General features: G+C 50.0%; 1 protein-coding gene across 1 annotated transcript; it reads right to left on the bottom strand.

The window, feature by feature from the left end:
- Positions 1-46,902: 46,902 nt before the first annotated feature.
- On the bottom strand, positions 46,903-58,895 carry LOC144247838 (serine/threonine-protein kinase pim-1-like). Its single transcript, XM_077789495.1, has 6 exons — positions 58,546-58,895; positions 49,042-49,471; positions 48,692-48,742; positions 48,121-48,487; positions 47,267-47,446; positions 46,903-47,009 (listed from the first exon to the last, which is right to left on the bottom strand). Exons 1-6 carry the CDS (start codon positions 58,893-58,895, stop codon positions 46,903-46,905), a joined length of 1,485 nt encoding a protein of 494 aa, XP_077645621.1.
- Between the last annotated feature and the right edge of the window lie 12,218 nt (positions 58,896-71,113).

The raw sequence follows: 71,113 nt of genomic DNA, 5'->3' as shown, positions 1-71,113 counted from the left end.
GCATCTTGGGAGCAATGGGAAGAGTGAGCCATTGCTATGCTGCACTGCTGAGCTGGCAGCACGGCGGATATGGCCAGGACGTTCTCGCTCTCTGTTTCCCCCAGAGCTGGGGCCTGCAGGCACCTTGCCGCCTCTTGGCACAGGACTGCTCAGTGCCCAAAGCCCTGAGCCTGCCTGTCATAATTCCTCTCTGCTGTGCTCTTCTGCTCCCAGCAATACTTGTCAAAGAGGTGGATAAAGACAAGGAAAATGCCCAGAGTTTTGGAGCTGCTCCAAAACTCCACCCTCCAGCAAACAGCTGCCTCTCTGCATCTCCCCAGAGAGTGGGAAATTGCAGGCATCTCAGGCCCATGGTGCAATTTGAGCTCCCTGTCAGCTGGTGCCAAATGCCTTCTTGCAGAGGCTGGGGAGAAGCTGCAGCCAGCCCAGGCTGGGAAACAGCCCTGCAGGTCCTGAGAGCAGCAGCGGGGCAGCGAGGCTGCCATGGATCCCTTCCCGCTGTGCCAGGCATGGCCTGTCCAGATGTGCAGGGAAAGGTCCCAGCTGCTGAGTCCCAGGGGAAGGGGGAGGGAAATGCACCCACCATGCTGTCTCTCCAGATCACTCAGGATTTGTTCCAGATGTTTGGATTCCTGCCGGGATTTACTACTTCCTCTATGTTTGTTCTTTCCTCTCAGGGGACCTTAAGAGAAATATTTCCATTTCCCAGGCATGGATCCCAAAAACCCATGCTCAGCCTGTGGAGTCAGCAGGGACACACTACTCACCCCTGTGATGGGAGCTGGGGTTGCGAGCAACATCCACCAAAGGACCTGGGAAAGTCTTCTCTGCAGCCACATCTGAAACTCAACAGCCACAGGAGCTTCTGTCATCTCTGCAGATCTGCATGGGCAGCACTGAGCCCCAGGAGCAGTGAGGGGATGGCCCAGGGCCAGGGCATACACGTGCGTGGTTCTGTCCTGGCACCTGCAGCGATGCCCCCCTGGCCAAGCTTTGGGCTCTGAGCTGGCAGCTCTCGCAGGGGGAAAGTCCTTGACCTACCCTCAGCATCTCCCAGAGGCTCAGTAATGGCTATGGTTTGGGAATCCAGATCCTCTTCATCCTCACGTTCAGCTGCAAAGAAAGGCAGGACAGAACAGCTTCGGTGACACTGCTGAAGATTCTCCTTCAGGCTGCAGTGGCAGTGAGTGCCCCTGGGTGATTGGTGCTCTCCAAGGTATTCCCTCAGCTCTGCCTTCCACTCAGGAGGAGGGGCAGGGGGACCACGAGCCTGCAGTGGCCCCGCACTGGTATGGAAGGAGCCCCTTGTGGGAGAGTTGGGGCAGAAAGGACTCCCTGGAGCTGCCAGCAGCTCTAAACCCAGCCCCAGCCGAGGTCAGGGCTTGGCAGCAGCAGCAGGAGCAGCTCAGTCTTCCTGGGGCAGGCAAAGGAGCTGTGAAAGGCTCAGCCCTGGGGCACAGCCCTGGGCCTGGCCCCTTCCCTCTCTGCTCTTCTCTGGGGCTGCACAGAGCACACAGAAGGACACACTGACATTATACATGGGTGGAAGATGGACAGCTAAATGCTCCTTCCTCCCACTGACAGCGATCCTGCTGTGGAATTGCTGTTGGGCACAGGAGTAGGAATTTGGGGGACAGGATTTCCAGAATCCATCGAACTTCAAAGGATCTTAAAGGAAATCTCACATAAACATTTGTCTGGACAATGATTTCTCTGTTAGGAAAGGTTTGCTGTAACCTACCTTTACCATAATCCAAGATCCTTAAACCGTGGTTTACCAGTCTTTCGAAACCCTGCAAGTCACGGTCCCAACCTAGAAAGGAGCACAGATGGGAAATGTTCCACGGTGTGCTGGGATCCCCCCCTTCTATGGGGAAGTGAGCACTTCAAGGGGCTCAGGTAATGCTGTGAGCCTGCACTGCCAAGCAGCAGAGAGGGCAGCTCAAGGCTCAGCAGGGCTCAGGCCCAGAGGCACAGCAATTACCTCCTGTGACTGTGCCTGGCAGCGCCTCCCTTCCTGCAGCAGAGGCTGCCAGTGAGCCACTGCTGCCTCTGGGAAGCTCAGCCTTCAGCACAGCCTCTCCTTCCATCTCTGGGGAAAGGAAAAGGGACAGCTGGATCAGGTGGGGCTGTTCCCCAGCAGGAAGGGGGCATCTTCAGGAGGAAAAGCTTGTCTAAGTCATGGACGAGATTCAGGATAAAGACGAGGTTATTGGGGCTGCTCCAGGGCCCACCCTTCTCCAAACATCTGCCTCTCCAGATGTGTTCAGTGACTGGGAAATTGCAAGGGATCTCAGGGTGTGCCTGGGCCATGGTGCACTTGGGTCTCCCTGTCAGCTGGTGGCAAATGCCTTCCTGCAGAGGCTGGGGAGAAGCTGCAGCCAGCCCAGGCTGGGAAACAGCCCTGCAGGCCGTGAGAGCAGCCACGGGGCACCGAGGCTGCCATGGATCCCTTCCCACTGTCCCGGGCACGGCCTGTCCAGATGTGCAGGGAAAGGTCCTGGCTGCTGAGTCCCAGGGGAAGGGGGAGGGAAATGCACCCACCACGGTGTCTCTCCAGATCACTCAGCTTCTGCTCTATGTATTTGTATGTCTCTAGAGCCTTATTGTTTCCTGGAGGTTTGTTCTTCCCTCTCAGAGGACCTTAAGAGGAATATTTGCATTTCAGATGGATGGATCCCACAAAGCCATGGCTCAGCGTGTGGTGTCATCAGGGACACACAACTCACCCCTGCGATGGGAGCCGGACTTGTGTTCAGCAACCAGGAAAGGAGCCTGAAAGGTCCTCCCTGTAGCCACACCTGCAACTCAATAGCCACAGAAGCTTCTGTCAGCTGGTTCCTGCCAGGTTGTCAGTGATTATTCTTTTAGGAACATTACCAGTATACCTGCACGGGACTTAAGAGGCAGGAAATCTTCATGGAGCCAAGGTGCTGGAGAAGCCTTCCTAGCATGCTCATCTAGAAGGGAGCACAGATGAGAACCAGTTCCTGGTGTGCTGGGATACCCCTCTGCCTGTGGGAACTGGGCACTGCAAGGGGCTCGGGCAAGGCCATGGGATCCAGATGTGAAAGGACAAGGCCAAAGCTGCACAGGGGCCTGGGCAGCTCTGGGCTGTATCTTGGCCAGTCTCCACACTTTTGGTAGGCCCTGGGCCACATCCCTGGGAGGGCAGCTGGATCAGCCCAGGGCCCACGAGTCTTCACTCCCTCCCACAGAGGAAACCCTCCCTAAAGCCCAGGGGAAAACCATCCCCAGCGCTTCCCGGGGAGCAGGGAGCGCTGTCCTGGGAAAGGGCAGCCAGGCTGCCGGCTCACCTGCTCCCCGCGCTTGCAGCGGAGCAGCCTGGGCAGCCCTGGCAGGCAGGGCCACGGCCAGGAGGAGCAGGAGGAGGAGGCGCAGAGCAAGGGCCATGGTGCCTTGCCCTGTGCCAGTCCCGCCGCTCTCGCTGCCACCACTGTCCTGAGGCCGCTGTCCCAATGTCAGCACCACTGCTGCCACCGCCGCTGCTGCCGCAGCAGTTGTGCTCAAGGACTGCCTGCTGGGGCCTTGTGGTGCTCTGCAACCAGGGGGCTCTGGGACCTCTGTGACCTCAGAGCCTGCTGTGAGCTCAGCCTGCTGTGACCCCAGAGCCTGCTGTGACCTCATGGCCTTAGCTGTACCCCCAGAGTGCACCCCCTTCTCTACAAATGGACTGCCCTGTCTGTAAATGTTTTGCTTCATCCAAGGGCCATTGCTCAGCAAAACCTTTCTTTGCCTGCTGACATTGCTGGTCAGACTGTGTCCCTGCTGATGCTCTTGATTGTAGACGTACAAATTTATTTTATTGTTTCCTTGTTAGGTGGTTTGTTCTGTTGTACCCCCATGTTCTCCCCGAGTTTGTTGACCCCTGGGTTTTACCCTCCCTCAAAGCTGACCCTCATGCCATTCCCCACCCCTTGTTCCAGCTCTTTCCCTGCCTGTCACAGCAACCCAGCCCCTTGGTCCCCGAACCTTCCCTGTCACTGTCACATCGGGCCAATCCCTGATTGCAACACCCCTTTGGGATGCCCCAATTCCTCAAGGCTCCACTGGCCCCTGTGACCCATCCTCTCCACCCTCCTACCCCCATGGCTCCAGACACTGGATGTGATCCCGTCACTCCTCTCCTGCGGATTCCCTCTTGGTGAGCTGTTTGTATTCACCCCCTGACTTGGATCTTGCACAGGAGTGCCAGGGGCTCTTTGTTTCTCCTCTCTTCACCTGAAATGAACTCTTTCTTGTGGAGCCTCAAGACGGAGAGCTGCCTCCTCTCTCCTCTGCCCGGTCCCTGTTGTGGCTTATGTCTGGCACCTTAGAGCAAGTGGCTCTAAAGGTTCTGCTTTGGTAAATGCCCATAGTGAGGGAGTTCCCCACTCCTGGTGTGGTGTCGGAGTTTTAAGAGCTAGACTGAGTTCTGGTAGTGACTCCACCAATCTACGTAACGCCCCTTCTTCAGTGCCTGCTCTGGTGCTCTGCCATCTCACACACCGGAGTGTGATTCACATACTGCAGCCCAGAGTTAGGTTTTTGCAACACTGAAATGGGTGTGGTCAGCAGGATTGCTGGGGGTCTATCTCTGCAGAGCTAAACAAAATGTGTGCACCATCCCAGGCTGGACTTAAATAAGCACAGGTATTTTGGAAAGATGAAGACAACGTAGCAGACAACAATGTAAAAATCAGATGAAAATAACAGGTGGGAAGGCTAAAGGAGTGCACATTTGGGGGTTTATTTTTTTTGGGTGCAAAGCAAAATCAGAAGGTCCTAAGTGCCCAAAAGATTGGAAATGTGGAATGTCCTCCATAGCAGAATGTTAGACCTCTGGATCCTTAAAACAATTTTATTGTGCTGGAACAGTGGCAGTTTGAGCTGGTGCCTCTGTGGGACCCTGAACAAAGAACCTCTGGGCTTTTATACCCTGCCAGCTGAAGTGTGATAGTCTGGGGCCTTCCTGCTGTGTCCGAGTGGCCAGTCACTGGCTGGCACCACAGGTCCCCAGGTCCTCTGCTGAGCCATCCCTCTCCTGCAGTCAAGTTTAGTCTGTCACTTTTGGCTTTTGTCTCTGATCCACCACCAGGACCACAAGTGCACATCGTCCTGAGGATGTAAAAATGCCTGTTCTTGCTGGAACATTGCTGTTGCGTGACACCCTGCAGGCAGAGCGGGCAGCTGTAGGGATGTTGACTCGTTTCCCTGGTGCCAGCCCTGCTGCATGCATCAGAGCTCCTGGGCCTTGGTACTCGCTGGGATTTGGCCTGGCACCCCTGGGAGTTACAAAGCATCTTCAAGGAATCCCCACAGGTTAAACCACAGGATTTAGCCTGGGATTTTAAGTTGTTTCTCAACTTGAAGACAGCCTTAACAAGTCTGTAAAAGGGCTAAACAAGTGTCCTATGAATTCTCTCCCTGGCAAGTTCAGTTCCGCCCCCGAATGCCCCTCAGCGTTCTCAAGGCAGTGGCAGGAGCCGGGTGCTGACCCGGAGCCACGTTGGGCAGGGAGAGCGCGGCACAGAGCGAGCCCTTGGTGCCCGGGATGGCCACAGGCCCGGGAGAGCCGGGCGGGCAGCGCCAGGGCCCCGCTCAGGGCCCCCCGGGCTCCTCTGGCATCAGTTCCGTCCCCTCGGGCGCTGAGCGGTGCCGGTGCCGCCGCTCTGCCTGCGGGGCTGTCTGTGCCCGGCCCCGATGGAGGCAGGGCCGCGGCTGTGGCCCCTGGGCTCGGGGTGCCGCCTGCCCGGCGCTCAGCACCGCCCGTGCCGTGCCCGTGCAGCGCGACCCGGTGGGGCAGCTCCGCCTCGGCCCCTCGCCACAGCCGTCCCGGCACGGCGGCTGCCCCTGGGCCGCGGCAGCCCCGAGCCGGACGGGCCCGGCAGGAACCCGGGAGGGCTCCGTCCCCTGCGAGCCTCACAAGAGACTCCAGCCCCACTGCCTGCAGCAGGAGGGACGCAAAGCACCGGCACGCTTAGGAGAGCCCACAGCCCCCTCCACACCTGAAAGGAGACCCCAAACCCTGTCCTGTACTCAGCAGAGACCCCCAGCACCCTGCACACCTGGGGAGAGATCCCAACCCCCCTGCATGACTCACATAGGATTCCAAATCTCATGCATGACTTTCCGTGGACCCCAGTGTCCTCCATGTCTCATAGGGAACCTAAAATATCCCTGTGTGTCTCAAAAGGACCCAAGCCTCTTGTGCACCTTATGGGGTCTCCAAAGCCCCCACGTGTCTTATGGGGAAGCCCGGGGCAGCGACGCCAAGTGTTTTGACCTGGAAATCAAGTGTGGTTGCAGCTGGATTGTTGGAGAACGGTTGTTGGAACAAGGCCATGACTCTATGGAATACCTGTTCCTAAAAACCTCTGTTGAAGACCCCAGAATCACGCTATGTCTGGCCTGGGAACAGAGCTTGGAAACCCGGCTCTGTGTCTAGGCCTGGGAAGCTGCATAGTTGTACAAGGTCTGGGAATGAGATCATAAGGACAGGCATAGCCTTGAAGATATGCTCAACAAAGATGAAATGTCCTTGGAAGACATGACTTAGAGATGAGAACTTGGCTTGAAAACTTAGCTACAGCTGTAACCGCAAGTAGGACAAATAAAACAAAGACCTTTGTAAATTAACCAATGAGAGCTTACTGCTGATTATGCTTGTAAAATACCTTTATAAGTTAAGTGGCTTTTTGATTAAAGGGGAGTTTGGTATCAATGATATTGATTGCGTGCTTGTTTTCCCATCACCAGCATCATATTGGTGCCCAAACTCAGGGACTGGGTCTCTGCCCCAGGGACTTGGTCTCTGCCCAGTCACTCTGTGACCAGGACGGTGAGACCAGTACAGCACCAAAAAGCAGCGTTCAGCAGGCTAAAAGGAGACAGATGCTGGCATAAGGAGTCACTCTGGTGCCTGAGTCTGCAAAACTCAAAACTCGCCATCTGGGAGGAGCTACCCTGTAGAGTTGCGTTATTTGTATGTTTTATTATCCCTGTATTATGTATTGATTTATTCCTTTGTACCCCCGTGTGCAACTTGGTTTATCCCCAGTTTTCCCGCCTTGTCCTCCCTTCCCGCCTTCCCAGTATCTATCCATCACCCTGAAAGAGGCATTTTACCCCCCCCGGGTGCCTTGTCTATCACTCGGTGCCCCTTCCCATCCATCCAGAAGCTTCTACTCAGGGCACCGGGTGATTGGGCGAGGACCTGGGACTCCCCCCATATCCTTCCCCCATTGGACCCCACCATATCCCCCCATCCCGGAGCCACCCCCTATCCCTATCCCCATTGGTCGTTGGATACCCCTCCCTTACAGTTTATAAGCCAGTGCAAGCACCTTGTGCTTGTTCCTGTTGGCTGGCATCGTTTTAGGACATTTGGCCCCGTTGGGCTACAATAAACTCGGACTTAGCCCCCAGCAGGATCCGCTCTTCATTTACCACCGCGAGGCTTGCTAGCGCTGCCCGGAACCCACAAAGGCACTCTCCAAACCCCAGCTGGGAGAGGCGGAGGGTGCCTCAATCGCCCGCCCTCGCCCCACAAGAGCTAGCCGGGGCTGAGACAAAGGGAACCGGGGCGGGAGCGCGGCACTACCCTGCTTACAAGGTGCAAAAGGCTGCACTAAAAAGGGATAGATTATAATGGAAAGCAAAGTAACTCTTCAGTTGTTAGCTAGTTTCTTAAAGAAATGTGAATTAGCTGATATAGATCTTGATAAAGATCCACTGGCATAATATGGCCAAGCTCAAGGCTTGTTTAAAGCCTCGGGGGATCTCTTTGATGAGAAAGAATGGAGTGAATTAGGGAACTTTCTTTGGTTTAAGGTGATTGATGATGATAAGGCTGCCCTAAAGCTACTGAAGGCTTGGTGTTCAGTCATAAATTGTTTGCAGAGGTATCAGGCAGAAAAGAAAGTTGCTGCTGTCGCTACTGCAACCTTGGAAGGAGTTAATAAACCAGGAATGCATTCCTTAGGGTGTCCTGGGTTGTAAGATAAGCTTGTATTCCATTTGCCATCTGTTGAAGGCAAAACCGGTTGGACAGGTTTTTGTTATCTCTCTCAGAGACAATGGTTTTGCCCTGTAGAGGCAATGGTTTGTATATACACCATTGACTGATTCAATGAAGGGCTGGTAAATGTAACACCGTGAGGGGTCCCACCCAGAGGGGGGAAGCCAAGCACTCTATTGTTGTTTAAAGGGGTAGCTTTTTGGGGAGAGGAGGCAGCTCTCTGGGCGGGACTCCGAGAGAAGCAGCTCTCTCTCTCTTCGCGGGATTCCTGGGGAAGCAGCTCTCTCTCGCTCTCTCTTCGGCGGCACTCACAGCGAAGCAGCCGGCGCGCGCTGAGCCGACGGCGGCGGAGCTCAGAGGCAACCCCGGCGCAGAGGAAGACTGGCCCCACTGCCACCAGATCTTCAGAGGAAAACTATACCCTTCTAAAGATCACCACTTCAGCTGCAACTCATCAACTATTGCAAGGGAAGCAATTGTCCCAGCAGAACTGATACTGGCATCCCTCAGGTTCTGGACTTTTTCTTTCACTGGTTTTTTTTGTACCGATTGCATTTGCCTTTTTATAAATTGTTGTCTAGTTTTCTCCTAGTAAAGAATTGTTACTCCCACTCCCATATCTTTGCCTGAGAGCCTTTTAATTTAAAGATCCTGGTAATTCAGAGGGAGGGGGGTTTGCCGTTCTCCATTGCACAGGAGGCTTTGCCCTCTTTCACAGACTCCTGTCTTGTCGAACCAAGACATAGGGGTAGACTACAATCCCACTCCTCCAGTAGGGAACATTATTGAGATAAGGAGCAGACCAAATGAGAAACAACCTACTGGTCTTCCTGCTATTAATCCTGCCTCTAGTTCTGCTCAATTGACCACAGATCCCCTCTCCGGGAGTGAACAATTTGCAACAGGGAATGAGAGACTTCCAGACAGCAAGGCAGAGCAGCTGCAGGATGAAATTGCTCAGAACCACCATAAAGGAGCTCTAATGTGTGAGAACACTGGCCTTGCTCTGGGGTCTCATATGGTGGTGAAATTCCTCCTCCAACCCATGCTTCCATAGAAAAACTCCGCAGGCTTTAGCTGTTTGGTCTCAAGGCAGTTTATTGCTAGTTATCTATCAGATTATGTTCTTGGACTGCGGCTATTTGATCAGCGTCCTGGGTAGAGGCACACACACACACTGACATCCTATCTGCTGTCTTCTTCGTCTCTCCCCCCGCCCAGGACTGCTGCTATCTTTTATATGATATATTACGTATAACATGTTTACAATTATTCCCCAATACCTACTACCTACGTTGCCAAGTGTTTTTCTACTCTAAACCAATCTGTGAGTGCCAACATCACCAAGAACATGGAGGTAAGGAAAAAGGAGGAGGAAGAACAGGATCAGCCCACTTTCCTCCATCTTAGAACTTTTGACCCCCATGTAAAAAGTGAGAACCCCCCTGTACATGTGCTAAAACCCCCCTGTACAATACTAAAAAAATTTCCCCTCTACTTTGTAACTACTTTTACTATACTATCTAACCTTTTGTGACTGCTTGTTCCACCTCCAAAGTTGGCAATTCATTCCATGGCTCAAACTCAAAATCACAGCTGTTTTTCAGCTGCCTGCCAGGGTCTAGAATGCCTCTGACCAAGGCCTGGAACCTCTAAAAATGTCTGAGAGACATTTTGAGTTCCCACAATAATGATACCTACTGGTGCTCTTTCTAAACAAGAAACTTCTAAAGAATGACCAATAATACACGGAATAGATTGGTTAAGTATCCAAAAAGAAGCAATAAGTAATAAGGATAATGACATGTATTCTGCTATTACTGACACAGATTTTCAGGCTTTCCCTGTTGTCTGTACACCAAATCCAGCAGGAGGGATGACAACTAATTATCATCCTGTAGATTGGAAATTGCTTTCATAATTAAGAGCAACAGTTAATGAATGTGGGTTACATGGGGAGCCTGCAAAGCAAATGCTTGGTTACATATGGGGCTCAGGTTTGTTTCTTCCAGAAGACATTAAGGGTATCATGAGAATGATTATGACACAGTCTCAGTTGATGCTGTGGCAAGCTCACTAGCTTCAATTGAGTGATCGTATTGCTGGAATTCTACGACAGCCAAATGATCCTTTAAAAGGGGTGACAGTTGAACAGTTGATGGGTACACGACAGTTTTCCATGATTGAGATGCAGGCACAAGTAGGGGCTGAGAAATTAAAAGCTGCTATGCAATTAGCTAAAGAAGCAATTTCCAAGGTTAGAACAACACCAGTGTCTCCATCCTATATGTCCATAAAGCAAGGCAGAGAGGAATCTTTTGCCCCCTTTGTTGATAGGGTAACTGAAGCTATTAACCAAGCCTGTGTACAAGACTTTATGAAAGGAAGTCTATTACGACAGTGTATTTTAGAAAATTGTAATGCTTCTACCAGAAGTGTTCTTAATACAATGAGCATTGATGCATCAGTAGAGGAAATGCTAGAGAGAATGTTGAGAGTTCCTGCAGGTCGACAGGCAATGTTAGTTGAGGCACTCAGGGATGTAGGGAAAGATTTGGTGCAAGGCCAAATGCAAGCCTTTGCTGCTCTAACTCCATTGCAACCTATAAATAATTCTAAGCAACAACAACCTTGTCCAAAGTGCTTCAGGTGTGGGAAAATAGGACATTTTCGTCGTAACTGCAGAGAAGGGACAGTGTGGTGTAACAAATGTTCCATGAACTCCCACTCCACTGAAGCCTGCAGAGAATCGGGAAACGCGATGAGGAGCGTGAAGAGCCGTGGCACGAAGACCCCAGCAGTGGCTCCTGTGTGGCAGGCCCCAAACAGCTACAGCCAGCCAGCTGCCTCCGGCCAGCCACAAGTGGAAGCCTCGGCCTGGACCTGGCAACCACAATAGACATTACGTTAATTGATAGAAAGCCTGTAAAGATCCCTACCAGGATCCAAGGACCAGTGATGCATAAAGAAAACCCTTGTGGTGCACTTCTTTTGGGTCATTCTTCAGCAGGTTTAAAAGGACTTTTCATATTACCTGGAATAATTGATGCTGATTTTACAGGTGAAATCCTTATTGTTGCTGTGACATTTTATCTACCTCTGATTATTCCTGATGGCAGCAAAATTGCTCAGCTTGTACCTACTCTGCAGCTGACAGAAGCTGCCTCTTCCGTTATGCAACAGCAGAGGGGACCATAGGGTTTTGGATCTACAGGAGGTATTGCTTTATTGTGTTTGCTGATGGAGGAACGGCCAAAAGCTCCTGTTCTTTTGGAAAATGGCCAACAGAGACTGCAGCTATCTGCACTCCTGGATACTGGAGCTGACATCACCATTGCCAGCAAGGACTGTTGGCCTGCCAGCTGGCCTCTGCTCCCAATGCTCTCTGGTGTAGAGGGAGTAGAAGGTTCAGCTTCAGTTTGTAAGAGCAAGACAAAATTCGTTTATCACTGGATGGTCCCACTTGTGTACAATTTGTTACTGTTATGTCATTACCACACAATGTTCAAGCATTAATTGGCCATGACATTCTCATGCAATTAGGTGCTCTCCTTGTGACAAAAGATCGTTTTTAGTAGCAGTCACTACTTGGGCTTTCCCGATCCCCCTAACCTGGAAATCTGATGATCCAGTGTGGATCAAGCAGTGGCCATTAAAGAGGGAAAGCCTACAACAAGCTCATTGCCTTGTTACTGAAGAGTTACAGCAAGGTCACTTAAACCTTCTACTAGTCTCTGGAATACTCCAATATTTGTTATTAAGAAAAAATCAGGAAAATTTTGTCTGCTGCATGATTTACGTGCAGTCAATGCCCAGATGGAAGCAATGGGGGCCTTACAGCCATGTCTCCCAAATCCAGCTATGCTGCCTGAGGATTGGAATCTCCTTATAATTGATTTAAAAGACTGTTTCTTTCCAATTGGCATTCATCCAAAGGATACCAAAAGATTTGCATTTACCTTACCCTCTTTAAATCGTGAGGCACCAGCGAGCAGATATCAGTGGACGACCCTTCCCCAGGGAATGAGCAACAGTCCTGTGCTGTGCCAACTTTTTGTGGATGCTGCTCTGTTACCTGTTGGAGCTGCTTTTCCTGACATGGTGATATATCACTACATGGATGATATTCTGTTGGCACAAGAAAGCTCGTTCGCTGCTCAGCAGGAGGCTTTCATTCTTGTGCAGTTACTGAGTAAAACCTTGTGTGTTGCTCTAGAGAAAGTACAGCGCTCTGCTCCCTGGAAATATTTAGGCTGGGTGATTTCTGACATGCATATTTGGCCACAGAAAGTTGATTTGCAGCTGTAGTTAAAAACCTTACATGACATGCAATGATTTATGGGAGATATAGAACGGCTTTGTCCTGTTGTTGGTATTTCTAATGCTGAACTTGATGAACTGCGACCACTGCTGAAAGGCACAAATCCTGCTACACCAATTCACTTAACTGACAAACAATGCACAATTGTACTGGATATTGCTACTGCTGTTGTACAGAGAGCTGTGGATCACAGAGATCCTGACTTATCCATAGACATTACTATTCTGTCTCAGCCAAAACACCTGTTAGGTGCTCTCATTCAGTAGTTAAAAGACAGAGGGGGAAAGAAGGAGGATATAAAGGTATTAGAATGGGTGTTTGGACCTATACAACCTTGTAATTCCATTCAGCCACGTAGAGATGCACTTGCACTGTTAATTCGAAAAAGTCAGGAGCATGTGTTACAGGTCACTGGAGAAGAGCCACAAAGAATATTTTTTCCAATAAAACAGAATGATCTGGATTGGTTTTTGCAACACTCTCCTGAGTTACAAGCTACCATTTTAGAATCTGGTGCAGAAATGCAATTGTCTCCACTATCTTCATTTATTTTACGCTGGATGTCATCACAGACTTGGCTGTCACAACCGAAATATAGTGAAACACCAGTGATGGATGCTATCACTGTATACACAGATGCAGGCCCCAAGTCATGAAAAGCTGCTCTCACCTGGAATGAGCAAGGACAATGGAATCATATCATTTTAGAGGGACAGAAATCATGCACTTTGCAGACTTTAGAACTTTTATCTATTTTTTGTGCATTTTATTGATGGATGCATGACCCTATAAATGTTGTGTCTGATTCCTTGTATGCAGTTGGAGTAGCAGAGTGTATTGAAGTTGCATTGCTACGAGAAGTACAGAATCAACGCCTGAATACACTTTTTGCACAATTGCAATCAGCTATTAGACAGAGATCTGCTCCCTATGCTATTTTTCACATCAGGAGTCATAAGTGGATGGAAGGATTAGGGGAGGGCAATGCTCGTGCTGATCAGCTGGTATCAGTGACTGTACCCATGGACAATTTTACAAAAGCATGCAATGTCCATGCCTCATTTCATCAGAATACAGAAGGGCTACGATGTTGCTTTGATATTACCATGGAGGAAGCCCGAGGAATTATCAGAGCATGTCCAGACTGCAGTCATCAAAATGGACCAGGTCTTAGCCTGGGGATAAATCCCCAAGGTCTAGCCCCAATTAATTGTCGCAAATGGACGTGACTAATGTGAATGAATTTGGGCATTTACATAATGTCCATGTGGTCTTGACACCTACAGTCACTTCATTTGGGCCTCCCCATAAGCTGGAGAGAAAGCAGTTCATGTTATTTGACATTTAACACTGTGCTTTGCTATCTTAGGGGTACCTAGAATTATTAAAACAGATAATGGTCCTGCATATGTAGGGAAGAAAGTTAATTGCTTTATGCAGCTGTGGGGTGTTAAGCATATGACAGGAATACCACACTCTCCCACAGGACAAGCTATAGTAGAAAGGGCAAACCAAACTCTAAACCAGTATCTTGCAAAATTTAAGATAATTACTGATCCTCAGGAAAGATTGGGAAAAGCATTGTTTACTTTAAATCATCTTTGTATATTTGGTGTTCACGATATGTCACCTGCCTATATACATGGGATACTTGCAAAACAGAAAGATGTTGATAAGCCAATGACCGCAATGTATAGGCATCCTGCTACAGGGATATGGTCAGGACCAGCACCTGTAAATTATATGGGTAGAGGTCATATGTGTGTGTCTACACCTACAGGTCCCTTGTGGGTTCCCAGTAAGTGGACACGTCCTGTTTCAACACGGCTGCCGACACCTCTGCCGAAGACCGAAGACTCCACAGAGGACGACTTCGGCTTGAGCCTATTCTACAGGAAATAAATAATGTTCTAGGGAACAAAATGATACTTTTGATTTTGATACTGTCAATTTTGTTGCAAGTTAATGCTTTGGCTCCTGCACAACCAAGAACAAACACATGGGTTACTTTAGCTAAGCTGACAAATCAGAGTGCTATTTGTCTGTCTCTAGCCTCCCCTGGAAATCCATTCTCTACCTCTCTGGTAGGGTTACCTGTTGACAATTGGCCTTGCCCTCAGAACATACCATCTTGTAAGGTGACAAATCCCCAAAATAATGTGGATAATTGGGATTCTTGGGTTCCTCACCTTCCCCCTGCTCCTCTTGAACCACAAGAGTTAGAACTTTTGGGATCAATTCAAGCTGATGCATGCATTGTTTTTAATTGGACTAGTATGCAGCAACAAAATCCTAACAAGTATCCAGTATCAGTAAATTCCAGTCTCCCAATATAGAGAAATTCTTCCTATTGGTGTAATTACACTTCAGCACATGTTTCAGTTTCTTCCAATTCTCCACTGCAGCTACCCACTGGGTACTTTCTCATCTGTGCAGATCATGCCTGGTCTGGTATCCCTTCTAAACTCAAAGGAGGTCCCTGCACAATTGGTCCCCAGTGTGAACTGAATGGCCAGCAAGGGACTGGGGAATGCTGGGACCCACAGTGATGGCAGTCATCCCTCCTGGTTACACACAGGACTCCTCGGCCTTTCTGGGGTGCCCTGGATTGCCAAGGTCACGCTGAGGAAGTGTCTTTGCTGCCATCCTGTGCAGGATCATGCTTGGCCCATTATGACCTCATGTCCCCTGTCTCTCATTGTCCTCTGACATTGCCTATGTCCCTGCACCCCTCTCAAGAGCAGGACTTTGGCACCAGCCCCAGCGCTCCAAATCCACACGTTGGCTCTGTCCCTATGGTATCCCCACACGTACTTTATGGACAAGAATACCCCTTATTTAATCTAATAATTGATACCTGGATAACAAGATAATGACCCATCACTCTCATTGCTTTGCCCCTACCTCCCTTCCTTCTTTTAGGTGCCAAGGAAACGAGTAGTACTTGAGCTATGCTAAAAGCTGTGCAGAAAGAAGTAGTTACTTTGTACCCGGGGATGGGAATGAAGCACTTTCTAGAAATCAGCAAATTTAGCAGAACAAGCTAACTGCAAAAGGCTGTTTAACCACTGGCTATTTGAGCAGACAGTCTTGTAGAACATGTGCAGAAGCAGAGGTAAAAAAGTTGAAGCCTGAGGAAGCCTTCTGAGCCTTCATCCAAAATGACCAGCAGGAGGCTGACAACTGCCATCATTAAGCCCAGAGTGACACAAGCTCACCAGGAGACTGAATTGCAGAAAGTTTAATACAGAAGCTTTCTCTTTTATAGACAGGTTTGACACATTCTACTTGATTGGCTAATTAACAAAAACATCTTTCTCACAAACAGTCCTTAAGAAGAACAGAAAATCAGAATAGGAAAACACCACCTGCTGGTTGTTTAAACTAACAAGTTATCATCGTTTCTGCAACTCCCTAAAAGGTCTCACAAGCCGCTGTGAAAAACGAATGTCGTGTCTCCCTCTCTGGCCAGGCTGTCATCCACAGATGATCACCTCGTGCAGAAACTGCACATGTGCTACAAGGGCTCATATAAGGATGTAATTAGAATATATGTTGCAATATGAAGGTTAGGAAAATATAATGTGTACCTTAAGTTAAAAAGTTTAAAAGCCTGTACTGTGCAATGAATGGACAAGTGAATTTGTGGTGAAGCTATTGCCCTCACTCTGCTGTCAAATAAACCAAATAGCCACTCTATAGGCCCTACACTATGGAGTGCTGTTTTCTGGCCTTCTTTTTGGGTGTCATAATCAAAGTATGTTTCTCATCTTCTTCTTAGAACCTTCTAAGCATAAAGTGAGTAAGACAGCAAGTTGTGTATTGACAAGGTGGAAACAGGGTAAGTCAGGACAGAAGAAACATTTCCAAGTCCCCTGCTGGGAAGGGAAAAGTTGGGAAACAGTTCTGGGGAAGAGTGTCCCTGCCACAGCCCTCAGTGCTGCCACCATGCACAGGATGGCGGCTGGGGCTGAGGCAGCCTCTGGGCTCGGTGGAGGCCTTCCAACACAGAACATTGTGCTGCTCCAGCCCCCGAGCAGCACAGAGCTGGCAGAGTCCCCCCGTTCCACCGTCTGCCTCAATGGACATGGACAGACAGCCGGGGCATGGACATAACGTGGCACCTTTGGTCTGTGAGCACAAACATGCACCAGCCAGGCTGTCATGTCTGGGGGCAGTGCTTTGATGTCAAGGCAATTCAAATAGGTGAAAGCAGGAAGAAACTCCAGGGTTTGAATGCTCTAAAATAAAATATTTTATTTGCCAAAAAAGGACCAAAAGCAGAAAGCAGCATGGCAGCCTGTCTCTTCCATGCAGGAGTCATAGTGACTGTGAGGTGATGAAGATGGAGATGAGATCCATGAGATCTACTTGAAACAGGCTGTGGAGTGGGTGCTCACCTGCAATGTGCACTCCCTCAGGGTACCTATTTATTTAGAGCACTATGAAGACTACATAGGAAGGGAAAAAAACCCACAAACTGCAGCAGGAAGTCCTTTGGGATTTTAATGAGAATATTCAAGTTGAGCACAGACTTTCTGTTCAGCAGATGCACAGGCAGGGGCTTCTTGGGCCACTGCTTTGGCACCCATGATTTTGAGTAGGGGATTGCAGGAAAAAAGAAGAGAAGCCCATCAACTACTGACGGGAAACAGCCACTGAGAGGAACCAATGGGTGAAGAAATGTGAGGGGAAAACAGGCAGAAAACAGTAGATCAAGACAAGTTGTCTTGATTTAGGGTAAATTTGGAAGAGAACTTTTAAAGGGTTTTTGTAGAAAGCAGATTTAATTAGTGGTAGTTTTTGTTAAAAGTTTTAGGCCAGAGTTTGGCTTCCGGCTGTAGAGTAGAGTACATTTTTCACATTTGGTCTTGTATTGATTGGGTTAAGGGTTATTGTTGTTTATCTGCAGACTTAGGTTCACTGTTTGGTTTAGCTATAACCTGAGTAGCTGGGCTGTTGACTGCAGCTTGAGTTACTGGGGTAGCTGCTGATTTATCTCCTTGCCCCCTGCTTCTGTCTGCTGTTCTACAGTATTTAGCAGTCTGCGATAAGCAAAGGCTAGGGCCTAGCTTATTGCAATGAGCTTTTTCTCCTTAAAGTCATCATGGTAGCTCTTTCTAGATATTTTTCCACCTCATCTGGGTTCTGAATTTGTTCATATGAAAATCCCTAGGCTGGGGGATCAGAAAATTCTTTCAGGGTTTGACTCATTCTCTCTTATTTTCTACACTACTCAGAATTCTCCCTGCTTGGGTCTGCTTCTGGGTTAGGGGACTCATCAGCTTCTCTGGACATCTTAGCCCTCAGTCTCGAGAAGCTGTAGACTATATAGAGGAAGTTTACTAGATTAAATATGAGGAAAGTGGTCTCTTTAACATTCAAGGGAAACCAAACATTTTCAAAAAGGGACGGAACAGATCCTAAGGAGAAGGAAAGGGGAAGGGGAAGGGGAAGGGGAGGGGGAAGGGGAAGGACAAGGACAAGGACAAGGACAAGGACAAGGACAAGGACAAGAACAAGGACAAGGAAAAGTTCATCCCTTGTTTTTCCTCAATTAAACTGGGTGTAATTTCTAATAAACCCCCAAAACATGCTACTGGAACTGGGACATAGGGTAGGATGGAGAAACTGTAAACCAAATATATCTTGAACAGACTTCAGTATATTTGTAAAATCCCTATAAATTATTATTACTGCACCTAGCACAATAGCTATTCAAACCCATGCCCCTCTACTGTAAAAGCTATGTATTAGAACAATAGTAAAGCTGTTTTTGGATAAGAAAATAATCCTAGTGACTAGAAAGCTATTACAACTTCAAACAGCCTTGGGACTAGAAACACATGAAGGCCCCCACCCCGAGAGACATTACCACTTCAAGTAACATGGTTACTGACGGCTATGCACCACTACAGAGTAAGCACAACCAAAATGCAATCATTACAGGTTTTTTCTTCTTTCTTGGGCCTCACATGGGGTGCCAAAAATGGCTGGTTTAGGGTAAACTTGGGAGACAACTTTTGCAGTGGTTTTTTTAGAAAGCAGATTTAATTGGCCCATCCCCCAACTGGTATGGGAAAAAAAACTTCTTTGGAGAGAAGTGGCAATAAGAGAAGAAGTTAACAAGAATGCAACTTCTTTATTGCTAATGTTCAATACTAAATTCTGTAATCTTAGACTAACTAATCCTATGCTTTCAACAAATAATCATCTACTGAATCCTAACATGAAGAATCCTAAAACCTTAACCTTCTTTTAAAATAAAACAGCCCAGATTCATAGATGTTTCCTTGCTGAAGCAGACGACTTGTGCCAGGACTCCACTTGCTGCTTGCCAAATTCAGATATTCATTGCTGAATGTGGAACAGCTTTTTGTGGAGGTACTGGCATCTGCTCTTCATCTCAGAGTAGCTGGGGCTACCCTAGGAAGGAGAAATCAAAAGAAAATTAGGGCATATCAACATTTCTGCAGAGTTTAGAATTTCATGACCTTTTCATTAAAATAGGCTTGAGGCAGGCTCAGAGGCTACCAAGCCAGGCCAGTCTGGTTTTATTAATGTAAAAAAATAAAATTACTCTCAGTTTGACTTTGGACGTATTTTTCTTTGTGAGCCACCATTCTTCTGGGAAATTTGCAAACTGAGGCTGTTGTGTATTACAGACCTAAAAACAAACTCTAGACAAGTCTGAAACCACAACAACAACAACAACAACCACCCAAAGCACAGCAGCTCCTAAAGAGGGCAAAACTCATTAATGCTTAAAGCCACTGAAGGGAGTCAAAACTTCTTCAATCCCTCTCCCTCAAATCAACAGGTGTGAGGTTTATCAAGCTCATGATACAAACCCAAGATGAGGTGGCAATGAGAATAATAGATGCCACATCCCAACACTGTCACACCAAAGCTTCTGCTCCTCTGGGACTGAAGATCTGGTTCTCTTTGCAATGACAAAAACTCATTCCACATGGGAATAAACACTTCAAACCATCCTGAGATAAATATTTACAAGGAATAAATCTTTAACAAGTTAAAATTCAGTACAAGTACAGACAACAACATATGCCAGGGATGCATCCCAGGCCAGATGCACCTGACTGGTGTGCAGGATAAGTTTGAAAATAAAACTCCAGATGCCTTTCAACATTTTGAGAGGTTCCCGAGAAGCAGTAGCTTCATCCACTGGCCTCTGCCCAGTGACATTTGCTAGCAAGAGCCCGAGCACAGGCCTCACTGCACTGCTGCCCTGCAGGGCCAGGCTTGCCCTCAGCCTTCCCCAGAGCATCCCTGGCTGTACCCAGCGGGGCCCAGGGCCCTGCCTGCTCCAAAGGCCACAGCTGCCCCAGAGCCCCAGATCTGCAGGAGCCTGCCTGCCCTTGCCAACATCACTGCTCTGAGACAAGCTGGGAGCAATTCCCAGTGTTTTATACCACACACACCCACACACATTTCTCCCTCCCCTCCTGCACTGCAAATACGATGAGGGGATGCAGCAGCACTGCTGCAGCTGAGCCTGTGCAGCTGCACTGCAGGGAGGGAGGGCCCATCCGGGCCTAACCCACCTCGGTGTTCATCTCAGCACTTCTCCCCACCTGGCCCATCTCCTCCTTTAGCTTTCTACCTCCTTAGCTGACATTTACTATTAATAATCTCTGTACTATTGACTCTGGATTATGGTCTTTCTTGCACCTTAATTCATGCAGAGGCTTCTCTTAATCATCAAATCTTTACTCCATTATTATCCGCACTGGAGTTAGGAAAAGCTGCACATTGGTACCTTCATTGAGATCCAAGGGACACTACTGCTTCAGCCTCCTGAATTCTCTTCACATCCTTTTTGACATGGTAGTCTTCAACACACGAGTGCTGTCATTGCAGAACTCAGAAATTTGTGTCTTTCTTGAGCCTAAAGGTTGCAGGGGAAATGGAGCCGACATTTGGAGACAGGTAGGAAGTAGAATGGGATGTCACAGCCAGCACCCAAGAAGAAGAGTGGCCACCAGGTGCTGGCTGGAGGTAACTGAGCTACTGCTCAATCCTCCGCTTCTTGCTCATTGCAGGACTGGTCAAGCCAGGAGCCCAAGGCCGTCTCTACAACAATAACAAAACAGTTCATTCATCTCTGACCCGGATCAGGTTTTGCTCCCATTCTACAAAAGCAGGATTTGTGAACTGGCAAAGGTTGAAAACACATGTTTTTTAAATAAAAAGACCTGTCAAACATGGAGGACCTCCAGGTAAATATCTGCTCTATTGCATTTCGGGCTTCTCAACTTAGGACTTAGCAAGTCCTTCTCCAAGTCTACTCCTAAAAGGCTTTGAGAAGTAGACACTCCCTTCAGCAGCTCCAGCAAAGCCTCCCCAAAGGGGAGGTCCAGTAAGTTTTATCTGGGTCCCAATTTCTGCTTGCACACACCAGGAAAAGACTCAGCTTTTGCTGTCAAACATCCACATGATTTACTGAAGAGGCACCTGGCTAGAGTTTTATGTGTTAAAAATTAGATTAGTGCTTCACTCTTAGAATCCAGGAGTACAGGGTGTGATGCTTGGTTGTGAATTCTCATCAGGATGAACAAAGACAGCAGCCACATGTCAAGAAACTCTTGTGCTTTTAGGAGCAGCTGTCTTAAATCCAGCAGGCTACCTGCTGTGCAGCCTCAAAAGCTCTTGGCTAACAAGCCCTTGAATTCGTACAAGAGTGTCACAAGTGGTTACTAGCAAGCCCTCACTGTTGCTCAGTGCCCTTCAATCATCTCTCAGCTCCTCCCAAGGACCTTCTCACAGCTGCTGACTCACAAGCCACAACACAGAGCCACAAGCTCCCCACACCCACAGCAAACTTCCAAACTGAGGATGGAGCAGAACAGGACAGCCGTGTGTGCCCAGGCAGAGTGAGGGAGGAGAGAAATAGAGGCAGAGGAGGGACTGAGGAAATATCACCATTCTGTAGCTCCTGTGGTGGTGCAGCCACGTGGATAGTGCAGAGCTGGAGTCAGCAATGAGAGTGACAGAGAGACAGAGGGACAAGAGAGCAAGAGGGCTCCATCTGCCCCACCCTGGTGAGGCCTCTTATGTACAGGAGATTTTTCCTGCAGAGCCAGCCCTTTGAGGCCTCCTCCAGGGAATGAGTTGAGGGTGGGGACTGAGCTCAAGTCTTCAGGCAGAGCAGAACTTTGGCTCAGGACAGTGCTGCTCCAGCCCTGCAGGATCCTCTCTTCTCATCACAGCCTTCCTGTCACAGCACTTGGAATGTCTGAGGCAAAACATGCTTAGGCCTGGCCCTGCACATTCACATCACCAGCATTTTATACCACCAGCAAGTCTGCTGAAACTTAATACAGAGTACAGAATGTTTAAAATGTAGAAAATACCTGAGCAGGTCTTGCTGGAGCATCTCTCTCAGAAGGCCCTGGAGATGTTGCTTGGCTGCTGCTGGTGGGGTCCTGAGATGGAGCTGTTTTTCTGTAAGGATGGTCCAATATTTGAAGTTACAAGGCCTAAATATCAACTGTCATAGTCCTTTGCTTGCAGACCTTCAGTGCCAGGACTCAAGGAAACAGCATGAAGCTGAGTTGAGGGAGCTTTAGGCAGGATATCAGGAAAACATTCATGCCCCAGAGGGTGCTTGAGCACTGCAACAGGCTCCCCAGGCCAGTGGTCCCTGCAGCAAGGCTTCAGGAAGTGTTTGGACAGCACTCTTGAGCACCTGGTGTGATTCTTGTGGTGTCCTGTGCAGGGCCAGGATCCTGGCAGGTCCCTGCTGCCTCAGCATATTCTAAGAACCTAGGCTTCATTTCCCAGGGCTTTCTTCTGAAGAGGCTCTTTTCATTCCTAGAAGACTGAACTTACCTAGAAAGTATTAACTTCAATTTCGCTCTCTCGGTTTTGCTGTAGCCAGGCCAATCAGTCTGAAGGGTTTGAAACAGATGCTCCTTCAGACTGAAGGAATTATCCTCTGCATTCAGGTCTGCAACCTACAGGCAGACATTTTGGAAAACAAATGTTCATTACACCTGTATATGCAAACTACAGAAACCTAAATGGGCTACTTCAGTTGGGATGGCAAAACGTGGCTCTCATTATATTGTGAATGTCTTCAGGGTGAAAAATCCCTGCCACTGCCCTGGGCAAACACAGCAACAGACCTCACAGGTTCAGGGAATCAGTTCCCTAAAGTCACCGTAGGATCAATTGAAAGTGTATCCATGTTGAATTTGAGTCCTTTGACTAGGTTCCAAAATGCTTTTTCCTAGCTAAAGAGGAAATGTTCCTATTTGATCTATTAATGCTTGCATTATTCAGCAAAAGCCTATGTGGATGGGGAATATTTAAAAAGGAAGGAAGGATCTACTGCATCTTTCAATGGGTGTGTATTTTAAGAAAGCCTATGAGAAAGACATCCCAGTAGAACTTAACTCGAAGGAGTATTGGAAAAGTCTCTAATTTAAACAGGTGAGGAATTAGTAAAATTATGAGCAGCAGAATAGCATGGTGGAAGAAGTGCTGGCACAAGCTCCATGATCTCACCTCCTGAAGGATTTTTCCAAGGGAATCCTTGTCCTTTTGCCTGACTCCATCTCTCTGCAGCCGAGCAAGTAACTCTTGCTCCTTGTAATCCCTCAGAGCAAGTAAATGAATCACCCTGTCCCTGTAGGGTCGGCCGTAAACAGCAGCGCAACCGCTCCAGTCAATGTCTGCAAGTCTCACAGACATCATCCTCTTCTTCTCAGGCACAGGACCTGAACGGCTTTGTTGGGCTCCTCTGACATCTGCTTTTTCACCTAAAGAGAGGGAAAACCAGAAATAGTTCATACTGGAGGTTTGGAGAAGGCAAGGGAGTTGATTCAAAAGGATGTACCAAGACTTTTGAGCCTCTATTTGCCCAGCATTTACAGATCTCCAAGAATCCAAACAGTAAAGCATCATAAAGAAACAGTCATTAAAAGCTGGTAAAGGAGTGATACTGGATGGGAAGTTTTTATGGAAAACTATGTTTATGCATTTTGCTTTTATATGATTTCCCCAGTTGGTAAGCTCAAGCATTCAGCTATGTCTAGAATGACATTAAGTGCACCCTCAGCAAGTGCATCCTCTAGAATGGATTAGGTGCACCCTCAGCAAGTTTGCCCAAACCAGAGGCATGGGATGCCGTCTGGAAGGACCAAGAAGTGGGGTCTTTGGAACCTCATCAGATTCAACAAGGCCAAGTGCAAAGGGCTGCATCTTTGGGTTTGGGACATTCCCTGACACCAAGACAGGCTTGGAGATGAAGGTGGGGAGGACTTGGAGGTGCCGATGGATGGGAGGCTCGATATGACTAAAAAACCCATACAGATATCCAGTAAAAAAGGAAATGGAAGCATATCTAAAAGTGGTCCATCAGTTTAATACCCTTTGCACTTGGACTGTGTGACTCCTTTTCTGCTTGTGTCCTGCACTCTCTGCTCATCCCTTTGGCGTTGCTCGTGGCAAGCATTTTATTGAAATCCAAAGGATGGGATTTTTTCACCCTGTCTAACTCTGTTTTCTCACCTTTGGAACTGGGAGTCTCCCCCTGCACCCTGACAGATGCAGGGATTCCAGATGGAATCCGAATTTTATCTTTCTCTTGTAGCTGACGGGTGGATGTGGAAATGGAGCTGACACTTGGAGACAGGTTCAGAGTTGAGCAGGATGTGGAAGGCAGGTCCAAGGAAGAAGGAGAGCGGCCACCAGTTGCTGGCTGGATACCACTGGGCTCTTGGTCAATCCTCTGCTTCTTGGTCATCACAGGATTGATAAAGGCAGAAGCCAGAGGCCGTTTCTGCAAAGATGATGCCAATTAGTTTTGCACTGAAAAAGGAGCATTTCTGACTTGGCAATGGCTGAACACACACCTTTCTTACCTAAAACGGCCTGTCATACAAGAAGGTGCTGCAACTCAATATGTTCTCTATTTCATTCCTGCTTTCTCACCTGAGTATTCAGCAAGTTCTCCTCCAACTCTGTAGCTAAATGGCTTTGGGAGAAAGACATTCCCTTCAGCACCTCTATCAAAGGCTTACCCAAAATGAGGAGCTCAGGCCGGTTTTATCTTGCTCCCTATTTCTGCTTAGACGCACCAGGAACACACTCAACTCTTGCTGTCACACAGCCACACGATTCACTAAAGCGGCCCCAAGAAGCCGCCGGTGCGGTGCTGATCGCAGCGTGTCCAGTGCAGAGATGATAACAACAGAGAGAAGCCCCAGCCTGGCTGCAGGTCTCATTCCTGCTGTTCTCCAGAGGAAAGCCTGGATCACAGCCTCTTCCCTACCAAGCACACACTGCTGCCACCATCAGCAGCTCAGAGCAGGACTGCCAGACACAGCTCTGTGCCAGCCTGCTGACACAAGTGCTGTAGGCATGGAGGTAGGACATAAGAGGATGCTGGGCCCTGCAGCACTTCCTGCTCTGGCTGGGAAAAGAGCTAGGGAAAACCAGGGCTGTTTAAAAAAAATTCTTTAAGGTATAGAAAATATACCTTGCATGCAGTGTTTTCCAAGATCCTTTCAAAACTTTTTCCTTGCCCTCTTGTATTGGCCATCTCTGGATGTTAAGCCTGGCAAGTCCAAGGTATTCCCTAATGATTCCGAGTCCCCTCCTCACACATGGGATAGCCTGAATCAAAATGGGAGCCTAAATGCTGCTTAGGACAGAAAAACAAGGTTCCTACAAATGCCTCAGTACTGGAATTTGTCCTTATGCTAGACTTCCCTAAGATTTCTCTTCAAACAGTAGCACTGGCATTACCATGCATGATTTAGGTACTAGAGCTGCCATATCCTCAAGAACCCTGCACAGACACAGCTAGCTACCAAAACCATGTCCACATCTTGTCCTTAGCAGAGTTTCCTATGCACCATGAGAAACAAATCATGGGTGCAATCTTGTTGTTGGCTTTGACATTGTAACCATCTTGAAAACCATACAGGAATCCCCTTTCAAGTACACATTTCAAGTTTATATGATGTACAGACAACACTACTGCTTCATATCAAATCTTGGACACCACGAGCAAGTGGGATAAAACATCATATATGGTAGAGAATGTTTAAAAATTCACAAAATACCTGAGCAGTTCTCAGTGGAGTATTTCTTTCAGAAGGTCCCAGAGACAGTGACTGGCTGCTGCGGGTGGCATTTGGAGTTGGAACTGTTTTTCTGTAAGGATGGTCCAGCATTTCAGGTTACAAGGCAAAAATATCAACAGTCATTGTTCTTTCCTCACAGTGAAAACAGACCTTCATTTCCCCAAGGGTTTTTTTTGAAATGGTTGTTGTCCTGGCTGAACTTACTGAAAAAGGGTCACCTCCAATGTCTTTCTATCTCTTTCACTGAAGCCAGGCCAATCAACCTGAATGTCTTTGAAGAAATGTTCCTTCAGACTGAAAGAATTGTCATTTGCATCCAGGTTGGCTACCTACGGGCAGACATTTAAAACATCAATATTCATTACACCTAAAGGCAGACTACAGATGTAAAACTGGTAGTACAAAGCTAAAGCAAAGCTGAAAAGAAAATCATGCACCAGTTTTCCAGGCCTTTTGTGTGATGTGAAGAACAAAGCAGCTGTCATGTAAGAGGCAGCAATATTAAGGAGGTGTGGTCCATTTGGGCTGTAGAAATTTGGATGTAAGTAAATTCCAAACTGCTGCAAGCATGGAGGAAATGGACACTATGAAAACCTCTCCCTGCACCAGGGATCCAGGTTTTTTCACCTTTAACGCAGCTTTGAGAATCAAGGTACACTATGCCAGAACTCTCAGTCTTCACCATTTGAAATACATGGAGAGACCAGGTTTTTCCTTTCTGTTTTCCTTTTCTTTTGAGGAGGATCTGAAGAATATCATCTCCATGAGCAAGTCCATATTTTTCCACCCTCCGAAGGACACCTGCTGCCCTCTTGTTTCACCCAGCTACATTGCCATGGCAGAACACAGCCTGGACCTGTAACATGGCATGTTTTCATCATCCCATGAAGCACCACAAGATGTTGGCATTTGTCTCTGCAAACAGAACTGCTTTTCTTTCTCAGGTGTCTGCTCAGAGGAAACTACAGCTTCCTATGGAACACTTACACGAGATAACCTACCTAGAGCTACACTTCAACAGCTTAAAAGTAGCAAATGTACCCAGAATCAGGAATTCACTTTTTAAAAGCAGAACTTAGGCTGTGTTGGAAGAGAAGGAAGGTTGTGAATAGAAGAGCTCAGCAAGTTCTCCCTACTGGTTTTTCATGTATAGCAAAAAACAACACCACCTCCCTATGTAGTTTAGAGAAATGTGAATAACAGTTTTCAGGATGTAGTGCTGTTCACACAGCCCTTTCAGAATGCAAACCAGTATCACCAGGCAGTTCACACTGCAAACAAGAAAATACTCCTTCAAAATCTCCTTAAACATCAACAAGAATAAAAAGAAAGGAGACATTTTTTTCATCTCTTACCCTCTAAGAAGCTGAGCTTTGAAATCTTATAATCACCTCTTTCATAGCTAAAAAGGAAATATTGCTACTTGTTATGTTAATGCTTGCATAATTCAGCAAGAGCCTACATTGATGGGGAATATTGAAAAAGGAAGGAAACAGCCACTGCATCCTTCAGTCCATATGAATCATATGAATGGCTGTAATAAAGAAATACCAGTGGCACTAAAAGGACAACTGAAAAATTACGAGAAATAATAGGTGCCAAGGAAGTTGAAGACTCAATGCACACAACAGCAACGAAACTCTGTGTTCAAAGTTGGGCCACCATCTTTATCATGTAGGATTTGCCTGGAACACCCTTCCCTGGAAGGCAATCCCCACAGACCCCAGTTGAACAAATGCTATTGAGAGGCCACCACGTCCCTTCAAATGAAATACTGCCCTATGCAGCCACCAAAATTCTCTCCTCTGAAACTTGTCCCAGGATATTTTAAGGACCTCAGCAAAGTGTTTCACCCAGTTGAGAGTTTCACCCTATGAAGTTATTTCATGAAGCAGTTTACCAGCGCAAGGAAAAGAGGGAGGGTTAAAATAATGCATGAGAAGCCACAACATTACAGAGAATTTATCATTGCCAGCTATTCTAGAAAAACAGCAACAAGACCTCCAAAGTTTTGAAGATTTCTTTCTTTTTGTCATATGGACTTGCAGTTGGGTGGAAACTGGGTAAAGTTGATGGAAAAATGCAAACAAAGAACATTTCCTAAGCTTCACATTAGTTTCTAATTGAAACCCTGAAGTAAGACTGCTAAGAGTTAGCATTGCTGGCAGCTGCTCCAGGATCTCACCTCCTGAAGGATCTTTCCAAGGGACTCCTTGTCCTTTTCCACAACTCCCTCCCTCTCTAAGCAGGCGAGTAGCTCTAACTTCTTGTAATTCTTCAGAGCCAGTAAATGAATCACCCTGTCTCTGATGGGTCGCTGACAAACAGCACTGAAAAGTCTCCGGATGTATTTTGCAGGGTTCATGGGCATCGTTCTCTTCCTCTCGGGCACAAGATCTGGAGAGCTGTGTGGGGCTCTCCTGAGCTCTGGTATTTTCACTTCAGTAAAGAAAAAAACAGAAAACAAATTGTCAAATGGGGAGTGGGAGGAAGCAAGGTAGTTGATGCAAAAGGATGTACCGAGACTGTTGAAACTCTATTTGTTCAGAATTTATAGATCAATACGAATCCAGACAGTAAAGCACTAGGAAGAAACAGACATTAAAAATGTCTTGTGAAGGAGTGGTACTGGAGGTGAGGTATTGATGAAAAACTCTTTCTATGCATGGTGATTTTCATTTGATTTCTCCAGTTTGTAAGCTCAAGCACTAAGCTATGTCAAGAATGATATGGACAGGGGGATTAAATGCTTCTTTGGCAAGTTTGACAACACCAGAGGCCTGGGATGCCATCCAGAGGGACATGGAGAACCTTGGCAAGTAGGGCCCTGGGAACCTCATCAGATTCAAAAAGGCCAAGTGCAAAGTGCCGCATCTTTGGGGTTGGGACATGCCTTATCCCAGCTGGGAATGGATGCTGGGATGGGATGAGGAGCCTGGGATGAAGGTGGGGAGGACTTGGGGTTGCTGGTGGATGGGAGGCTGGGCATGAGCTGGCAACGTGTGCTGGCAGCCCAGAAAGGCAACGGTGTCCTGGGCTGCATCAGGTGAAGCGTGGCCAGCAGGTCAAGGGAGGGGATATGACACAGCAAGCACTGTTTTGAAACAAGGAACTCCTGCTTAGTGGCTGATGGAGACTTGATGCATATTGGTGAGAAATCCGGGAGCTCTGTCTCTTCCGTCACACACACAGAGACTGACCTTTCTTGACACGCTCCTTCAGTCTTTCAATGTAGCTCAAATTTTTAATGCCTTTCTCCACTTCCTGTTCCTTGGACCATGCCTCTCTGATATTTGTCTGCAAACCTAATTGCACAAACATCACATGCTTCAATTATTTAGAACACGGTGAACATGCCAGTTGTTGAATGAAGACACTGCTAATGTTCTGAGAAGTTCAATCCAATGTGGATAGAGAAACTTCCCACAGCATTCAAACAAAACACCTCCTAAAACCATACCCCTGAATGACTTCTAAAGAAAATTACCTGAAGCCATAAGCAAGCATTAAGATGGAAATTAGGTAAGAGTTCTTCACCCAGAGGGTGATCAGGCATTGGGACAGGCTCCCCACAAGACTGCTCATGGTCCCAAGTCCACTAGAACTTGGAAAACATTTGGACAAGTTCCACAGGCACCTGGTGGGATTCTTGGGGACAGAGCTGCACTTGCAAATGCTTGTGGATCCCTTCCAAGTCTGATTCTGATTCTCTGATTCTGTGACAAAGCCCAGTCCCTAACTGGTACAGCATGGAGCATGTTGCAAAGGCACCCTGTACCCTAGCAGCAACCAGACCTGTCTCACCTGAGTTTCTCTGTGCCAGCCTAAAGCCAAAGCGGCGCCAAGTTCCACAATTGTCTCACTACTGCCAGTCCCTCAGTTACCGAATGCTAAATATTCCCTTAGGATCTGTGCACACCACCACCAAGAATCACACAAATCATCATTCACATGCGAAACAGAATGTCCCCAATGAGAAATGTGAAGTTTAGTTTTGTCTTTGCAAAAAGCCACCATGGCACTAGTTTAAAATGCTCTGCAGTAGGCTAAGGCAGAGGAAGAGCTGCACTTGCAGTGGCAGGGAAGTCCCAGCTGGCAGGTGCCTGCAGCCACAGCCAGGTGAGAGCCTGCTTTTCTCAGGGCAGCAGGCTGTACCTGGCTCAGCTCACTGCTGCAGGCAGCACTACTGAGTGCCTGTAAGGGGAATGTGCACCTCGAGTCTGCCTGGAGCCAGGCTCTTTGGGGAAACAGCACTGAGAACAGATTAATAACAAATGACATCACCTAAGTGCATTGTGCTTTGGGGGAAATGATGGAATCAGTGGGGAAGATGACATCAATATCTTCCTTTCAAATTCCTTGACAAAAACCCAACACAGTGTTGTGGCAACACTCATGTATTAATGACCGAGAGAAAAAAATTAAATCAAGCAAAGTTTCCCACACTGACCTTATGAAATTCTCTATGCAACATTCTCAAGGTTGCATAGGTTTTCCCAATTAAATTTAAAGGATAATGACAGTGCCTAGATACTCCAAAAGCAAAACCTTAGCTACCAAGGCTGTGAATTTAGGCGCATGGAGTAGTCCGAACCTTGACCTCAATGCTCCAAGTTGCATCCCATCAACCAATATGCCAACAAGGAAGGACTAGCAGGTTTTCTCAGGGGAAAACCAACCAGTGGCTAAATGCAGTGACAAGAGACTGCAAGGTTGACCTGAGGGCATACCACCTCCAGTTGAGATCTCTGAACACAAGAGATCCCCTGTCCCAAGAATATGCTGCAAAAATGAATTACCAAGTTGAAAATCTTACAGACATTGAGCAAAATGTGAAAGGCAATCATACCTCCAGCTGGGTTATACAAGTTGACATTCTGCGCACTTCCATTGTGCGATGCCTCCCTGGCATTTGGCTAAAAGGAAAGAGATATTTTCTGTAAAAACTTCAGCCTACTCTCCATCACTGCTGATTAACTAGGCCTTTTGTTTTAAACAAGAGCTGTCTTTGCAAAGGTTTGCTGTCACATCACTAGAAAGGGCTGCTTTGACACAGTTCTCCCTCTGCAAGCAGCTGGCTACAGAACTGCCCTGAGAGAGCAACCCTCACCTGGCCTCTAACGCAGCTAAGCGTTCAAGTAGCAAGTCACCCTTTCCCATTTCTGGAATTTATAGGCACAGGCTTCCCTTGAAATCAAGCACCTGAGTAAAACTGAACTGGCCAGTGTTCAGCTAACAATCCAGGTGAGAGTGGTTCACAAAAAGATAAGAATTTTGGACACGACCTGATGCCGAGACTTATTTGGTACTAAGGAAGCACATCTTGGAGTCAGCTCCAAAAAGAATATCATCTGCATAAGGTGAATTTTGACTCTCAACAGTCATGAAAACCCTTGCTCTTGTCCTCAGCTCTAGATGCAATTCTTGGCAGCTGTGAAATGGAAGCAGTTTATCCTAGGTTAATCAGATATAACAAAATTTGTGTTGCTTGGCTGATCTCATAATTTAATACAGAATGTATCACATTCTGCGGGAGGTTAAAAATCACTAAAATGTTCATCAGCCTAAGTACATTTTTTAATGAAAACAACTTCTGCCATCCAACTGCTTCATTCTGTAGGCAAAATTGTCTGAGATAAAATCTAAAAAGCTATGATAAATGGACTGAAAGATGTGAATTCATTACCACGAGAAGGGAGACATCAATACCAAAGAGAAAATAGAATATTACTTAATTGAAGAAATTATGTAATTTAGAATCAATGAAGATTAATTTTTGTTTGCAAAAAATGCTGAAATTTCTTTGTTTGGAATAGCTTTGAAAATGGTGTGCATGTGGCTGGAGTTCTCCACTATGCATCACAGCTGAGAATAAAGAAATGGCTATTCCTAATACAAAAAAATACAGTTAGAGAGGTTCCTTTATCCTGACATGTTCGGTGAGTGCAGTGCAAACATGGAGCAATGAGAAATCCATGCATTTTGACCAAGAGCCATGCCCAGAGCATGAATTTCCTGAGTGTCCCAGCATTGAGAACATCTGACTTTCACTGGCACCTCCTCAGTGTCATCCCTGAGAAACACATCCATCAGAGAACTTCCCCCTTCCGCTGGCACCTCTTCCGTGTCATCCCTGCGAGTGGCTTCCCCCGGGCAGCTGCCTCAAAGGGGCCCTTGGAGCACCAGTGGGGCCCCAGCCCTGCCCAACAGGTCCCGCGGGGTCGGCAGCACTGACACCAACACCATGGCCAAGCCCCCACCCGCTGGCAGCCCGCAGAGCCCGACACCTGCCCCTCACCTCTTGGTCCTGGCACCTCTGGGTCACCCTGACGGGCACGGCAGTGCTGGGGAACGCTCTGGATCGTGCCCAGGCCCACAGCTCTGCCATCCTGCTCTGCCTCGGCTGCTCCGGCTCCCACACAGCCACTGGTCCTGCTGAAGAATCTGTAAAATACAAAATGTTTGTAAGGAAAATGTGCTCTTTGATGTTTGTCCTTTGTGGCTTTCAAGGCTCATCAACAAGAAGGGAGATTATTCCCATGCAACAAGATGTAGCCAAGGAGTGATGGCCAGGCCTTTGAAAGGCAGGTTACTTCTTGGCTGAATTGCCTTGTTGAGGTGTAGGGCTTGACAGGCTTCAGCTGCCTCAGACACCGGGGAGGTTAGCAAGGCTTGGGAAGAAGGATGTACCACTGATGGTGGGCACAAAGAATGCAGAATTTAGGGGCACAAGGACATTTGGCAGAACCCCCAAGGAAAGGAACAAACTGATAAAGCCAATGCAGAAACTGTGCTGAATCACCTCCTGTGAGATAAAAGGGCATTCCAGCAGGGGCAGACCATGGCCATGTGCTCATGAAAACATTGACATAAAAGAAGGGAGAGACTGAGCATGCAGACTAATGAACATGAGAAGTGAGAGGATCATTACCCAACAGCAGACAGAATACTAATTATGAAGAGAACTTGGGAACTTGCAATCAATGAACACTAATTCCTTTCTTTGCTAAAATGTAGAAATACTAAAGACGCTTTACTGCTTGTGGTGTTGGCTTGGTCAATTTGTCCCTGAGCCCCCCCATTTCTGCACAGAACTGTAAATAATTACCTCCACTCAGTGTGTGGATCAGCCTCTTGACCAACGTGTGCTAGAACCAGCTAAGCTGGACCAACACTCGCTGTCGCTCTGACACCTCCGCTCTCACCGCAGCTGCCGAAGGGTCTGAGCGGTCCTGCTGTGTGCTGGTGACAATGGCCACGTGTCCTTGGAAACGGGGAGTTCCATGTTCCAGGCTGGGCAGGATGTCACTGAGGAGCGGGACGCGACACAGTCGGGCCACAGGGAGTTCAAATGTGCACACATGGGGAATGCCCTGCCTTATCCCATGACTGACTTAGCTCATTTCCAAGTGCAGAAAGGGCTGCTCTGGCCACACCAGTTGCTGCAGTAGCTTTGCAAACCAGGGCTAATGAAGTGTTTCTGCACAAAAGTGCTGCACTTGGCTCTCTCTGAGGCAAAGGAGCAACTTAACACCCCTAACCAGGGCAGCAAGGTGCAGCCCCCCCAGCACTGGGCCATCCTGTCATGGGCCAGTCAGTCTGTGAGGCTTCCAGCCCATGCACAGTCACTCATATATCATCTCTTTGACAAAACCCCTTGACCTTTCCTCATCCCAGTCTACTAAAAGGAAAGAAGCCAGCAGCATGCCCAGGGCCCCATGTGCTGTGCAGGAGGAGCTGACATGGAAAGGCCCACACTGGCCCTGAGCACAACTACAGGCTGATAATTGTGCTGAATGCAGCTGGCCATTGAAGTTACTGACACATGTAGATAAACATTTTATACTCAGTTTATGATGGTTTTATTGTCATTCTCCTCCTATCCAAGATTATTCCTGATTTAAGTCAGCTGGCACCAAAAATAAGTGTTGTCCAGTCATTACAGGGAGAGAGAAGAAGAGCATGTAGTTGAGAATGTTGAATATTACCATCCAAAGCACATTTTCAATGACATCTTGTGTTTGTTTTCAAGACCATGTCTATATCTACCCATATCTTATCTCCTGGCTGCCCCACTCACAAGGGAAAGAAAGTTTGGGGAAAGAAAGGGAGGAAGCAATTTGTCAAACACCAGAGCCCACATCTGTGTCCCTTTTTGGGAGTGACTGGATGGTGTTGATGATGGATCCCCAGTTATGAACTATTGGAAAAGCCTGTGTATGAATCATGAAAGAAATCCATGGAGGTGTTACACTGGACTCCAGAATGCCCAACAGCCTTTCTATATATTTTAAAGGTTATTGATGACAACCCCTGCTCTGGAGGAACCAGGTTTGACTGACCCCTTTGCACTGTTCATACGTCAGTGCCTTTGTCTTGCACAATAACTCCATCTTTAGCTCAAAGAATGGGAGTAAAGGAAGTAACCCTGTGGTATTTTGAGCCTATTTCTCAAAAGACAACCAAACAATGTACTACAGGAATGGCCAATGCACCTCAGAGCAGGAGCCACCATGGTCCTGATTGATAGAATAAACTTGAAATAAATGGAGGAAAAAGTGAAAGTTGATGTGCCACACATGGTTATGTCTCATGTAGAACAAAAAGAAGGTCACTGGTTATCCCTGAGCAGAATCTGAAATTAACAGGTGGTACTCCTGGAACAAAAGACATTGAGACCCAGGCCCCTCAAAAACTTTCTTTGTCCTTGCTGCACGTGTGCCTAGAGTGACATGTGGGTCACCTTCCTGCCAGTTCAGAATGTGCAGAACTGCACCTAAGTGCTACTTCTGTTCAAAGTTTTCCTGGAGGCAAAAAGGGAGCTGGGACAGGGGCAGAAGGGGGAATGTCCATAAGTCATAGGTTGTCCTGAAGTCCCTTTTGCCAGGCAGATGCCATGGGGGGCTCTCACCCAGAGGAAGAGCCAGGACCCGCAGGGCAGATCCCGTGTCCTGGATCTGGCCAGGACAGGGGTAATTTTTGCAGCAGCCAGGAGGAGCACGGCCAGGACCTTGGGGTAACTGGATATCACCTGCCACGTGGCAGGGGGAAATGGAAGGGGTTTGCTCTTCCTCCGCCGGTGTGCCGTAAATCGTGGGGTGTGCCCAGTTCTGTATGGTGAACAATCACGTGTGACTCGTTCACCTCTTGTACACTCTCCTTTTAGTGTTGTTATTACCATTTGTGGGGTTTTTTTTCTCTGCTGTTTCTAGTAAATTGTTCTTAGCTCAACCTGTGATCTTTACCTGCTTGTGCTCTTCTCTCCTCCTGCCACAGGAAAAGTGGTGGGAAGTCAGTGAGTGGCACATGGTCTGAGCTGTATCAGTGTGAGCTCAAAACTGGGGAATACCATTCCTCCACTGCAACAATGTGGAAAAATCAATTTCCTAAGTTACTTTCCTTGTCTAGTCCTACAGGAAAATTAGCCTGCTGAAAAGCAACTGCTGTAATTGAACTGAAAGCCTGCTAGGTAATGCTTCTTTTAAAGTACAGATTTAATAAAGTTACACAGAAAGCAAAAATTAAATATTGATAAATAGTCTTTATAATAGTTTTTTAAAATATTTTAAAATCTATGATGGGAGAAATTCCTGTGATCTTTTCCCAGTCTCACAGTGACAAAGAATTCTATAAAGCAAATTTCAATTGAATGTTTTCAGCCTCTAAAAACGAGTTAAGCAAAATAGTAGAAAGAGTTACATTTGAGTTGCATTTCCAAAGCAGATGGTTGACTTTAATGCTTAAGGCTAAAGAAGGGGAAATGAGAGAATCTGTGTGTTGAAAAAAAATCCACCCATAATGGAACTGTGCAAATGCATTCTGTTCCTCCCTGAAATGGAAATTCTCATATTCAAAATATCATTGAAAGTTGAGGCCATAATTTCAAGTGATTTAATGGCAATCAGCTGTGTTAAATCATTAAAGAGAACATTACTGATCTGGCCTCACAGGTGTGTGAATGACAAATATAAAATTGATACATTTCTAATCATGTTTTCTTGGATAAGTCAGAATTTCCAGAGGATTGAGAAAACAGGTTTGGGTTTGGTGTTTTCTCCGTCTAAAAAATGGCTAAAAGAATTCATGCTTTCCCTTAGTTCTGAAGGGTCACTCAGCTAGTATCAAGGGCAAAGATAGCAGATTCCAAAAAGATGTCCTTGATTTTCAGACTTTTCACAGACAGAATACCATGAAAGAAAAAATTAAAATCAATTGAATGCAGACACCACTTTGCTCTCCATTTAACCACAAACTCACACTCTACCCTAACCCTAAACCCACACTCTATCCTAACCCTAACCCTTCTCATTAATACAAACACAGAAACACTGACAGCCTTGTTTGGCAGAAAAAGGAAAACTGTAATTTCTCCACAACTCATTGAGAGCAGTCCATGTTAAAGCCCCTGCCCTGGATTTCACTGCCATTCCCCACCTGTGCCCATCTCTGCTGGGCAGGACCAGTATCAGGAGGACCTGTGGCCAGAGGTGGTGACAGCAGCAGGTCCCTCTGCCCGGGGCAGAAGGCACAGCACCTCTGCTCCTGGCTGGAACAGGGGCCCCTTGCCCGGGGGGACATGGTATCCCAAAAAGAGGAGGGGCCTCAGCAAGAGGCCAATCCCCCAGCAGCTCTAGCAGGGCTCTGGCAATTCTTTATTCAAGGAAAAGGAAATAAATTGTTATTTCCCTCACACAGTCCCTAGATGCTGGATTCTCTCCCTTCTAATGCCCTTCACCTTCCCCCCGTGCCCCGCTGTGGGTGACACCCCTGTGCTGGAGGGCACAGCCACGGGCCCCTGGAGTCCCAGGGCTATGTCAGCAGTGGTACCTCTTCCCACAGGAAATCCTGCTGCAGCTGCCATACCCTCAGTAGAGCAGATGCCAAAGGCAGAGCAGGCAGCAGGAGCAGCTGGTCTGTCAGAGCACCAAGCCCCTAAACTTCCTATCCAAATATCTGGATACGCAGTGACTCCACAACCCGATGTAATCGACTTGGGGGCACTCCCCTCTGATGTTTCAGCCCAGAAAGTAGAAGTAATTTCAGTCACTTGAGCTTTGGAATCAAGCAGAGGAAAATGAGTTTACATTTCAACTTATTCAGAATACGCCTTTGGAGTGGTACGTGTACATGGGATTTCCGGAAAGAAAAAGACCTTTTGACATATCAAAGCTCCGATCAAAAACAGAGAACAAATCTTGGGTTCACTTGAAAGTATCTAGAAACCAGAGGAAGTTGCCATCAGGCACTGCAGAGTACCTAAGTACACCACCAAGTACATAAGACCAAACTGGAATTGGGGAAACATTTAGCCAACGAGAGTGCAGAAGACATATTAGAAAACATGTTAGAAAACAAAGTTTTCCTCTGCTGCAAAATGAAATATAGGTATTAAGAAACTAGTTCCCATATGGAAGTTTGTCTCAAGAAAAGGGGGGACTTGATAAGGACCATAGAACAGATTGTCAGCGTTCAGGAACACACACAATCACAGGATATGATTATATGCAGGTGCTTTTATTGAGAGCTCTGGAAATCAGGGATACAGACCCAAATCTGACTTCACATGGCTTTTGAGCTGAATGTATTTTATATTCTATCGTTATATAATGTACATATTAATTATTAAACTTATATTGTTCTATTGTATACATTGACTTTATTCAAGCATGAGTTTCTCGTGATCTTTCTGAGGTCCCTGACCACAGTTTCTCATTATTATTCTTATGATTAAATGGTAATTTTATTTAATTACTAAACAATCATCACATCTAACAAGTATATCATTTATCATGTACTAGCTACACAGGTGCAATTCTAGCAAGGTACAAGGCCTACATGTACCTAGGGCATTTTTTTTTTTCAGGGCTTACTAAGCTTAATTTTCCTTTTAACCCTAAATCCCCATGATTTTAAAACCCTTTTACTATGACAACCCTCATCAGCACTTGGGGGTGGCACAATTCCAGTGGCACAAACAGTGTCTTGAGGCCACTTCACTCTGTTATAAATGCCTAATGCAATGGTTGGCTCTCACAGTTCAGAGATTAGTATTATATGTATGTTAAGGAAAGTCTATTGACTTATAGTTGCTTTATTGTGATTTGTTGTTCAGATGTCCTCTGTTCTCCCCATAGTCCATCTTCCCCAGCCCATACAGTTGCCAAGAGAGGGCCTCAGTAGTCCAGGCATGAGGAAGGAGGGTGTGTACCTGTGCCTGTGCATAAAACATTTGAGAAAAGGGCGAGCTTGTTACTAGGAAGTGCAGCATGACAACACCTCACCTCCCATCAAGTGGCAAGAAAGAAACCTCCACGGATGAACGGCAAAGAGTTGACTGACAGACATTGGCAGGGGCCAGGGTTGCCTGAGGAAACCCCAGGGGTACAAAAATCAGAGCAGCCAATTTATAGGTGAGCTCATGGCTGCCGGGGTTGCCAACTCCCAGCATTTCACCGCCCTTTTTCCTTATTCAGACCTTTGTTGTATTTTGTTAAAGTTTTTAGTAAACCTTTAAAATCCTTAAAAGTGAATGTCGCTTCTCACAACTCAGAGAGTAACATCCTCTGGGAAACCACCTGAATTCTTTCCTGCAGTGTGCTGAGGGCTGCATGGAGAGAAATATTCAGGAAAGGGAGGCTCCAGGGGAAATGCTCAGGACAGCCACGGACTGCACAGAGGGACATTAGAGTGGTGGGTCTGCAGGGAGAAGTCACAGCTGCCTCCCTTCTCAACCACCCTGAGGACCTGGACAGGGCTGTGCCATGCCCTGGGCACTGACCTGGAACTGAGGGATGTGGCAGAGGCCTTTGGTGTCAGGGATGTTGAGAAGGCTGGGCAGTGTCACTGTGAGACCTCTCTCAAAGCCCCTGGAAAGGCCAGAGCCATCCCAGAGGGTCCTGGGCACTTGGGAAGGACAGACATAGAACCAGTCTGCAAACAGGGCAGGGAGGGGATGGGGACAGTCACAGACTGGTCAGACTCAGCAGGGAAGGGGATGTGGCAAATCCTCCTGCAGCCATTCCAGGCACTGGCAGCACAAGGCAGGGACTGCAGAACCCATGTGGGAGGGAAAAGAAGGGGATGTTGTTTGCCCAGACCTTAGCAGGGTCTGTGACATGGTCTGCTGGGTCTCCTCAAAGCCAGATTGGAGAGAGATGGGCTGAAGGAATGGAACGTGGGGTGAGTGGGAATTTGGCTGAACAATGAGGGTCAAATGCTGTCCATGGAACAGAGTCCTCCTGGCAGCCACGCCCTGGTGACATCCCGCAGTGACCAGCCCTTGACTACAATGGAATATTCATATATTCCCTGTGTCATGGGACAAAATGCACTTCCAAGTCCTTTGTGGATGATGCCAAATTGCTGGAAACCCTTGCGCAGCTGCATCTGGTTAATGCTGCCTGCTAGAGAAAAGCTGAGCAGAACAACACTGGCGGGTTAAATGTGTGCGGCCATCAGGGGCCCAGCGAGCCTCTTTCTCCCTCTCTCTCTGTGATCTCCCAAACTTAAGGCAAAGGAGACACCCAAGTTTTATAGATGCTCATGGCTGAAAGAAATTAAAAAGCTCAGAGAGTCCACAAAGGCCTATAAAGTTTTATTAATTCATTATGCATTTGGCATAGAAACTGGGATGTCAGTCCCTGAGCTATAAAAGGGCATGTCAGTAGGTTTTGTATAAAGACACAAGAGGAAAGGTGAAAGGGAAGAGAGACACAGACAGGAGAGACACAGAGATGTGAATCAGAGGGGCAGAGAGAAAGGAAATTAGAGAGAGAGGAGATCCCCAGTCCTGGTTCCAGCATTGATCCAGCCATTGGGATGTCCAGGGTGCTGGGGCACAAATGTGCCTGGGCTTGGTGGGAGGACCTCTTCACTGATCACTTTTCCCTGCCCTGGCAATAAGTGTCTCACTTTTGGTGCAAAAGACTTATCACGTGCAGTTTGTTCTGCTGAACCTTTCTGGAAATGGCTCAGAGGCTTTGGGGGTCTTTGGTGGTGTTAATCCCCCCACAGTCCATGCCCACTTCTCATTCCTGCACTTGGGCCATGTCCTGCTTATGCCCAGGAGCCAGAGCAAGGATGTTTGTCCTGGAAAAGTTCTGCCTTTATCTGCATGGCCCCTTCTGCAGCCACAACCTGTTCTTCCTCACAGTGTGTTATTGCCAAGAAGACTTGGCTGTCCTTACCAATCCTTGGTTGGTCCCACAGCCATCCAGTTTTTGATGTTTGGGACAGGCAAACCAGGTCCTGATCTTCTGGGCTTCTACACCCGCCTCAGCAAGGGCCTCAAAAGGAAAAGGCCACAGGTGGAAGCAAAGAAAAAACAAATGAAATTAATCCCCTATTGCTGATTCCCATCAGCAGACAATGTCCAGCCACCTCCTGGCAGGACAGGATCAAGAACGTGTACTTTGTGTTTTGTGTGAGAAATGTCTTGGTAGAAAACATCCACAGCCCTCCCTGCCAGCCCTATCCTCTTCCTTTCCCTCAGTTTATTGCTGACCATGACATTGCATGGAATGGGAGATCCCTTGGGTCAGTCCAGCCCAGCTGTCCCCTCCCTGTGCCCTCAGGAACACTTGCCCACCCCCACCCATGGTCTGGGGGGACTGCAGACATGGCCTGGGCATGGCAGGGGCAGGGCAGGGCTGGATATGGCAGGGCAGGGCCCGGGGGCAGCGAGATGGGAGTGTGCAGCCTGCAGGGACACAGCAGAGCTGTGGGACAGCGCAGGACAAGCTGCGCTGGACATGGCCAAGGGCCCTGGCAAGGCTGGCAGTGGCCAGGAGAAGCCAAGCCTTGGTGCCCTGGGGCCCAGCAGCGTCTTGCCACCAAGGGCTGTGAGGAGGAGACACCTTGTCCTGAGGCACTGGGGCCTCCTGGCACAGCCCCAGCCAGGCTGGGCACTGCCATCCCTTGTCCTGCCCTCAGCACCCCTCCATGTGCCAGTGCTCCCGGCAGAGCCCTGAGCAAGCGGGCAGGGACAGGATCTGCCTTCCCTGGGCTGGGGCTCAGGCCTTGGCCTTTCTGCTGCCTCCAGCCAGCCCAGGCTCTGCTCAGCAGCTGAGCTGCCCACACAGAGCCTTTGCCTCCCTGCACTCCTGGCCTGGGCAGCCTTGGGCAGCAATGGCCCTGGGCCCTCCTTCATGCTCCCAGGGACTGCAGCTTCTTCCAAGGACTTGGGCTTTGCCTTGGAGTCCTGAGAGCTTTGTGCAACCATGGCCTCCAATTATCTGCTGGAATTAGTCCCTGGAGATTCTTTGTCAGTAGCAACAATCAATGGGGCTCATTAATGCTTCAAGGTGCTGCAGTTCTTTTAAGGTACTTCCCTTTTTCCTTCCCACACTGAGTCTCTGAGAGGTTTGTGCCATCCTGGCCTCCAATTCTCTCCTCCAACGAGTCCATGAGGGGTCTGTGTTGTGGATGGACCTCAGGGGACCCATTCATGCTTTGAGACACTTTGGGTTTTCCCTCGGACTTTGACTCCTGGTTAGGTTGGCGCAATCTCCTCTCAGGCCCTGAGCTTCCAGGGCTCAGCTCTAAATGCACCACGGGACTCACTGGGATCAAGCAAGTCCTGACAAACCATGGCTCTGCCCAGATCTCCCTCTCCTCTAGTGCAGTCCATTAGGAAGGTTTCCTGCAATACTGATGGAAAACTATTTGCAAACTATTTCCAATAAATCCACATTCCTCTTTGAAGAGTATATTTTATGATTGTTCTATTTAAAGCAGAGGTGGCTGCAGCATTCAGCGACTGATATTGGCCCAGGGACTCTCCTGAGGATGTCTGGCCTAGTCAGAGAAGCTGTGCCTTGAGGTCTGAGGCAGTGTGGACAACCTTGCTCCACATAGCCCAAGCCCGTCCTGTCTCTGCTCAGTCACCTGGGACCTGCTGTGCTTGGAGAAATGGCTGCACTCAGGCAAAGAGGGGTTTTCTTCTTTTATTTTTTGAGGCAATCTAAAACTCCTAAGCTTCCCTATTTAAAACAGACACACTCCTCAAGTGTGTGCCAAGTCCTAGGCACCTCAAGGATTTTCCCCTTCCCCAAGGCAGAGCCCTGCAAGGAATGATGTAGACACACAGGAAGTTCTGCAATGAACACAAATCCAGAGTTGGCTCAGGGCAGAATGAGAGCAACTCCTGAAGGACAGACCAGCTTTGCACTCCTTGCAGCTCAAAGCTCCCAGTGGGTCCTTGGGAGGTGTGTGAGTGACTCAGGAGTGAGGGAAGGGAAATGCAGAGAGCCCTGGAAGTGCTTCTGTGCAGACAGGCTGTGGGGAAGGGCACCGCACACCTGCCCTGGGCCGGCTGTGAGGGTGGATCATCATCCCAACCTGCACTGGCCATTGCAAGGGACTGCTGCCATGGACACTGCACCGAGCCCACTGCGCCAGCCCATTGCTCAGGGCTGCTGTCACTGCCCAGAGCCAGAGGGGAGCCCTTGCTGTGGGTTTGTGCCGTGGCCGCCTGCCCTGTGCCGCGCGGGCCGGTCAGGCGCCGCGGAACCAGCAGCAAACACCAGGGCCAGGGCCAAGGCTGGGTCAGGCAGACAGAAAGGGGCAGTGCTGGGCACTGTTTGCATGGCAGCCCTCACTGGGACACCACACCTGGGTCACCTGGCCTGGCAGGTGCCATGGAAACCCCTGGCAGGGACTGATGGCACAGACCCTGGCACTGAGACGCTGCTGGGCCGGGTGCTGAGCACAGGGCTGGGCACACAGAGATGCTTTTGCTCTTGCTCAGCTCCCACTGAGCCAAAGCCTGGCCTGACCCTCCTCTGGCCACGCTGGAGAGGGGCTGGGGCTGCGCGAGAGCTTGGGAGGGGACACAGCCAGGACAGGTGGCCCCCACTGACCCCGGGGATACCCCAGACCATAGGGCATCACGCTCAGGGTATAAAGTGGGGGGAACAAGGAGGAAGGGGGGACATTTGGAGTGATGGCTTTTCTCTTCCCAGGTAACACTTAGGCTGGAGGGGGCCCTGTTTCACCAGTGGGCAGGGTCAGCACCAAAGACACAGACACCAAGTGAAGGAATTGTGTCATTTATATCATGCACAGCTGCAAAGAATTACAAAAGGATAAGCTCAGCAAAGCACATCATCATTAGCAAAGCATTACAAAAAAGCTCAGCAATGCATCCAGTCATTGTTACCAGAGATTGCCTGGAGTGATTAAGGAAAGATCCATCACCAGTTAGCCTCAGGCTTTACCATCATCCACAGCCACACATCAGCTGGGGGAAGCCAAGGACTGGAGAGCCACTCCCAGACACTGGGAATTCCTGCAGGTGCCTCCACCTCTGCAGCCAATGAAGCTCCAACCCCAAAGCTGGGAGAGGACCCAGCTTTTACACTGTTTAACAAACAAGCTGGCATCACTGCTAGTGTGAGAACATCTGCTTTCATTCTCCTGACTGCTTTCTCCCAAAGCCTGGCCAGGGCTGAAGGAGGAACCAAGGGAGTTGACTTTGATCCTTCACCCCCAAACAAGGCCACATGGGGCTTTGTCTGTTTCTAAATACAGAAAGATAAATCCATGTTTTATCAAGGAACACATACATTGATTATGTTGTTAATCATGCTTCGTTAATGAGTGGATACAAATACAACATTTGCTTGGAAGGTTCATCTAGAGGTGACCTTTGCCTCAGGACCTGTTCAGGCCTTGGTACTTTGATCGGTCCTGAGACCTACAATCAACTACAACCTTCGTAACAATTCTTTCAGTAACACAGCTTACATTTAAGTATTAAGCAAAAAGGCATCTCCTCTTGTTCTACAATTAAGTGCAGTTTAAGTTCATTACTCAGAGCTATTCACATTCCTTTTAAAACATGCTTAAATTGTTGCTATTCTCCCTTATTTACCAAATGCCTCTCTTTTCTTGATACTGTCTCTTTTAAGGAAGGTCTCAATACTCCACTTCCCAGCACAAAGTGTCCCAGCAACTCACCAAGTGCACACACTGCAATGATCACAGGCCCTGCCACAAATGCATTTCACAGCAGCCTCTAATTTGGCAGCCATGAAGCCAATCCCACCAAGAAAAATTTTCTTCTTTCTGCCACTCTTCTACTGCTCTTTCTGTCAAGGTGATTCCTGACTGTTGGCCTTCAAACCCATCACTGCTAGCAGTGCAACATCCTCATCCCCTGATAGCCCAGGTTCCTCCTTGGCCAGCAAGCAGATAATCCAAGGCCATGCGGTTCTCTGGAGTCCCCATTTGTGTTTGTTGGAGCTCATAGGATGTGCTATTGGACATTTTAACAGCATCATTTGCTACCTCTTCTAATAATCCATTCAGCTCCTTCATGTCAACTCCACGGGACAGGGCAGGGCACATGGGGCGCAGGGTGAACCAGAATCTTTTGCTTTCTAAAACCCAAGGCACTCTTTGGGAGGAAAATGTTCTCTGGACCCTAAGTCTTCTGTGTGCTTGTTGCTGAAGGAGCCTAAATGGTGGCCCTGCAGCTGGGAGTGGTGTGACACTGACACTGACCAGCTGCAGCACCCCAAGTTCTACTGACATTGGCAGTGATGGTAAAGCACAGAAATCTTCTGACACTGTAGCCTCTAGAACTATAACAGGGTTTGGTTTCTCCTGACGGGAAATCTGAGTGAATCCTGTCTCACTGATCATTGTATTCCTGTGTCCCACAGCAGAGTTTTCTGTAACTGTCCCTTCATTGACTCCGTTACGAGGCAGAGCCCATTGACAGAGTTCTGGCCACCACACAGGGTGAGCCCTCCAAGGGAACCCCATTCCTCCCAGCTTCAGCTGAGAACATACCCAGCAATTAGTGACACTGAGTGCTTTGGCTACCTTGGTCTTTACATTTTCAAAACATTTTTGATGACTGATCCCTTGGTGAAACTCTGGAGGTGTTTTGGCAAACAAAGGTTCTGGCTGACTATCAAGGTACAAATTACAGACATCTGTAGTACTTTAGTGACACCGTTCTTCATTCTTTTTGCTCAATCTCATTCAAGTTAGGAACAATAATTCTGTTGTCCATGGAGCTGGCACCTTTTTAATTCCAGAATAATGCCCACAAGGTCCTTTAGTGTTCAGCTTTACCATGTTATCTGTGGGTAACAAGGCTTGGTGGGGCCCTTTCCCTTTTGGTTGCAAGAGGGCCAGAACCTCTATTTAGAGAAAAAAAAAAAAGGAAAAAGAAAACAAACCCAATTAGATGAATTGTAAAAGATAAAAATAAAATCCAAGTGTTAGTGAAACAACTTCTGTAACTTTGCATTAAGAGGTAAATGATCTTTTTAAAAAGAGAACTCAGTTATTTACATTGTAAATGTGCTGATGGCATGGATCCATCTTACTGACCTCAGCAGCCTTTTTTAAAGTTTTTGGGGCTTGTTTCCAACGTTGTGATTTTAAATTGTGGTCAAAGCAATAGGAAATTGATTGGGGCCCTTCCAACTCCAGACAGGACTGGAAATCTAAACTCTGTCAAACCCCAAATTCTTTAGAAGATGACCTTCCTTCTCACTCTGGGAATGAGCTGCACATTCCCTCTGAAACTGTCAGGGGTTTCTTATGGATGAAAAATCCCACTTACGGCTTTTTGCTCTGGTTTGGAAGTGGGAAGGGCAATTCTCCATCCATCAGCTCCAGACTGCACTGCCTCAGGAACACGGCTCACTTGCCAGCTTTGGCCACTCATGGCACTTCTAGAGGAGGAAGAAAGTGAAACTACACAATTACAGCCAAAAAGAAATGAAGAATGAATAGTGGAGATCCAGGCATTCCTGCAGAGATTCAGGGGGTCAGCTGGGACTGTGGAGAGTTTGGGTCCTTGCCAATTGAATGTGTGACCCCAGCTGCAATCTCCTGGCCTACAGGAGAGTCTCACTCACCTGCCAAAGCAGAAAGCTCAGGCACTGTGCTCAAACGGGCTCATCTGATGCAAAGCTGTCATAGCAATGTGAGGGCAGAGCCAGCCCAGCTGTGCCCAGGGCAGAGCCCAGCAGAGCCCTGGCAGAGCCCAGGGCAGCCTCAGCACCCGCAGAGCCCGGCTGCAAGGAGAGAAACCAGAAACCACCCGTCAGCTGAAGGCTCCTGTCCCCTTGTCCCAGCTGCCCACAGAGCCCAGGCCATGCTGGCTGTGCCCAGAGCCGTGCCCAGAGCTGCCCATCACTGCTGCCTTTGGGAGCAGAGCAGGAGGGCAGGACATTCCCAGCCTGCAGCCAGCCACAGCACATCCAGCCCTCAGCAGCTGCCCAGAGCAGGAGCCTCCTTGTGCTTGTTGCCATCTCCCAAAAGCTCTGATCCCACCATGCCAAGCAGGCCGGGACTCACCTCATGACATCCTCTGCTGGGAGAAAAGCTGGTCCCAAATGATGTCCTCAGCCTTCTCCAAGGGCACGGCCCATCCACGCTGCAGCTGCTCCCAAGCACTTCCCAATCCCGACTGGACCTTACATTGAACGCTTCCTCGAGAAAAACAAACAACAAACTGTTGAAAAGTGATTAGAGACAAGGGGAAGCAAGAAAAAAACTCTTATCTCTGTCAGGGGTCTGAGGAAGGCCCAACCCCCACATGCTAGGGAAAATCCCACCCATGGGGGAGAGAAGCCCACACTTTCTTTCTTCCCTCCTGCACTGCCTCCCAAAATAACAGTGATCCCAAACCAAACAAGGGCAGTGGAGCAGCCCAAGCCATTCCTTGCCTGCAAAGCACAGCAGCCCCTGCACAGGTTCTGGAGTCCCACCTCTGCTCCCACCATGGGGGTTTGCTTGTGTTGGGCTGGCTGCCCCAGCCCCAGCCCCAGCCTCAGCCTAGGCCATGCTGGGTGGTGGGGGCTGTTAGCAGGGCCAGGAGCCAACTCCCATTTTGTATCCACCCCAACCCATGCCCCCAGCCCTGCCAAAAAGCAGCTGGGCAGCCGACTGAAGTTGCATCTGCCCCAGAACAAGGAGAACCTTTTGTTCCCAGCCAGTCTGAGCAATGCCCAAATCTGGGAGCATTTCCCCGGTTGTGGACTCATCTGCAAATTCGCTGTGGAGCCTGGCTTTGGAGAAGGTGCCAGAAGCCCATCATCTTCAGCTGCCAGTGTCCAAGTTGAGGAAGAGGTTGTCATCCTTGATGTCGTCCTCGCTGTCTCCAGCAGCCCCACCTGGTACAGCTTCTCCAGGGGCTCCTTCTCCTTCCCTGGGGGTCAGACCAGGCTGTCAGGGCTCTGCCCAGGGCCCCAGCTGTCAGGCAACTGGGACAAGCAAAACCACCTTGGATGGCAGCCACCAGTGCTGGGCAGAGCAGCTCAGCTCCAGCACAAGGGCTGCGTGTTCCCACCAACAACCCCAGTGCATTGATATAGACAAGGAAAAAAGTCTGGGTTTCCTTGCTTCTGATTGCCAGGGCATGTGTGGAGCTGTAACTTACCAGGGCCCTGCAGCAAAGTGTGCATGAGGCTCTCTCCCTTCATCTATGACAGGTGAATATCCTGTATCCATGGCTCACAGAACAGGTCTTCTAAGGAAGGTCTGTCCAAGAAGTGCATGGATAAGCACCACCTGATAAGTTCTTGGCACTCTGGGCAGAGAAACCAGAAACCACCAGTCAGCTAGAGAAGGCTCCTGTCTGCTTTGCCCCACTCTTCCCATGCCCAGGCCATGCTGCTTTTGTGCTCCCAGCTGGGCCTAAACTTTCCCATCAATTCCCTGTTGTGGAGGAGAGCAGGAGAGCAGGACATGTGCCACCTCCTCAGCAGCTGCCAGAGCGAGATGCTCACGAGCCCGCTGCTGTCTCCCAGCACTGGTATTCCCCCGTGGCCAGAGATGAGGATCCACCTGGAGAGAGCCGCTGTGGCAGCGAGAGCTGATGGTCCCAGCTGATCTTCCTGCCCCTCCTGAAAGGGTGCTGCCCGCAGACCATCTGGTGCAGCAGGATGCCCAGGGACCAGATCGTTGCTGCCTCGCCATGGTACCAGCCCAAGCGGGTCCATTCCGGGGGGCTGTATGACAGTGTCCCTGTGGAATACAAATGGAGTTCATCAGGGGGATGCTGCTGCTTCCAGAGCCTGGCCCCAGCATCCCTGGGCATGCAGGGGCTGCCCCAGTGACACACGGAGTGACTGCTGCACTCTCGCCAGAACCTGGGATTGTGTACAAACTCAGGGCTGGACAAGAAGCCACTGGTGTTGGAAGAGGGCAGCAGAAGCCCCAGCAAGGCCTGACCATGACATGTAAAGCAAAAACCCATTCAGGGTTGGGGGAAAAAACAGGTCCTTATCCTCCCTGCCTGCAGTGCCCCAAAAATATTATGAAGCCAATATTTTATGTTTTCATAAAATATTATGAAAACAAGGTGAGTGGAGCAGTCCAAGCCCTTCCTCTCGCCTGCACACCAAACTGGCTGGTGCACTGGTCCTGGCCCCCTCCTCTGCTACCCCCACCCACGGGTGCTTTTGTCAGGCTGGCAGCTGCTGCTCCAACCCCAGCCCCAGGCAGAGTGGTGGGTGAAGGCTGCCAGCAGGGCTGGAAGATGCCTCCCCACCCAGCCCCGCTCAAAAGCAGCTCAGGTAAAGACTCAGTACCCTGACTGGCAGCAAAAGAGAGAATCCTCGCTGCCACACCCAGCTTGGCCTGTGAGATGTTGGGCCATGAGATGGTAGGACTGGGAGCACACCCCTGCCCGGGCTCACCTGCAAAGTCAGTGTAGGCTGTGTCCTGCAGGTAGGTGCCACAGCCAAAGTCGATCAATTTTGCCTGGCCAGTGGCCAGGTCAACCAGGATGTTCTCTGGTTTTATGTCACGGTGCAGGACCCCGCGGCTGGTGCAGTGCCGTACGGCCTCCAGCACCTGGCGGAACAGCTCCCGTGCCACCTCTTCAGACAGGAACCTCCGTGCCCGAATGAAATGCAGGAGGTCCTGAGACCGCTCCGGCCGCTCCAGCACCATCACGATGCTGTTGGGGAGCTCAAACCACTCCAGCAGCTGGACCACACCAGGGAAGCCGGTGGACACCTTGTCCAGCAGGACGATCTCTAGAGGTGCGCTGGTGCCGTCGGGCTGCGGGAGGACCACGGTGCCACCAGTGGGACTGATGTCGTGCCAGGGCAGGGGAACCCCTCAGCCAGCCCGGGATGCTCTGCGCCCTGCGCTGGCCCCACGCCCGCTCCCCATCGAGGCGTCCTGGTGGCTTCCCCCATGCCGGGCCTCGCCTCATCCCCGCCCGGCACGGCCCGGCTGTTCCCGCTGGCCCCGCTCACTCACCAGCTCGCCCCAGCGCCGGACGCGGTTCCGTGGCACCCTTTTGATGGCCACCTGCAAGCCAAAGGCAGCAGCGGGCTGAGCTCGCCGCCCGCCCTGCCGAGCCCCATCCTCCTGCTTCCTTCTCCTCATCCGCCTCGTCTTCCTCTTCCTCCTCCTCCTTCTCTACCTCCTCCTTCCTTCTCCTCCTTCTCTTCCTTCTCCATCCTCCTCCTCCTCTCCCTCCTTCCTCCTCCTCCTTCTCTTCCTCCTCCTTCCTCCTCCTCCTTCTCTTCCTCCTCCATCCTCCTCCTCCTCTCCCTCCTTCCTCCTCCTCCTCCTCCTCCATGCCCGCCGCCGGCCCCGCCGCTCACCGGGGCGCCGTCCGAGAGCCGCGTGGCTGCGAACACTCTGCCGAAGCCGCCGCGCCCCAGCAGCGAACCCACTCGGTACCGCTCCTGCAGGGCCTCCTGCGCCTTCCCTGCGGGCGGGACGCGGCTGTCAGCGCTCGGCCCGGGGCCAGCAGCGGCCCCCGAGCGCCCCCCGAGCGCCTCGGGCCGGCCATCCCCAGGCCTTCGGTCTCGGCAACGGGACACGGGAGGCTCGGGGCCGGCGGCCGCGCTGCCGAGCGGCGGAGCTCGGGCCGGGGAAGCCGCAGCGGGGGCGGCGGGAGCGGCCGTGCCGCGTGTGTCCTCCGCGGGGCCCGGGAGGCGCCGGCGCCGGGGCCGGACCCTGCGGCGGGGCCGGGGCCGGGCTCGGGCCAGGCGGAGCCAAAGGGCGGCGATGCCGGCCCAGCCCCAGGCACTGATGCCCGCCCGGCAGCGCCACCGCCAGCACGGCCAGAGCCGGGCGGAGGCGAGACCGCGGCGGGGCGGGCGGGGCCGGGGACGGGGCAGCCCCGCCCGGGGCCGGGGGCGGGCCGGGGGCATGGCCCGGCCCGGCATGGGGAGAAGGAGGCGGGGAGAGGAGAGGGACACCGGGGAAGGACACCGAGGGGAAGGTGTCCGACAGCGGGGGAGGGAGAAGAGAAAGAGAAAGAAGAGAAAAACTGCTTTTGCTGCCGCTGCTGCCGCCGCTGCTGCCTCTGCAACTGAAGCACCGAGGCCGTTTGTCCGCGTGTCCGTTCCCCGCTCGCCCCACGAGCCCCACGGCCGAGCCCCGCGCGCCCCGGGGACAGCCCCTTCGTCTGTCCAGACACGGGAACTTTGCAGTGTGGAGCCCAGATCCAGAGTCCTGACTCCTGCACACTGGCAGAGGAATCCCCTCTGCTGTGTCGCTGCCGTGCATTGTCCTTGCTGAGGCTCAAACACCCTTGGGGCACATTCCCTTGCTGTAGGATTCCTACCTGACCCAAGCACTGCACTTATGTCTCCAGCGTTGCTTTCCAGTAAAAACAGGGGAAGGAAAACTGCGTATAGCTCATGGTATTTTACAATGTTTATAACTTGCTAAGTGACCCATCTTAGAGGTGAGATCCATTTGGAATTCATGGCATGGAGAAGTCGTGCAACATGGAAAAGGGGAGCATAGAAATAAAGAGGAAAACATCTTAGATACTTTCTTTCATTTTCATTTCACTTCTGCAACGCTGTTCCACTTCTCCAGGAATCTTCTCCTCTCTGCTCTTGACAAGAACCTCTCATGGAGAACAAGGTTGAGCTTCTGTCCCAAGATTTGCCACCTGCTGCAGCTTCTCTTGGCTTTCCACACTGCACTGTGTATGCAGCACAACTTTTGCAGCAAAGCAGGCCAAGTGTTTGGAGAACTTGACATGTCCTTTCTTTTCCTGGGGGGCTGGGGAGTTGTGCCACTGGTGAAGTGGCACAATTGTGACTGTTTGTACTGGTTTAGGGCAAATTTTGTGAGGAAACCTCCAAAAGGAGTCCGTCTACAAATCAAGTTCAAGCGGCCCTTCTCCCTACTATTTCAGGAGAAGACTTCCCTGGAGAAAAGTGGAAAAAACCTGTTTATTTAATAAGTAAAGTGTTCACAAGCATGAATAATATGAAATAAACCCCCTCAGAGTTCTGAAGAGATGGCAATTAAGAAAGTCCTTTTTGTGGGTTGTAGTTGGCTCACTCGGTCTCTTCTCAGTCCCTCTGGCACTGGAATGCAGGGTCCCAGACCTCGGTGGGCCACAGGTGTGAGCTGCCAGTGTTTTTCTGGGTTTTCAGTCCAGAGCAGGTTTAAACAGTTCCAAGAAAAAGGAAAGTCTGTGATGGTTATTAAATTGTTCAAATGTTCAACTCCTGTTTGTTGGCAAGAAACCTTTCTGTGCCTTTGAGTGTCACCATCCCTGAGCCCAAAGGACACAAACCCGATGAGTTGTGGCTCCCACTGCAGGGGCACTTGGACCTTAGCTCTGCACAGGAGAGCTCTTCATCCACTTTCTCTCTTTTCCTCCCTCTGGGCATGGAGGAAGCTCCTGACTTCAGCATGTGACTCGTGTGTGGAAAGAGCAAATTTGGGCAGAATCGGGGCAGGGAGGGTTTGGGGGGACCTTGGGATCTGTGCTGGGTACAGAAAGTGTTTTCCATTGCTCGGAGACTGGCTACTGTGCAAAGTGGATTTAATAGCCAGCACAGGAATGACTTCTGCATTTGATGGAGCTGTGTCTTCCCTTGGCTTTGTTGGCTGACAAGAATTGAACATCCCTCTGTGTCTTCAGGCAGCTCTTACTCCAAGGAAAGCAGGTGGGGGTTGGAGCCAAGGAGCTGAAACCTGCAGGTGCAGCCTGGGCTGGAGGGAGCTCAGATTTGCACAAGGCTGCTCTGAGGGCCAGGGCTTGGATGGGGGAAATGGTGGGGTGGGGGTAGGGACAGAGTCTGATGGATTGTCAGCCATCAAGGGTCTTGATTTTCATATCTATTTCAACTGCATGAGGAGGTACTTGGATTCAGTGTCAAGTGGAGATTGCACATATTCATTTATGTGGAGTAAAAAAATGAAACAGGACCTAACAAATCTTTTCTGTGTCTTTGTAAAAATAAAGCATTCACTTTGAATACACTACTAAAGCCTGCCTAATTAATCACAAAAGATTTGAAAACTTAAATCAAATTATTCCCAGAGGCTTGACTTGTTCAAGTATTCTAAATGTTAATGAGCTTTGGGGCACTATTTCTCCAGTGAATCTAACTCAGAGTACACAAATTATTGTAATTCCTTTTAAATGTCTCCTTGAGAGAGTTGCTTGGGGGATGAGGGTCAGGGCTTGTGTGTCCTGCTTGGCACAGCCCAGGCAGGGCTTTCACAGCCCCATCCCACACTCCATTTCCCAGCTGGAGCCGCTGGTGCCTCTGAGTTCTGCTGCGCCAGCCCCAGGGAGGACTTGGGGTCATTTGGTCACTCAGGAGCTGGGCTGGGAGCTCCAGAGGTGGCTGTGGAGCATTGCCTGTGCTGTGCCAGGGACTGGCAGACACTGCTGGGCTGGGATAGAGGCTCTGGGGGGATTGGGGTTCCAGGGCAGGGCAGTGCTGGGGCTCCAGGGCCGGGCAAGGCTGGACCTGCCCCTTCCTCCCTCATACACAAAATGTTTCCAGCCAACAATCTCCTCCAGTCTTTCACACCAGGCAATGTTGGAGTTGTAATCCCTATTCTGGACATAGGCACCTGGATAAGAAGAGTTCTGTTCCATAGGAAGGAAAGCACAGAGCCCCAGTGTTTGGAAGGCAGATGAGAGCCTCACAAGGCCAAGGTCAGCCAGACTTGTCAGGAATGGCAGATTGTCTGCAGGCAGCCTCTGGATATAGGGAATTTTGGAGACAGAATCCCAATTTTGGCCATGGGCACCTGGAGAAGCAGGACAGTGTTGCAATGCGGGCAGCCTCTCTCGCCGTGATACCCCAAGCGGTGGAGTGCTGGGCAGTGAGAGGGAAGAGAACGGGCGGCTGCTCCCCCTGTGAAGCTCTGCAGCCCCACTTGGCGTGGGGAGGCAACACGGGACTTGGGGGTGAACAGCATGGTTTTATTCAGTGAGCCCCAGGACCCTCTGGGGAGGGCGAACAAAGGTTTTATACCAGAACTCAAGAGGCGGGGTATAGGAACAGCAACCAGTGAGGGTACGCCTGGGGAAGAGTCTAAGGAGGGACTAACAGAGCACAAACCTATCAGGGGAAACAGGGGAGAGGAGTAACACAAAGTAACCAAAAGGGTGTTGTGCCTCACTAAATAGACAGGGAATGCTCTGGAAGCAGGGGAGGAGGCTACGAGGAGTGACAGGGAATGTTCTGGGGAAAGGGGCAGGGAAAGGGAGGATTGACAACTTGGAGGGGAGGGGGGTAGGGAAGAGCTTGGGAAGATTGAAAACTGGGGAAGGGAGGAGATTAGGGGTTGGGGGTTGAACATACACAGAACAAATATCAAACTAAAGAAAAACACACAACAGGACAATTCTTTCCCATAGGAAGGAAAGCATGGAGCCTTCCCCAGTGTTTGGGGCACAGATGAGAGGTGACGCTCATGAAACCACTGTCAACCAGACTTGTCCTGGCAATATTCCTATGGGAACAATCCCTGGATAAAAGGACACTTGGACGTAAAATCCCAGTTCTGGCCATGGGCACTTGGAGGAGAAGGAGAGTTCTTTTCCACTGAAAGGAAAGCAGGGAGCCCCAGTGTTTCCTGTCCCAGTGAGCCCCAGTAGCAGAGGAGAAGAGACCTTTAACATGCCAAGGTCAGCTGGACCAGTCAGGCAGTCCATGGGAGGCCAAACCAGCCAGACCTGTTCTGTGTTCCTTTGGTTGCATGGGGTCCCACAGTGTTACAATAGCCCCTGGGTTCCATGAGACCTCCTAGTTTCACAATGGTTCCAAAGATTCCATGAGGCCATGGAGTGTCCCAATGGTCTCCATGTTTCCCCAGGCCCCACAATGACACATGAGTCCTCTGATCCATGAGGCCCACAATGTCACAATGGACCTTTGGACCATGGGGGTTTGCAGTGTCACAATGATCTCCTTTGGCTCCACAGTGTCACAATGGACCACTGATGACACGAGGCCCCCACAATGTCACAATGGTCCTCTTGGTTCTGTGGGGACCCCAGGGTCACAATGGTCTCACTGGTTCCATGTAGCCTCACAGTGTCACAATGCTTTGCTGATTCCATTGGGTATCATAGTATCCCAATGGTCTCCATGATCCAATGTGTCCCCCAAGTGTCACAATGGTGTCCATTGTTCCATGGTGCCTCACAGTGTCACAATGGCCCCTTGGTCTCACAGGCCCCACAGTGTCACAATGGTGCCCAGGTCTCACAGGCCCCACAGTGTCACAATGGTCCCTTGGTTCCATGGTTCCTGTGCTGGTGCATTCCCTCCTCCCCTTCTCAGGCTGCCCTGCCAGCTGAGAAATGCTCACTTGGCCTCAGTCTTGGCCGACAGCCCCTGGGCTCAGCTCCTCTGGAGCTCATCACAAACACACTCTGCTCCAGGCACTGCTGCTGCCCAGCCAGCTCCTGGTTACTTTAGGAGCAGCCCTGGGAATTGTTTGTGTCCCCTCAGTGGCACAACATCCCTGTTCTCACCCTGCCAAAGAAAGCTGCTGATGCCAAGTGCGGCCAGGATGAAACATGGCTGGGACTGCAGCCCCTCTCTTGGGGCCCTACAAACAGCGCTCCAAAAGGAGCCCTTGGAGCTCTCCTGGGCCAGCGACTCCCTCTGAGTGGGGCCTCTCCGAGCCGGGAACTCTCCCGTTTGCTGAATTCGGGGATCCCGAAACAACGAGGGAGCCTGGGCCGATCCCCCCACTCCTCCAGGCTCAACCCTTCCCTGCTGGGGAGATGCCAAAGCATCCTCAAGGAGCATTTCCCTGCCCTCAGGGGAATTTCTCACAGGTGCCTTGCACTGACTCTCTGTATCTCTGTGCACACAGGAGTGCCTGTGCTGGGGAATGTGGCAGAAATGCTGCTCTGTGAGGGCTCTGAGTGCCCTGGATAGCTGAGCCAGTCAGGCCTGTAAGTGAGGTCAAGTGATGCAGCCTAAGCTAAGTTAAATGCTGCTAAGAGTTGTTCTTTTGCTATAAGTTATAAGCTGAGCTAAATACTGTTAAATTATATTGCTCTGTTAAATTGAAAAGTCGTAGGTTATAAGTTATGTTAAATACTGTTAATATCTGTTCTTTTGCTAGATTTTGAAGTTGAAGGTAGAAGTTAAGGTTAAGGTATAAGTTAAGTCCTGTTAAATTTGACCTCTGTTCAGCTTTTGGGCCATATTCCTTTTATCCTTGCCCTCATTGTCCTATGTGTCACACAGCCAACTGTGAAGTCACACAGCCCTTGCGATGTCACACAGCCCCTGGGATGTCACACAGCCACAGTGATGTCACACAGCCCACTCTGAGATGTAACAGGCCACCTGGGATTTCATACAGCTGCTCTGTGATGTCACAGCCTACTCTTTGAGGTCCCAGTCTGCTCTGTGTTGTCACAAAGTCTGCCCTGTGGCGTCACAGCCCAGCCTGTGATGTCACAGTCTCCCTTTAATGTCACAGCCTGCTCTGTGATTTCACAGTCAGCTCTGTGATGGCACAACCCACTCTCTATTGTCTCAGCCTTCTCTGTGACATCACACAGCTGCTCTGTGATGTCACAGAGCCCTTATCTATGATGGCAGAGTCTTCTATGTAGCCTCACAGCCCATTCTGTGATGACACACAGCCAGCCTGAAATGTCATAGACAGCTTTGTGACATCAGAACCTCTGTTGTGATGTCAAACCTCCTCTGTGATGTCACAGCCTGCTCTGTGATGGCAAAACTCACTTATCATATCACACAGCACCTCTGTGGCCTCACAGACCCATCCTGTCATGTCACAACACCTTCAGTGATGTAACACAGCCACCCTATAATGTCACAGCACACTCTATGATCTCACAGCTTGCTCTGTGATGTCCTACAGGCATCCTGTGATGTCACAGCCTGCTCTGTGATGTCACATAATCACAGAAACACAGAATTACTGGGTTGGAAGAGACCTTTAAGGTCATCAAGTCCAACCCATGCCCTAACACCACCTCAGCTGAATCTTGGCACTGAGTGCCACATACAGTCTTTTTTTCAACATATCCAAGGATGCTGACTCCATCACCTCCCTGGACAGACAATTCCAGTACTTTATCACCCTTTCCATAAAAAACATTTTTCCTAATATCCAATCTAAATTTCCCTTGGTACAGCATAAGACTGTGTCCTCTGGTTCTGTCAGCTGCTGTGAGGAGAAAGAGACCAACCCCCACCTGACTGCAACCACATTTCAGGGAGTGTAGAGAGTGGTAAGGTCACCTCTGAGCCTCCTCTTCTCTGGGCTAAACAACCCCAGCTCCCTCAGTTGTTCCTCACAGGACTTGTGTTCCAAGCACATCACCAGCCTTGCTGCCCTTCTCTGGACATGCTCCAGGTCCTCCATGACCTTCCCAAACTGGGTGGCCCAGAACTGGACACAGCACTTGAGGTGCTGCCCAACCAGGGCAAGTACAGGGGAAGAATCACTGCTCTGCTCCTGCTGGCCACACCATTCCTGATCCAGGCCAGGAGCCATTGGCCTTCTGGGCCACCAGGGCACACTGCTGGCTCATGTTCAACCGGCTTTACACCAGTGCCCCCAGGTCCCTTTCTGCCTGGGCACTGACCAGCCACACCATCCCCAGCCTGTAATGCTGCAGGGGGTGTTTGTGGTCAAAATGCAGGGATGGGCACTTGGATTTACTAAGCTTCATCTTATTGGACTCTGCCCATCCCTCCAACCTTTCCAGGTCTCCCTGCAGAGCCCTCCACCCTTTGAACAGATGGACACACGCTCCCAGCTTAGTGTCATCTGCAGATTTACTAATGAAAGGCTCAATCCCCTCATCCATGTGGTCAATAAAAACATTGAACAGAGCTGGCCCAGCACAGAGCCCTGAGGGACACCACTGGTGACTGTCCCCAGCTGGATGCAGCACCGCTCACCACCACTCTCTGGGCCGGCCATGCAGCCAGTTCTGAGCCCAGCACAGAGTGCTCCTGTCCCAGCCGTGGGCTGCAGCTTTTCCAGGAGTGTGCTGTGGGAGGCAGTGCCAAAGGCCTTGCTGGAGTCCAAATAGACACATCCACAGCCTGTCCTGCATCCACCAGGAGGGTCACCTGGTCATAAAAGGAGACCAGGTTGGTCAAACACGACTTACACCTCCTAAACCCCTGCTGCCTGGGTCTGACACCCTGGCCATCCTGTAAGTGCTGTGTGGTGACACTCAGTGTTAACTGCTCCATGACCTTACTGGATACTGAGGTCAGGCTGACTGGCCTGTAATTACCAGGATCCTCCTTCCCACCCTTGCTGTGAATGGGCATCACATTGGGCAGCTTCCAGTCATCTGGAACCTCCCCAGTGAGCCAGGACTGCTGGAAAATGATGGAGAGCAGCTTGGCAAGCTCATCTGCCAGCTCCCTCATCGCCCTGGGGTGGATCCCATCTCGTCCCATGGATTTATGAACATCCAAGCAGCTCAGCAGTTCTCTGACTGCCTCCCCCTGGATAACAGTGGCCCACTCTTCTCCCTGACACCATCTACCAGCCCAGGAGGACAGTTGTCCTGAAGGCAAATCGTCTTCTCACTAAAGACTGAGGCAAAGATGGCTTTAAGCTCCTCTTCCTTCTCTCCATCTGCAGTTATTAAATTCTCTTCCACATCTAATAAACAACAAAGGTTGACCTTACCCTTCCTTTTACCATTAATATATTCGTAAAAACGTTTTTTATTAGCCTTTACTGAAGTTGCCATTTTAAGTTCAAACTGAGCTTCAGCTTCCCTAATTTCTTTCCTACATTGTTGCAGAGGATAGATAGATATGATTGTTATCTTAGCTAGCCGAAGGTCACTTCTGCCCTTGGATGAATCCTGGAGTGAAATGGACTGTTCCATCCCACCCCCCAAAAGATTGTGGCTCATCCTGCATCTCTGTACCTGCCCCTAAAACATCAGAGTCTGTAACCCCATTGGCCCATGCCTTGTCCCAGCCCACCTAGGAGCCCCTGATAAGGGGGCTCCGAGGGTCCATATGGCCTCTTGGACTTTCTCCCTGGCTTTTGGACTTCCTCCCTCTCTTGGACTTTCTCCCCTCTTCCCCTCCTGGGGCTTCCCCTCTCCTGAACCCTTCTCCTTTTGTCTCTCCCCTCCCCCGTCCTCCTAAGCCTGGCCACGTGCTACGCCTGAGAGCACGAGGCTCGGGCATTCCTGGATCCCCAATAAACCTCTCTCCCCAAGAGAAAGCTTCAGAGATCTCTGCCTCCCTCCACCCACACCGTGCAGGAGAATAATCATTTCACACTACATGCCTTAGCAGACCCATTAAACACTTCCTGAGAGACCTGACCCTCCTTCCAAAGATGATACATCCACTTTTTATTCCTGAGTTCCTCCAAAACCACCTTCACCATCCAGGCTAGACGTTTGCCTTGTCAACTCATCTTTTGGCACACAGGGACAGTCTGTTCCTGTGCCCTTGAGATCTCTATTTTGAAACACGCCCACATTTCCTGAACCCCTCTGTTTTTAAGGGATGCTTCCCAAGCAACTCTCTGAATAATTCTCCTAAATAGACCAAAGTCTGCCCTCTGGAATTCCAATGTAAAAGTCTTATTAGTATTCCTCCTGACTTTACCAAATATTGAGAATTTTATAATTTTGTGATCACTGTTCCCCAAGCGCCCTCCAACCACCACATCTCTCACCAGCCAATCTCTATTTGAAAACATCAGATCTAACACAGTCCCTCCCCTGGTAGGCTCACTCACCAGCTGCGACAAAAAATTGTCCTCCACCAACCCTAAAAATTTCCTGGACTGCCTCTTTTTAGCTGCATTGTGTTCCCAGCAGATGTCCACCAGGTTGAAATCACCAACAAGAACAAGGGCTGAAGTGGCCGCAGAGCCGCGCGTGGAACTGGCGGAAGGTGAGCTCGGCCGACAGCCCGTCCCACAGCCCCGCGCACTCCTCGGGCTCCGCCGCCTCCTCCAGCCCCAGCACCCGGCACAGCGTGCGGCAGTCCTCGCCGGGGATGCGGCCCGCCCCGGCGCGGCCCAGGCGCTGCAAGATCTCCTGCAGGTAGCGGTCCAGGCCGGTGGCCAGCACGGCGATCTCGTTCTCCACGCCACGCTCCAGCCCGTAGTGGGAGGCGAGGGCGCTGACCAGCCACTGCGTGCGCCGGGCCGGCCGCCCGTAGGGGTCCCAGCCCTCCGGCGGCTCCATCGCGCCCGCCCGGCCCGCGGCGCTGCCCGAGCATCCCGAGCGCCCGCCCGGCCGAGCGCTCGGCCCCGGCCCGCGGCGGGGCGGGACGGGCGGGGCGGGGCCGCCGCCGCTCCAGCGCCGCTCGCCGAGCAGCGTCCGCCTTTGTCCGGCACCAAAAGGGATTCCGGCAAAGCGGCCCGGTGCCGCCCTGCTCCGTCTGGCTGCCGAGCCTGCGCCCCAGGTGCGTCTCTCATTTCTTAACTCCTTTCTCCCCTCTGCTTTCTCTTGAACGCGAGCAAGACAGCAGCATCGCACAATCCACTTGGGCAAGTAAGGCTCGTGAATGAGTGAGTGCTTCCGCTAAATTAAAAACCCAATATGCTTGAAAGCCAACCTTCTGTTCGCTCAGACCTGCTCACCTCTGTTGATGAGCTGACTTTATGTGTTGCTGTGTTTCTTTTCAGGGGTCTGGCATAGAGATGAGTAAGCGTTAAACTCGCTCAAAGGAGCTGCCCAAAGCAGTGACTTTAGTCTCTCTTTGGCTGGCGAGTAGGACCGGCCTTGTTGAACGCAGGCAGCAGCACAAGCAGGGATCCTTCACCAGCACGGACATGCCACAAACCAGGATGGGCACCAGAGGGGACCGTGGCACCAGAGGGGACCGTGGCACCAGAGGGACCGTGGCACCAGAGGGGACCATGGCACCAGCCGTGCCCCACTACCATGAGCAGGGTGGCAAAGCCAGGTGCTGCTAACAGGCTGCATTAACAGCCCAGGAAAGGCATCATGAGGACCCAGGTTTGGGGACCAACCGAGGAGTCCTGTCAAGAGCAAATAGTTTGAATATTCTCTCTAGGACAAAAAAAGAGTAAACCAAACCAGTTGATATGTGAGGAAAGTGAATTCAAGTTCATTTAAAGTGCTGCTAATCCAGGGCTGGGTTTCTTTTGAGTGAACTGATGCTAATAAATATTTTCTTTCATATGGTGGGGTTTCTCTGCAAACAGGCTTTGATGAGAAACTTCTGACCCCATTTGGTTTTGCTCTTTTAAGATAAATCCAGAACCTGAGTAGCTTTGTTGAAGAATGAAGAATTGTTTGTAGCTCAGTTTTTTCTCAGGAAGAGCCTTACATTTTAGCCCACGAGGAAGGTAAGGCAAAGGTTTAAAAGCTTTCCCCTCCTGGAGTGCCACATTCTCATAGGAATCTGTGAGGAGAAGTCCCCTCAACCAAGGCCAGGGCTGTTTGCCTCCTCTGCAGGCTCAGTATTCTGGGAGTTCCACAAGCCTCAGCTGCCACTCTATTTTCCTCTGAATATTTCTTGTTGTGCAGTACACAGGGAGAATATTTTATGCTAGATTCCCCTCTGGGCATTGAGGGAAATCTCAGTAATTCTGGTGCTTTTTAAGTCCAGATGAACTTTTTATGAATAGTAAGGAAAAGGGAAGAAGTACTATGGAAAATTAATTGCTCAAAATGGGAGTGGCCCAACCACACTAAAAACAAAGTCTAAACTGAATAATTTTTTTAATTTTTTTTTCCCCTGATAGGTGGGGTAAAACATGCAGTGCTAATAAAGTCTTTAAGAGATGCAGCCAGCAGCCAACTGTATGAAAATCTAAGTGGTAAAGGATGAAACAGAACAGGGAAGAATCTTCAGCCCTTCCTGTTGAAGGTAGAACAGTATGAAAAGTGACTGTGGCTGTTGTGCATAGGTAAGGGTGTTATCTGTAAAGGAGAGCAGGTGCCCCAAGCTGTTGGTGGCCCATGCCCTGCCGTGGCTGGCCCACATCCAGTCCTAGATGGACCAGGGCGGGGGGCTCGGGAGGGGAGGAGGTGGGGGGATCTCGGGAAGCTTCTGCATCACAACCGGTCTGGGGGGCCGTGGGGGAGGCACGGAGCGCTGGGGCTCTGCTTTCTTGGGCAGCTGCTGCTGCTGAGGCGATGTCTGAGAGCTGCCAGACCCGAGGCTCTCTGGGCTCCCTGGGGGCGAGGGGGAGTCACGCCTTCTCGGCCGGGATGCTGGAGCTGCGGCAGCGCTGCTGTGGAGAGAGCAGTGGCTGAGGCCCCAGCTGCCAGTGGCACACAGGGACCCTCCTGCACAGCAGGGCCCAGAGCTGGCAAGGCTCCCCAGCACGGCTGGAGCGGCTGGCACACCTTGGCCCAGCTGGACAGCTGCCCCTCGAGGCCCCGGCGAGCAGGGGACGGCTCTGGGCAGGCTCCCTGGCCAGGAGCGGGCCCCAGAGCGCCTCTGCCTTTCAGGGGCCATCTCGTCCCCGCTCTTTCTCCTCCCCACCTTGCTGTGCCTCTGCCCTGTGCCGCTGGGGCTGCTCCTGGCCAGGCAGCCTCAGGGGGAGCCAGCACTGGCTGCAGCCCCAGCGGCCCCCCAGGACAAGGCCCAGCAATGAAGAGGCCAAGGAAAGCACTGGGCAGCAGCAGAACCCTCAGCAGAGTTCTTTGGACTGCCATGGACTGGCCACAACTCCACTGCAGCCTCACTGGGAATCTTCCCTGACTATCAGCAGCCTTTGAAGATGCTGGAGGGTAGAAATCCGCAACAACTTACTGTTTCTGTTCGTTCCACCAGTGGAACCCGACATAGCACAGGACCACAGAAAGTGGCACAGTGAACAGTGTCACCACCGTGCCTATCATGCAGGACCTGCGCACATCCGGGGGGCAGAAAACTCTTGGCGTGCTCGGTGGATTCAGAGCATCTGTACTGGACTTGCCAAGCATTTCTGTGGGAACAATGGGGAGCGTGAGCCCGCGCTGTGCTGCACTGCTGAGCTGGCAGCACGGTGGATACGGCCAGGACGTTCTCTGTTTCCCCAGAGCTGGGGCCTGCAGGCACCTTGCCGCCCCTTGGCACAGGCTGTGCCACCCAACAAAGCCCAGCAGGCCGGCAGGAGAGCCCGGGGCCAGCGCAGCTGCTTGGGCCGTGGCTGCTTGGAGGGACAGGGGCCAAACCCATCCCTGAGCAGCCCCTGCCAGCCCTGGCCCTCCCTGCCCTGTGACAGCTCCCCCAGCCCCAGGGGACAGAGTCAGGCCCTGTCAGGACATACTGGAGCAATTACCTCCTGTGCCAGTGCCTGGAATTGCCTGCCCTCCTGCAGTAAAGGCTGGCACTAGGCCACTGCTTCTTTCTGGAACAGCCACCTTCTGTACAGACTTTTGCTTCATGGCTTGAGAAAGAAAAAGCACAGCTGGATGAGATGGGACTGTTCCCCATCGGGGAGGTGCCATCTTCATGACCCAATACTGGTCAAAGTCATGGAGAATGATCAGGAAATCAGATGAACTTTTGCGATTAGAAAGAACCTTCCCTTCTCCAAAACACCACCCCTCCTGATATGCCTGGAGACCAGGAAATTGCAGGGGATGTCAGGGTGTGCATGGGCCATGGTGCAGTATGGGCTCCATGTCAGCTGGTGCCAAATGCCTTCCTGCAGAGGCTGGGGAGAAGCTGCAGCCAGCCCAGGCTGGGAAACAGCCCTGCAGGCCATGAGAGCAGCAGCAGGGCAGCGAGGCTGACATGGATCCCTTCCCGCTGTGCCAGGCATGGCCTGTCGAGATGTGCAGGGAACACCCCTGGCTGCTGAGTCCCAGGGGAAGGGAGATGGAAATGCACCCACCACGCTGTCTCTCCAGATCACTCAGCATTTGGTCCAGATGTTTGGCAGCCTCCAGGGATTTCCTGTCTCTTCTGCCTTCTTCTCTCTAGGAGGACCTTAACAGAAAGGTGTGGCACGTCTCCCTCAGGTTGGAGTGGCAGTGAGTGGCCCTGGGTGATTGGTGCCCTCCAAGGAATTCCCTCAGCTCTGCCTTCCACTCAGGAGCAGGGGCAGGGGGATCACGAGCCTGCAGTGGCCCCACACTGGGAAGGAAGGAGCTCCTTGCGGGGCAGTCAGGGGAGAAAGGACTCCCTGGAGCTGCCAGCAGCTCTAAACCCAGCCCCAGCCGAGGTCAGGGCTTGGCAGCAGCAGCAGGAGCAGCTCAGGCTCCCTGGGGCAGGCAAAGGAGCTGTGAAAGGCTCAGCCCCGGGGCACAGCCCGGGGCCTGGCCCCTTCCCTCTCTGCTCTTCTCTGGGGCTGCACAGAGCACACAGAAGGACACACTGGCATTGCACATGGATGGAAGATGGACAGCTAAATGCTCCTTCCTCCCACTGACAGTGAATCTGTGGAATCACTGTTGGGCTCTAGAAGGGAGCAGGGCAAGTTTTCCAGAATCTTTCAGCCCTGAGATAATGTTAAGGTGAATGGATCATGAGTGAGCTCTTGTCAGAATGACATTGATTATTCTTTTAGGAAAGACACGTGGAGTACTTGCCTCCACCATGATCTAGATTCTCCAAACCATCATTCACCAGATTTTCCATATAAGCCATCTTATGATACCAATCTAGAAGGGAGCAAAGACCAGAACCAGTTCCTGATGTGCTGGGATCCCTCTCTGCCTGTGGGAACTGGGCACTGCAAGGGGTTCAGGTAAGGCCATTGGATCCAGATGTGAAAAGACACAGCCAAAGCTGCACCGGGTTCTGGGGAACTCAAGGCTGGCTCCTGGCAGCTCTCCATTCTCTTTTCAGGCCCTGTGCAACATCCCTGGGAGGGGTGGCATGAGTACCCCAAGGGCCGTGGGGCCCTCTCCCTCCCCCAGAGGGAAACATCCCTAAAGTCCTGGGGATAAGTGCAGCATGTAGTGCCAGAACCATTCCTTCCCTCCTGCACTCCCTCTCTCCCTCCCTCTGTTGGAACTGCTCCCCCAGCCCAAGGGCTCATACCCAGGCCTTCCTCTCCCCCTCTGCCCTTTCCCCACCACGGGCACCCCATGCAGTCACTCCCGGGTTTCAGGATGTGTCTCCCATGGAGGGACCCCAGCAGGACTGCTCAGTACCCTGAGTGCCCTGAGCATAACAATTCCTCTGGGCTGTGCCAGCCTTGTCCAGGCTGTGCCCGCTCTGCCAAGTAGCAGAGAGGGCAGCTCAAGGCTCAGCAGGGCTCAGGCCCAGAGGCACAGCAATTACCTCCTGTGACTGTGCCTGGCAGCGCCTCCCTTCCTGCAGCAGAGGCTGCCAATGAGCCACTGCTTCCTCTGGGAAACTCAGCCTTCAGCACAGCCTCTCCTTCCATTTCTAGAGGAAGGAAAAGGGACAGCTGGATCAGGTGGGGCTGTTCCCCAGTAGGAAGGTGGCATCTTCAGGAGGCAGTGAATGTCAAAGTAATGGTTAAGAATTAGGAAATCTCTAAAAACTATTTGGGTGGCCACAGCTCTCTGCTCTCCAAACAGGTGCCCTTTCTGATCAACCCAGAGAATGGGAAATTGCAGGGCATGTCAGGCCCGTGCTGCAGTTTGGGCTCCCTGTCAGCTGGTGCCAAATGCCTTCCTGCAGAGTCTGGGGAGAAGCTGCAGCCAGCCCAGGCTGGGAAACAACCCTGCAGGCCATGAGAGCAGCAGTGGGGCAGCAAGGCTGCCATGGATCTTTTCCAGCTGTGTCGGGCACGGCTGTCCAGATGTGCAGGGAAAGCCCCTGGCTGCTGACTCTCAGGGGAAGCCTGAGAGAAATCACCCACCTTGTCCTGCCTGTTCCATTTCCTTTAGCATTTGCCTCATGTTTTCAGATGGCTCATGGGGCTTCTTGTATCCTGGAGCTTTTATGTTCCCTGTTGGAGGACCTTAGTACAAAACATTTCCATTTCTCAGTGGATCCCACAAAACCAGTGCTCAGCCTGTGGAGTCAGCAGAGACACACTACTCACCCCTGAGATGGGAGATGGGCTTGCGGGCAGTAGCCATAAAAGGACCTGGGAAAGTCCTCCCTGCAGCCACACCTGTAACTCAACAGCCACAGGAGCTTCTGTCATCGCTGCAGATCTGCACAGGCAGCACTGAGCCCCAGGAGCGGTGAGGGGATGGCCCAGGGCCAGGGCACACACGTGCATGGTTCTGTCCTGGCACCTGCAGCAATGCCTCCCTGGCTGAGCTTTGGGCTCTGAGCAGGCAGCTCTCGCAGGGGGAAAGGCCTTGACCTACCCTCAGCATCTCCCAGAGGCTCAGTGATGGGGATGGGTTGGGAAGCTGCACCACCTTCACCAACTGGTTCAGCTGCAAAGAAAGGCAGGACAGAACAGCTCCCGTGGTGCTGCAGGAGATCCTCAGGCTGCACCCAAGGCTCAGCCCCGGGGCACAGCCCTGGGCCCGGCCCCTTCCCTCTCTGCTCTTCTCTGGGGCTGCACAGAGCACACAGAAGGACACTCTGGCATTGCACACAGGAGGAAGATGGACAGCTAAATGCTCCCTCCTACTGACAGCAATCCTGTGGGATAACTCAGGGCTTGAGAAAGGAGCAAGGCAAATTTTCCTGAATCCATCAACCTTCAGAGGAACTTAGGACGGAAGGGAGCTCTTGCCAGATTGACACTGATTATTCTGTCAGAAAAGGTACATTGAGAACTTGCCTTCAGCATCTGGAAAGGTCTTGAAGCCGTCATTTACCAGCATTTCCAAATCACCCAAGTCATGATCCCAATCTAGAAGGGAGCACAGACCAGAACCATTTCCATGGTGTGCTGGGATCCCCTTCTGCCTCAGGGAACTGGGAACTGACAGGGGATCAGTAAGGCTGTGGGAGCCAGGTGGCAATGGACACAGCCAAAGCTGGAAAGAGATTTGGGAACTCTGGGCTGGCACCTGGTCACTGCCCACCCTCTTTGCAGATGCTGTGCAACATCCCTGGAGGGGTGGCTGGCGCAGCCCAGGGCCCAGGGGGGCTCTCTCCCTCCATCAGAGGAAACCCTCCCTAAAGCCCAGGGGAAAACCATCCCCAGCGCTTCCCGGGGAGCAGGGAGCGCTGTCCTGGGAAAGGGCAGCCAGGCTGCCGGCTCACCTGCTCCCCGCGCTTGCAGCGGAGCAGCCTGGGCAGCCCTGGCAGGCAGGGCCACGGCCAGGAGGAGCAGGAGGAGGAGGCGCAGAGCAAGGGCCATGGTGCCTTGCCCTGTGCCAGTCCCGCCGCTCTCGCTGCCACCACTGTCCTGAGGCCGCTGTCCCAATGTCAGCACCACTGCTGCCACCGCCGCTGCTGCCGCAGCAGTTGTGCTCCAGGACTGCCTGCTGGGGCCTTGTGGTGCTCTGCAACCACGGGGCTCTGGGACCTCTGTGACCTCAGAGCCTGCTGTGACCTCAGCCTGCTGTGACCCCAGAGCCTGCTGTGACCTCATGGCCAGGCTGGAGTTGCCTGGGGAGTGGATTCTGCCTTCTCTGGGAGGGAGCTCATCCTGCCCAGCAGCTCTGCCCAAGGGCTGTGACACAGTCCCAGCCCAGCTGATCTCACAGCTTGGGGCATGAAGGGATGGACAGAAGCCCAGCCAAGGACTTGGGGCTGCTGCTAGATGAGAGGCTGGACATGAGGCAGATATGTGTATCCAAAGGAAAATGCCCAGCAGGTTGAAGGAGGTGATTGCACTGCTCTGCTCTGGTGAGACTCCACCTGGAGTACTGTGGAAGATATTTTGTTTTGCTGGCCGGGGGTTTATGTACAAATCTGGAGCAGAACAGGGCTGCTGAGGAACACATCTCGAGCTGTTTCTTTTCTAGCATCAGTCTCATTACATGGTTGTGACAATGGGCAGATGCCAGCAGCTCACATCCCCGGCAGCAGACAAAGAATTTAATGTTACAAAGTACTTTAAAAGATTTTGACCAGTCATACAAAGCAAAAGCATACTGACAATAGATTTATCCAACCACTATAAGCACACGTACTATTGTTTAAAAAAATGTTTGCTTCCTTCCAATACAATACCTACTTGTATTTTAAGCCTTAAAACCCAATGCACAGAGCTCCATTAGTAAGCTTAGAACTTCCTAATATCTTGCTAGATATACTTTTCTGTAGCTTAGGGAGTTATTCTAGCCACGTGTTAATACACAGACCATTGTTCCATTTGTCCTAACTTTTCTACTTCTTATATAATCTTTTTGCTGACAAGTCTTACTGCTTAGCTTTAGTTGCAGTTTTGCTGTCTCTGAGGCCTGCCTTTTGCAGCTTTCCCAAAACCCTCTAATTTTAAAGATTCATGCAATTTACAGCAACTTTGGTGAGCCAGAGAGAAGTTTGATAAGAGGATCCATGTTTACTCCAAAAGAAATTTCTACCAAGGGCATTGACATACAAACCAAGAAAGAAGGATAAATAAGAGAAACCTGCAACTGCCTATTCCAATCAGTACTTTGCTTGTCTCTTGTGACCAATGAGTAAACTTACACGCTTTGTAAGAATGTAGAAAAAGCATGCATGCTAGAATAAAAACAGTCTTTGAAGCCTTCTGGAAATGGAGAGTGTTGCTTTGCATTGTCTCCATCTCTACCACGACAAGAGTACTGCATCCAGCTCTGGTCCCCAACACAGGAAGGACATAGTTCTGTTGGGCCTAGTCCAGAGAAGGGACAAAATGCTGTGAGGGCTGGAGCCCTTCTGCTTTGGAGATAGGCTGGGGGAGCTGGGGTTGTTCTGACTGGAAGAGAGAAGACTCCAGGGAGACCTGATTGCTGCCTTTCAGTACCTTCAGGGTAAAACTGATGGGACAGAATTTTTAGTAGGACCCTTTGTGACCAGAGCGAGGGGGATTGGTTTTAATTTAAAAGACGGTCGATTCAGATGAGACAAAAGAATCCCATTCTTTAAAAGTGTAGGTTTTGAAACCCTGGCACAGGTTGCCCAGAGAGGTGGACATCAACCCTGCAGACATTCAAGCTCGTGCTCTGAGCAGCCTGACCTAGTTAAAGGTGTCCCTGCTCACTGCAGGGCATGGGACGAGATGGCCTTTAAATGTCCCTTCCAACCCAAGCCATTCTGTGCTCCTGTGCAGCATCAAAGCAGTGCTGGATTAGTGCTGGGCTGATTATGCTGGCACCTGTATTTTGGTAGTTGTGCCATTTAGCAACTGGCCAAGAGAGGATTGATGGGCTGGGCAGTGAAGTCTGCAAATAACACACAGTGTGCTCAAGGAGAAACTGGAGAGGAACACGGCTTCCAGTTCAGACTAGTGGCAGCATTTTGCTGCCCATTCCATGTTAAGAAATAAAGGAATGTCCTGGAAATCCCTTTCTTGTGTGGGTGTACTTTTGGCTGTATCAGTACTTGTGTTCTGTAGAACAGGTAAGTTGCTACAGCTTCTTGCCCCATTTTATCACTGGATAAAACCCAAATACTGAATTGCTCCCTGTCTACTTTCTTCCAAGTCAAGGCAAATTTTGCTCATTATTGAGTGGGACATAATCATCTGTTCACAAGCAAATTCTTGTCGCTATTCACACCATGTTGATTTGCTCTAATCAGACTGCAACTAAGAATTCACTAGAATTAATGTTAATGCATTGTGAGGCAAAATGTCAAGTAATTTGTCCTGGTGTTCTGGCACTGCAGTGGGTTTTTCTGTAATTGAATGACATTTGGAGACAGGTGTAGTCCAGCATACTTCTGGCTTCCTAGGACTGAAGAAACAGCCTTTGAAACAAGATTTTATCCTTCCTTCCTCCTCCTCCTCCCAGGAATATTGATCTCTGAGGTCTAAGCTCTTCATCTGCCTCACAAACGTTGTTTTAATTCAGACAGGCATCCATGCAGTGAGCCACAAATCAGGACTGTGGTTGTGAATCTTGAAGCAGTACAGATTTATATCACTAAAAATAATAATCTGTTTCCCAGGTTAAGCCAAGCACTTCCCAAATAACTCCACCTATCCTCAGGGACGTTTCCAAATGGATCACCATAAAATTGGCAGTGGAAGTTTCAGAAAGGATCACCCCCTTGTCAAAGCTTGGAGTGGGGAGTGAGAGTGTCATCAAAATTAAAAATGCAGCTTTCTGAGATCTTTATATTCCTAGAAAAAGAGAATCAGAATTGTTCATATTTGGAACATTAGCTAAGATGAGAATGACAGATTGTCAATATAACTGCTTGGGAAACAAAAAAAAAAAAAAAACAAACAAAAAAAAAAGTTTACATGAAGATAACAAGTAAACCATAATGCTAAGAGAAAAACCAGACCTGGCAAAACCAAAACCAAAAAGTCTGTTTCATCTGTCTCAATACAAAAAAACATGATTAAATAGAATCAGAGTTCCTCAAGGCCATTACTAAATACAGGAACTTCCAGGTATTGGGAAAGAAATGAAAGAAACTGTAGTGTGCAATTCACAGAGGTAACCTGGAATTTATTGGTGGACTTGTTGGAAAAATTTCTAAGAGCACACTGGAAAACCATAGGGACTGATCAGACAATGTGTGGGCATTTCCAGCAGTGTGAGGGATGTTTCTGGGACCAACTGCAGGGAAGAAAAGCAGCACACAGTTACAGGGATGATTTCTTTTCTGGCTGTAGAATTGATGACGGTCTGTCCCCATTGGGCTGGGGGAGCTGTCACAGGGCAGGGAGGGCCAGGGCTGGCAGGGGCTGCTCAGGGATGGGTTTGGCCCCTGTCCCTCCAAGCAGCGACAGCCCAAGCAGCTGCGCTGGCCCCGGGCTCTCCTGCCGGCCTGCTGGGCTTTGTTGGGTGGCACAGCCTGTGCCAAGGGGCGGCAAGGTGCCTGCAGGCCCCAGCTCTGGGCAAACAGAGAACGTCCTGGCCGTATCCACCGTGCTGCCAGCTCAGCAGTGCAGCACAGCGCGGGCTCTCGCTGCCCATTGCTCCCACAGAAATGCTTGGCAAGTCCAGTACAAATGCCCTGAATCCACCGAGCACCCCAGGAATTGTCTGCCCCCAGGATGTGCACAGGTCCTGCATGATAGGCACGGTCGTGACACTGTTCACTGTGCCACTTGTGCTGATGGGCTGCTATCTTGGCATTCGGAAGCTGTACAAGAGCAGATGGTCAGTAGCTGATTTTTCTCTCCACTTTTCTTGTAGCTCTGCTCACAGCACTTATCCTGACTTGTAGTCATGCTGCAGTGGAGCTGTGGCCAGTCCATGGCTGTGCAAAGAACTCTGCTGAGGGTTCTGCTGCTGCCCAGTGCTTTCCTTGGCCTCTTCATTGCTGGGCCTTGTCCTGGGGGGCCGCTGGGGCTGCAGCCAGTGCTGGCTCCCCCTGAGGCTGCCTGGCCAGGAGCAGCCCCAGGGGCACAGGGCAGAGGCACAGCAAGTTCTCAACAGTATTTGGGCAACACACATCAGGACAGGACACTGCTTATTTAGTAGCTCATGTAAAGTTTCATGGTAACAGTGATGTTACCGCACAAGCAAATTTGTTCCAGTTCCATGTTTAAAGAAATCCAACCTGATGAAGGTTTGGCTTTGGCCTTGAGGCTTTGCTCTTTGTGTGAGCTGTTCTGGATTGATTCCCACTCAGTCTTGGAGCCAGTTTGGGGTGAAGGCTCATCCCAGCCCTGACCCTTGGCAGTTCTGGGCTCAAAGGGACCGCCAAGGCTGCAGTGCACATGACGGGGGTTCAGGGCTGTATTATCAAAGGACTTTGAGAAGTTTAAATAACTCTATTTTTACCACATCGTTTTCTTCATGGAATTCCTTCTCTTTTTTAAAACGTAGTTTTAACAATCTTAGTTTTAAATAAACCTCCTTTAACAGAGCTTAATCCAGTTATTTGATACAGTGAATGATGACCTAATTACTCCAATGAACTAGAAAACAGTAAGTACAGTATAATAGTGGAGCTGTTTTTGGATAAGAAAATAATCCTAGTGACTAGAAAGCTATTACAGCTTCAAAACAGCCTTGGGACTAGAAACACATGAAGGCCCCCACCCCGAGAGACATTACCACTTCAAGTAACATGGTTACTGACAGCTTTGCACCACTACAGAGTAAGCACAACCAAAATCCAATCATTACAGGTTTTTCTTCTTTCTTGGGCCTCACATGGGGTGCCAGAAATGGCTGGTTTAGGGTAAACGTGGGAGACAACTTTTGCAGTGGTTTTTTTAGAAAGCAGATTTAATTGGCCCATCCCCCAACTGGTATGGGAAAAAATACTTCTTTGGAGAGAAGTGGCAATAAGAGAAGGAGTTAACAAGAATGCAACTTCTTTATTGCTAATGTTCAATACTAAATTCTGTAATCTTAGGCTAACTAATCCTATGCTTTTAAGAAATAATCATCTACTCAATCCTAACTTGAAGAATCCTAAAACCTTAACCTTGTTTTAAAATAAAACAGCTCGTATTCATAGATGTTTCCTTGCTGAAGCAGACAACTGGTGCCAGGACTCCACTTGCTGCTTG

This window comes from Lonchura striata, chromosome 34 (genome assembly GCF_046129695.1).
Source record: "Lonchura striata isolate bLonStr1 chromosome 34, bLonStr1.mat, whole genome shotgun sequence".
Classification (NCBI taxonomy): Eukaryota; Metazoa; Chordata; class Aves; order Passeriformes; family Estrildidae; genus Lonchura; species Lonchura striata.
The sequence above is the reverse complement of the archived record's forward strand: the minus strand, read 5'-3'. Positions and strand labels throughout refer to the sequence as shown.

Bases quoted from the DNA above. Each gene is read 5' to 3' on its own strand.
- LOC144247838 (XM_077789495.1), bottom strand. From the start codon at position 58,895: ATGGAGCCGCCGGAGGGCTGGGACCCCTACGGGCGGCCGGCCCGGCGC. The intron at 49,472-58,545 runs GTGATTTCAACC...GGCGGGCATCAG, and splicing joins TTCAGCCCTTGTTCTTGTTG to TGCCTGGGGCTGGGCCGGCA. The intron at 47,447-48,120 runs GTGAGCCCGGGC...TGTATTCCACAG, and splicing joins AGCCTACACTGACTTTGCAG to GGACACTGTCATACAGCCCC.